The 60,948-nt window shown below is 35.6% G+C and overlaps 1 long non-coding RNA gene across 1 annotated transcript; it reads right to left on the bottom strand.

Moving 5' to 3' along the window:
* Positions 1–4,377: 4,377 nt before the first annotated feature.
* On the bottom strand, positions 4,378–24,166 carry LOC122149020. The gene is made up of 3 exons (XR_006162796.1): positions 24,111–24,166; positions 7,936–8,136; positions 4,378–4,942 (listed from the first exon to the last, which is right to left on the bottom strand). It is a non-coding gene; the product is annotated as an uncharacterized LOC122149020 (long non-coding RNA).
* Positions 24,167–60,948: the final 36,782 nt, after the last annotated feature.

Raw genomic sequence — 60,948 nt, 5'->3', positions numbered from 1 at the left:
CATGAAGATAAAACTAAAAAGAAAAAGTTGTATTTGTTAACATTAATTAACGCATTGTGAACTAATATGAACAATCATTGAAGAATTGTATTTTTATTAATTAACATTAACAAAGATTAATAAATACTGTAAAACACATATTGCTCAATGTTAGTTAATGTTTAACTAATGTTAACAAATGAGACCTTATTGTAAAGTGTTACCAAATATTATAACACAATTTTATTCGATTTTTTTTTTTACAGTGTATTAAAATAAAATAGAAATCAAAGGCAGTACAACAGTTAATACCGTAATGCAAAAATACTTGCTTTTCATGAAAAAGTAACACTTCAAAAAACCATAATGGTCCTAAAAACAAGCTTTATTTTCTTTGAGCAAAATTCATTCAAGACAAACAATTAGTTGTAACCTCAAACTCTGCTGTGCAAAAATACCACTACAAGAAAGCTGGTATCTTAAAATTTTATTGTGAGTGGCTAAACAAATATTTTAATTGCTCTTCTGAAAGCTTATAAAAAACACCAAAAGAGGAACACATACTTGAACTGGGGGTTTGAATTGGCAAAGAACAGTTTCAAATGTTTAGCAATTTCTTGCTTTTGGCCTTGTTGCATGTATGTGTAAACAACCTTTCCTACAAACCCGAGGTCTGTCTTTAACCCCGACATCTCCCATGGCCTTTTCTGCATTGGGGATTTATTTTTCTTCCCACAGAGGAGCAGCCACAGGAAGTTGAACTACTTGTGCAGAAGAGTGCACTTGGGACAATGTACATTAAACGTGCTGGACTGCACACACACACACACGCTCCACTCCTGCGTCAGACACATCATTACCTTCCCAGAGTTGTACGCACTTGACTAGAACAGCCACACTCAGCCCACGGCCTTCACACGCTGGTGCCACACACGTCAGTGCTCCCTCGCCACAGCAAATAGGCACACTCTGCTATGTTTGGTGTGTATATGTGTGTGACACCATACATTAGACATTTAGTATGTACACAGCTCCCCGCCACTGACCCGAGATCATAAACAGTGAAAGAAAGAGAGAGTGGGGGAGGAATAAACTCATTAAACTCTGAGATTTGACATGCTAGAAAAACTCACATGGCATGCTACTATAACTGAGCAAAATTTAATTAGTGTTTGCTAGTAAAATTGCCTAAATAATGTTGAGTGGCTGAGTGGCTTTCTTTGTTCAGTGAAATCAAGTTAACAATCAAAGATAGATAGATGGATGCATGGATTAATGAATGGATGGATGGAACAATAGAACAATAGAGATAATAGTAGAACAACTGAATGAACAATGGATAGATAGATGGAAGAACAGAACAATAGAATGATAGAGAAAATGATGGATGGATGGACAAATAGAAAGTATGATAGAACAATAGAATGAATGGATGGAACCATAGATGGAAGGACGGACAGAAAGAATAAACAAACAAACGAGATGGAACCAAGAAATGTTGTATGATTTAATTTTCAATCATATGATCAAATGTTGCTTGTCCCTACAAAAGTTGTCACTGGGGTGGTAACTTTTCAAAAGGCACACCTCTGTACCTTTTGAAAAGTTACCGCCCAGTGTCAGCTTTTGTACCTTTTTTTCTGAGCGTGCAGAATTGTATTGATTTAATAAAAGGTGAACACAACTTGGTGACTGTCTGCTCTGCATTCCTTACAGGAACCAAACGGAAGAGCTTACACTACTGTTATGTGTTAAGCTAAAATTCCATGACAAAATAGCCCCAATCCCATTCATATTTCACATTATGAATACACTTGAATAAAATAAACAGAACCTTTGCTCGAGAATTACTCATTTTAATCCCTGCTGGCCACATGTAAATAACAATGGAAAGCCAGAACAATGCTAGAAATGAGATAGTAGGGTGAGAACGAGTTCTCCTCACTGATAAAATCTAAATTCAATTATTGTTCAATTTGTTTATAGCACAATAATATGACATCTTTAGTGTGCCAATATTACCACCAAGAACCTTGAGTTGTTTATTTTGTCATTTATTCCATCAGTAATTGGCAAAATTCGGCCCATTAAGAGCTAATGTAATTATGACGTTAAGAGCTTTGTGTTGTTCCCCAGCGTGTCAGATCACGGCCGGACCCCACCAGTGACACACTGTTTTCACAACTCACAGAAAACAACACACCCCTGTTTGCCAAAAGTCATTTCAGTGGATCGGCACAAACTGAAATTGTTCTTTCAGGGTACTTTCTCTCAGTGTGGCACTAAATCTTTTAGAGGGTTCTAAAGCCCTCAAAGCAAACCTCATAGGGACCATTTTTTTTGCCGCAAACAGATCATGTCGCTAAACTATTCTTTGTGTCATGAGTCAAAATTAAGATAAAAGACAAACTTCTCTTTCTTTAAATTATTAACACATCCATGACAACGATGATGTGTGGGAGCATACATCAGGGTACGGTTCAGTCAGCATCCTATAAACAAAGTAAAACAAGCAAATTTAAACCAGACAAACAAATGGAAAATAAAATTATCGCTCTGTCTCGTCTCCTCTCTGGACATTATTGTGTAAATGTGTGTGTGTCTGCATTTTTATGCAACCCAGAAGTGCATTAAAATCACACACAACCCTAAGTGGTGTGATGTTTGTTTTGACTGGTTTTATACATACAAACAAAGTATGTCAAGCGTTATCAAATGTATTGATTTACAGCATAGGGTTATACCACAGTTATTTAACACAAATGAAAATTTTATGAAGGTTTTATACGCAGAGGGAAATAAAAACATTGTAAGCCTACGTTTTAGGCCCATTAATTGTAATGATTTAATGTAGTATCATACTCGAGAAAACAAGAACACACGAGGCTTTTTGAAAGAGGTAAGTCTCAAAAGACTTGTCGATGCGCTCAACGGGATCGCGTATCGGTCTTTTCAGATATTTGTTTGCATGAACAGGGGAAGCAAGGCAAGACTCTACTCATACCCCCCGGAACAACCCTAAGGGTAAGAAACTAACTATAGAATAGGGAGCTCGCGTCGCGTCAGGGCGTCAACAAGCTCTTCAAACTTGCGGTAATGAATTCTGTATGATATTTTCACAGCAATATTTCTCATGCGCTTCTTTTGCGTACTATTAACGGAAGACCTATTTCTCAAGAGTAAAAAAAAAAAGCCCGAATGGTGAGAGAAGTGGGATCACTAAATGATGTGAGATTCATCACTGCAATGACGGACATTAGAATTCACGGTAATTTTAACTAACGGGCTTGTCTCAATCGATTATATTTAGCTGTTTTTGGACTTATGTAAGAAGGAACTTTTACTGCATGTCTTAGTACGAGAATTAAAGATGACTGAATGCGCTCCTGTGCTTTCTCAGCAATTTTCCATCCGCGCCAGAGAATAAAGTTGTAATTGAGAAGGCGGGGCTTTTGTTCAAATGCTTCTTTGGCTGTCAGTGCCAGAGATTTTAAATGTTATTTCTGAAACTTTTCGACGATACCATAAAAAGCTTAATACCAACGGCTGAATAACTATTTGAGACACAGAAAAAAATGACAGTGATACATCAGGTTTCCATTAACCTTTATAAAATGCCTTCCTGGGGTATGCTACCATTTAAAATGACAGTTTATTTTCTATTGATATATTAAAAGGTGCGCAATTTATTTGGTTCTCATAATGACCTTAAAGAATATAACTAACAAGATATTTTTTCATAACAATGTTATGCCTATTTCTCAAGAGTAAAAAAGAAAAATGTTGTAATAAAAAATAATAATTTTCTTAATATAGCGTAATTATAAAATACCAAAATTATATAAGAGAAATAAAGTTGTCAATCACATTTTTTTTTTAAGTTTTGAAAGTTTATATAGTCTGGATATTTGTGAAGTCACACACAATTTTAAAAGTCTCAATCCTGATATAATAAGGTAAAGCTAGCAAATCTAAATCAGAACATAGTCACAGTCAGATACCTTGTTTTTGTGGCACCAGAAACCCTCTTATAGTTACATCATGATGTGAAATTTTTGAATCACTGAAAATTTTTTTTTCAGGATTCCTTAAGTTTAAAAGGTCAGAAATGAGAAACAGGTTCATGACTTATGTCATTATTAATGTCTTAATAATAATAATAATCACACTTTAAGTGTAGTTTATGAGTCACTATTGATGAGAAAATAGGATATGAATATGTCATTATAATGTCAGAAATAATACACTTTATGATTTATGAGGTTGAAAAGTGCAACAGGCTGCAGATTTTCTCTGGTGTGCTGTTTGTCTCTGAGGGTTTGGCTCTGCCTTCAAACCAAAAAATGTCTCTCTTTTTTTTTTTTTTTTTTTTTTTTTTTTTTTTTTTTAAATCCCATGGGTTCTGTTCAGAGGAACAGCATTTATCTCACATCTGCAATAGACTCCTCTCCCTGTCTATTTTCAGGATTTATACTGGTTTACCATAATTTTATCTTATAATATGGCCAACTGTGCAACTATGTCTTAGTATCCATGCTCTGAATTGACTGGGCTAGCATCTTTATTCCTAGTTCAATACACTTTTGAAAATGAAGGTTTTTTTATTTATGGTTATGGCATTTATGGTTCCACGAAGAAACTTTAACATCCATGGAAACTTTCCATTAAATAAAAGGTTCTTTATAGTGGAAAAAATGGTTCTAAAGTGTTCTTAACACTAAGAAGAACTGGTTCTTTTAAGATCTACTCACTGAAAGGTTCTTTGGGGAAAACAGAATGGCTCTTCTACAACATGACTGTAAAACCTCCCTTCGGGAACCTTTATTTTTAAGTGTACAGAAGGAAATGTTTGGAAAAACTCACAGTAAACTCATCAACCCCGCTGATTTCTGCTTCATAGTTGCTGAAGCTCTGGGTTCGCTGCTCCAGTTTTTGTTTTGGGTATACTGGGCCAATTCTCTTCCTGCCAACCACACCCAGATTAGCATTGTAATGATACTGATGATAGCCAGACACAAACAAGAGCTTAGACAAAGGTGAATATCCCAGCATTCCCATCACCCTTTGGCGCCGAAGCATCACTTTTCATTCTGTTGTTATGTTAGTGTTCCTTTCAATTATGAAAGGATAACTAGGGCTAATTAATATACAAAAATAAATAAAGGTTAAGGAAATTTTTAATAAACAAAGCTCACTTTCCATGACCCCATCCAGTTTCTTCGGCTGCTATTTTCTAATTAAAAGGGTTTTGTTGAAGCGACATTAAGTACTGTTCCAGCTGTCTTTCCCTAAATGTTTGGCAAGGTCAGTCGCCCACAACTGTTTGTGTTTGTTTTGTCTTTTGGTTTTATGACTTGTGCTTGAATAAGGAATGGTCTGAGGATTGCCAGCCATCTTTCGGTCTACAGCAATGTGCATATGGGCTAAAGGTCATAGAGCTGTATAAAAAAATAAAATAAAATTACATTCGCTAACTGAAATTTGCTACAAAATTTTACAAAAGCTTTCATGATAAAACATATGCACATATAGTAAACATTTTGGATAATTGTTCTTAAATTGTTGTAGGGGAATCAAAAAGAAAAAAAATAGTCACCGATTTAATTTTCACATTCTACATAACAGATTTCTAAAACATATTTTAAATAAAATGAATATATATATATATATATATAATATATATATATATATATAATATATATATATATATATATATATATATATATATATATATATATATATATATATATATTAGTGCTGTCAAACGATTAATAGCGATTAATCGCATCCAAAATAAAAGTTTTTGTTTACATAATATATGTGTGTGTACTGTGTATATTTATTATGTATATATAAATACACACACATGCATGTATATATTTAAGAAAAATATGTAATGTTTATGTATTAAATATATTTATATATGATATAATCTATATGAATAGAAATATATACATGTAAATACATGTAAATATTTTCAAAATATATGCTGTATGTATATGTCTTTACATACTAAATATACACAATAAACATATTATGTAAACAAAAACTTTTATTTTGGATGCGATTAATCGCAATTAATTGTTTGACAGCACTAATATATATATGAGATGAGTTCGTTAAAACAAGCCTTTAATTAAATTTAAGCCTTTATTAATTTAATAAACTGATAGATATAAATCACAGATGTATTATACATAAAATTACAGATGTATTCTCTGAAAAAAAAAAGCCTTTAATGTAATTTAAGCCTTAAAATTCATCTTGTTTTATAGATGTTTAGATATTTGGACAAATTCTCCAATTAAGGAAAATCTTTTTTAGCAATCAAATGGTTTTTATTAATTTAATAAACTGACTAAATGATTATAAAATGATTAAATGGGTCCAAAAACAGCCATTAACATATCCTGTACTAAAATACTGAGAAATGTGCGCTGTCAGCTGTTCTCAGAAGTTGATGTTTCATCAATTTCTTTCATAATGAACTTCTTAAAGTTGTTTACTGTAACATGTGACCTCTGACCACAATCCCTGTATCTGCAGAAGTACAGCATGGAGCTTTGGTATCAGGCACTTGTTACTGGGGAGGACTGTTTTGATTCATTTGAGCTTCTCTCCGCCCTGCTTTCAGAACTGTAAACGTGGACACGGGTCACATCCTGTTGTAATTGCTTTCCCTACATGCAACAGACACTCCTAATTATAAATAGCTTTGACGAATGAAAGGCATCATTTCCCTTGGAATAAAAATGGAGGAACAGTACTCGTAAATAGATGTCTTCTAACAATGCTCAGTACTGAGAAAGCTAGGAAACCCAGAGGGATTTCTCAGTGTCACACGAAAGGACACTGCATTTGTGTCCAATGAAACGCACAAATATATATTCTAATATGCAGATTTTTTATTATTGTCAGCGTTGAAAATAGCTATGCTGCTTAAAAAAGAACCTTCAAAAGAATGTTTATTTGAAATATAAATATCTGTAAAATTATAAATAAATACCATAATTTTTGACTAATTTAATGCATCAAAGCTGAATAAAAGTTTTTTTTTTTTAAATAAATAAATGTAAAAAAGTTACTGACCCCAAAACAAATTTATATATATATATATATATATATATATATATATATATACACATATATATATATATATATATACACATATATATATATACACATATATATATATATACATATACATATATATATATATATATATATTATATACACATATATATAGACATACACCATATATATATATACACATATATATATATTTTTAATATACATATATATATATATATATATATATATACATATATATATATATATATATATATATATATATATATATATATATACATATATATATATATATACTATATATATATATATATATATTATATATATATATATATACTATATATATATATATATATATATATATATATATATATATAATATCTATATATATATATATATATATATATGTATATACAGCTAGGTACATTTTTCATATAATAGATATTCCACCATGCATGTGCAAGGAATTACACAACATCATCTGACCTATGCCAAGTTTGCTGTACAGCTTTGGTACGTTTGTGCAATGTCTGACTGCCCCTGAAAAGCATAGAAATAACATTCTAGCACCCTAATGTAGCTTAAATAATAATTGGCTGGTTCAGTCACATCTTCCACATCAGTGAAGACGTGCATTGGTTTATTCTAACAGTCTGGGTTGTTGAGTTTAACACCTAACAACAACATAGCAGTGACAAAGTCAGTGCACTTTTAACGTCAGAGAATCATTATCTCAGAAATAGAACTTGAAACCTACATTCATAAATCTTGACAGTACAACATTAAAGAATCATGCTTTTCCTTTGTCTTCGCTTGCCAATCATGTCATCGTCTAGTGAAGGTAATGCAGTGTGTCAGCTGCTTGACCTTTTTTGTCATTATCCTGATGGACATCCTGGGAACAGACAATAGCCGAGAACAAAGCAAAGCAGCGGTTCCCAAGCTTTCTGTGCCATTGTTCCTCTCACAATAGTACCATACAGCCCACAGGGCCACGACACCTGCAGTTCACTGTAAATCCCTTCCAAAAAAAAGCTGTGCCCATTCTGAAGGCCACTGCAGTCAACCCTGGCACAAAGAAAAGAGCATAAGATGATCTCAGATGTTAGGTACAAATGAATATCAAAACAGCTACTCCATAAAGCATATAGACATAATGTTTCATATTAAACAAACACTACCTAGTTAAAGAAATAAATAAATTTTTATTTTAATGCATTAAAATGATCAAAAGTGACAATTTCTATTGATCTTCAAAAAATGTATCACAGTTTCCACGGAAATGTTATACAGCACAATTGTTTTCAACATTGATAATAAGAAGAAATATTTCTTGAGCTGCAAATCAGCATATTAGAATGATTTCTGAAGGATCATGTGACACTGAAGACTGGAGTAATGATGCTGAAAATTCTGCTTTGCATCACAGGAATAAATAAATATTCTAATATTATGTACAATATTAATGTTTAACTGTATTTTTTTTATTTAATAAATGCATCCTTGGTGGTCATAAGATATTTATTTCAAAAATCTCACTAACCTAAACAATATAATAAATGTGTTGTGTTGCTATTATGTTGATTTATTAACAACTTAATAAATCAACACAACAGTTAAACCTTATTTATGTCCGTCTCATTTAGATCTTCCATGTTCTTTTAGCCTGATCTGACAGAAAAAAATTTCAATCTGTTTATAATAAAATGCTACAAACCGCTCATAAATGTGTCCAGAGCCAAGACTATTTGTCAGCACGTTTATGAGTACACAATCAAGACAGCTCTGGAGGAAGCTAAACATAAGCAGGCCCAACCGCACCCGTGCTCCCCTGAGCTCCGGTCCGGACGTCACTGCCACATTTGCAACGAGTCCCTGCAAAAAATTACTTTCGTAAACATAGCATGAGCATTACACCTCTTGATCTTTAACCTTTGATCTTCAAGTATATCAATTTAGCTATCCTTGAAACACGAAACAAATCACCCGCAATGCGACTAGGGCTATTATTGCTGATGCCAAGGTACTTAGGAACACAAATTTATGCTTTCCATGTTCCCACCTAAGCAATTGACCATGTGGAAATAGTGAATCAGACTCTAGTGGCTGTCGAAACATCCTCAATGGCTTCCTATGAGCCGCCGGCCCTTCTGCAAATTCCAGTAAACGAGAATTGTATCTGTTGCCCTCAATGTTAAGAATCGTATTCAGTCAAATCAGTCTGGCATGTATATGAAACAGTCACCAGGAAGGATGCAAAAGTAAATTTTCTTCCTCTGTTATTTGCCCTCGTCTTTAGTACTGTGAAAAAGGGACAACCTCATTGGACTTCCCATTATTGTTTTGCTTGCCAAGTTACACTGTTTTTTCCAGGTACCTCCCTTTGTCTCCCATGCAGGGCCCCAGGTATAAACCTTGGGAGGCAGAGTTTCATTGTGAGAACAAAAGGTTGAAGAGTTGAGTTCCCATAAAAGAGTAATCACTGCTCTTCTTGACTCAGCTGTGTGCTACTGTGTTTATTCTCAATTCCTGAGCAGTAGCTGAATGAGCAGGAGACTTTTAATCTTCCAGCTCCGGAGGGGCACACAATACTGGGAATCACCAATCCATATTAATTCCCAGGACGGACAGAGTGTGAACTCCAAACTAGTGCCCCCACCTTCATTTTCACCCTCCTACGCCCGTCCCAGATTATTCTCTTTGACATTTTCTCTTGTTCAGTGAAAACTGGCTAGGTGCTCATGGGCACCATTGGCCCTGTGGATTTTCAGAAAACTTTTTACACTTTCTCATTTGTTTATTTAATTTGCATGCCAATAAACCATCACAAGAAAATTCTGTCATTTTTACAATTTTTCTGAACTAACAAATACCATTCCACTATATTTGATGTAATTATTTACTATATTTGATATGGTGGAAAGTAAATTTTAAACATTTTCATAATAAAATGGTAGACTCCACAGGTCTCATTTCATGGTTAACATAAGGGTTATTATAATTAACTAAAATTCATCTTGAGAAATAATTTTTCACGTTTTAATAATATTTTCACACTTTTTCATAATTTGATAAAATGACAATTATTTGAAATAATGCACAACAAAATATTCTGTTCATAAGTCATATTTACGTTAATTTTTATATTTTCTTCATACAAGATGTCTCATATTTCAGCATGCTGACACTGGAGAAAAAAACTAATAAAACAAATAATAAATATCACAATAAATAATTTCACATAATAAATATTCAAATGGTTTATGATTAATTTAACCCTTGCTTAGATTATCATAGTACAAAAATGTAAATAATTCACATTTTATAGAAATATAAAAAGTTGATGGATTTTCATATTTGAAGACAGAAAGCCTGAATTTGTGACGAGAATAAAATATTCTAAAAAATAAAAAGTTCAATGCATTAAGAACAGCAATAACAAGAAAGAAAGAAAGAAAGAAAGAAAAAGAAAGAAAGAAAGTAGTCAAAGAAACAGAGAACAATAGGAGGTACAACCGTCAAATGAAATGCTGCATTGCATTATTAAATTTCACTATGATGCTGAGTCCTTCACCACGGGGGGGGGGGGGGGGCAGTATCTTGTGGTAAAAGCGTGAATTTGTTTGCAGCACCATTGTTAGAGCTAGGTGTGCTTTGGGATTCAGAGTCTCTATGGCCCTCTCTGCTGGGTGAGCACATCACCTGTCCAAAAGCTACTGACCCATTACATTGGCCAACTCCTCTTGGTTTCTACGGCAACACCTCTGGAATGCCATTGCATTTTTCCTCTAATCCTCTCTCCTAAGCAGAGCTTCAGCTCTGTGATTCCTACAAATCCATGCTATGAAAACAATGTACTCAGCATTCAAGGATGTTAAAGCAAGCATTAAAGACAATGGTTTTGTTTTGATTTGAGAAACATTATAGATGATTATTGTAGTTACAATGTATGTAAATTGCTGTACTTTCTCATTTGCTAAACAAGGGAAAACGAGTGCAAAAGATTATCATGTTCCATTTTCAGAAAATATAAATCATCCATGGACAATATATCCACAAATACATTCCTTCAGAAGTCTCAGGGCCATTTTTCCACTTTTTAAATAAAGCTCACTCACCTAACAAAGATTTGCAATGGCTAAGTAAACATTTTCATGGGAAGTGGAATGAACTGGCGTATGTACAAATCACTCACTTAGATGATTGGAGAAAGCACGAAGAGATCCGAGATTAGATAAAACTGCAATGCATTTCAACAGAGGTTTAAGAAAAGCAGCTACCACACAAAAAGCAGCATTTTTGTTTCGGCACCAGTGACCACTCTGTAATTTAGCAAGACTCGCCTAAAATAAAATATGAAACTTGTATTTCATTTGGACAAATTGCTATTGAGGAAAGTTTGTGTGCTGGACCACTAAGTACAAAATACAGCACCGTGTTGGCCATAAACACAAGACTGTTTTACTGTGGGAGTCTGTCTGAATGTCAAGTAGCTGTATTTGACATTTATTACTAGAAATCCTTTTGTTCTTTAAGTTTACGACAATGCTATGCACTCATCTCACCTCTTATGTTAAGCTGACAATTCAGTTTTATTATTTTTTTACATGACAAACCCTCCCACATCCTGTTGACAAATCAGCAGATGATGAAAGCCAAACCATGTTAGACAAAATAAAAAATAATTAGAATCTAGGAACTTAATCAAGGAACCAAAATACAGTAATTATGTTACAATTTGCAGTTTAAGAGTTCATGTTGACTTTTGTTGTTAGATAACAAAGGCGTAGCTTTTTATCACTGGTGGAGACCACCCTTCAATTGTTTGGCGAATATTTGGCCAACAACTTCATGAAACTTTGCTTTATAATGTCTATAACTAAGGCATCATTAAAGGTGAACTGTGTCATATCTTTAGTACTAACACAACATAGCACATACATATCAGATTGTCCAAACAATGGTCTTTATTTGAACTTCCTGTTCATCAAAAAAAAAAAAAAAAAAATCCTGAAAAAATGTGTCAGGTTTTTAACACTAATTAGTCAGCATATCCGAATGATTTCTGAAGGATCATGCGACACTGAAGACTAAAGTAATGAAAGTTATTATAAAGTGTTACCATATACCATATATGGAAATAAATTCAGCCTTGGTGAACATAAAAGACTAAAAAAAATTTTTAAAATCTTTCCACATGAATAAAGCACAAATACATTATTTTGCAACAAGAAAATACAATTTAGTGTGGAAAAAACACTTTAGTGGAAACCAGAAAATGAAAAAGCTTGTGTCTGGCCAAATATAAACATCAACAGTTCATAATACACTGATTTATAAAGTCCATATCTGTGACAGTGGGTGTGTAAATTAATGAAATATTAAATATAGCTGTAGTTAGCTAGCTAACAACAGAATTGTAAATAATATAACTAGGAGCTGCTGTTATATATGTGAACATTGTGGCAGCTTTAGCTTTACTGTCACACTGGTGTTAATTATGATTAAATTGTTAACTTGAATGTTACAAATACACTCTGAAGTATACAGTGGACAATGATATGTTTAAAAAAAAATAAATAAAAAAAAGGTATCCCCTAACATAAATTTCTAAACATTACACTAATAAGATGAAGAACTAGCTTGAATCTCAAAGAAAGGTCATCAACTCAAGTTCATATCAGTCTCAAGAATTCTAGTATCTGCAAAGTCATCAAAATACCAAATGACTAACATCAATCATCTCTGTTGTATATTGTTCTGTGAGTATGGAGTTAGTGAAGACCACATGACTGATCTGAACATTCTATCGTCAAATCCCTTGTGCTCCAGTGGGATTCAGTCTAATAGCAAAACTCTTACAAATAAATGTGTCTCCTTTGTCTACTGTTATTTCTCTGTAGAGCCATGATAACATGGTAATGCTGGTAAATCTTAACATCACAAAATATTTGGATTATACTTTCCTTCAACAGATAAACCTACTTTCAACAAAGGCATAATTTTGGGTAATAACCCCTTGATCTAAATTTGATCTTTAAACATTTTACTGTAAATCCAGCCTCTGAAAAAAAGCACAGAGGAGTCAGGTAAGCCAGATGTGTTAAATAACTAGAAAATCCCTCTGCCGTGAAGCTCAATTACCCTGGTTCAGCAAACATGAATAGAAGTACTTATGCACTGAACGTCAATTCAAATTATGTGACTTTTTTTAGTAATAGTAATAAGAATACATAAATTGCAATTTGATATACATTATTTGTTGAAATGTTGAAAGCAATGACAAGACATTAAGATCTTGCATGCAGTATATTAAAATAATCTGTTTATAATAATAATTAATAATAATAATAATAATAATAATTTAGCAGAATTTTCATGCTCATTTTTACAATGTAATGAAAATGAACAAAACAGTCATATGATAGTTTTGTGTGTAAAACACACTGAAATTAAAGCCTATATGAATTGTAAATCAATTCATAGCAGCCTGTGGCGGGGTGTGTGTGTGTGTGGTGGGGGGGGGGGGGTGTAGGACTACTCCTTTAATTAATGGTTCTGTAAGTCATATTGTCAGGTCATGTTAGGATGATTATGTCACAGTCAAAGGCTTTTGGAAAGTTTTACCCATGCCATGAATGAAGCTATGAATAATAATACAATAATACTATTCAGTGTCTCTAAAATGAAACCGTAAAGTTATAGTTCACATTTACTGTCATCAAGTTGTTCCAAACCTATATGAATTTATGTCTTTTTCTGAACACAAAATAAGATATTTTGAAGAATTTGGGTAACCAAACAGTTGCATAGTATTATTATTATTTATTATTTTTGACCACGCTGTAGAAGTCAGTGGGGACTTTAAAATATCTTTGTTAAAAAAAATAAAAATAAAAAGTCATACAAAAAGTCAACAAGATATTGCTTCATAGTGTACATTCCCTGCACCTTTCTGACTCAACCAGCCATGTTTTTACTTTCAAAGCTGGAATCTGCTGATGGGCCCTGGTGCAGAAATAACATGTGCATTCTTCCCATCTAGTGAGTAAGAGGGAATGCAATTAGCACGTATTAGAGAGAGTGGAGTAGGGCTGTCAGGTTGCTGGAGAGAGCCCAGGGGCCAACCCTAGTGAAGCCCTTCCTAAAGCATCGCCTATCTTACTTTAGGAGGCTTTAATGATCTAGAGCTGGAGAAATGTGAGACAATATACTGGCCTTGGGCATGCAAGGCCTTATTTACAGTCACATGACATCCATGTACAAATTGTGGGTCAATATAGGCTTTAGCTCAGTCAAAGGCTTTAACTTTAAAATCCTGGCACCATAAGACAGAGGGGAACACCTGCACATTTTAAATAACTGTTGACTGACTGGAAATGACCATGATTATACCCTAATTAAATGCGAAACCCACACAATACACTTAATTAAGCCCTTTTCCTATGTAGAGCTGAATAATGAATTTGATTTTCCATAGTAATTTCATTTATCTAATTAAAAATCTGATTAATTAATAAAATTTAAGTATCACTGTATCAAGGTGAAGGCTCCAAAATCTGAACCTAGTAAGGAAGGATAGAGAGATTGGTAGAGAGATAAAATAACAGATATATTTATTTGATCAAAAATACAGAAAAAAAAACAGTAATATTGTGAAATATTATCACAATTTAAAATAATGGCTTTCTATTTTAATATACTTTAAAATATAGTTTATTTCTGTGAGGCATCAGCTATTACTTCATCAGTCTTCAGTGTCACATGATACTTCAGAAATCATTCTTATATGATGATTTATTTATTAGTGTTGGAAACATCTGTGCTATTTATTTTTTATTTTTTATTTATTTATTTATTGGAACCTGTGGTACTTTTTTCGGGATTCTTTGATGAATAAAAAGTTAAAAAGGACAGCATTTATTCAAAATATATATGTATGTTTGTATACGCTGCTGTTCATCATACATTTATAATAGTACTTTTTACCATGTTTTTGACTCTATTTCTAGGTCACTGAAATACATATAACACATATAAATGTAGATTTTTAAGTATTAAATTAGAACACAAACATGTTCACTCAGTCTTTTGAGTCCCACTATAACTGATATGTGCTTGACATTCACATTGCAACTTTCTTTTATACTAACCTACTAAAGACAGATTTGCCTGCCACGTGGCAGCTGCTGAGAAGTCAGTGTAGAAACTTTGGGAAAGTGGCAGGCATGTTATCACACTGAGCTGACCTCCGTTTGTTCAGGGTGAAATACTGGACTGAGCTCGGTAGGTTAGGTCTTTATCCTGCTTTTACAGGTTTACAAAATGAAAACAGTGCCTGATATTTTAGGCTTTCTGTTTCATTTTTGAGGAGTTTTTAAATACCGAGGTCTTGGCCAAACACCTGTGAGCTGGCTCTGTGTTAACACCTTACACTATCCATAAAGACATCTGCAAAGCTCAAGTGAGATCTCACATGTATCTACTTTATGATTGCCAGTATTAAGAGCTAAAACAGAGCTAAAATGTTGCAAAGAAGATTTTCTCAGTTTAAAGGGATAGTTCACCCAAAATTAAAAAAAAAAAAAAAAAACATAATTTACTCGCCCTCATGTTGTTCCAATCCTGTAAGTGCTTCTTTATGAACACAATGAGACCATTTGAAGACATGTTCTCCTCTCTGCAACACACACACAGACACACACACACACACACACGTTAAACTGATTTAAGTACAAACCCGATTCCAAAAAAGTTGGGACACTGTACAAATTGTGAATAAAAACAGAATGCAATGATGTGGAAGTTTCAAATTTAAATATTTTATTCAGAATACAACATAGATGACATATCAAATGTTTAGACTGAGAAAATATTGCTCAAGTTTAGGAATAGGAATGTTGTCCCATTCTTGTCTAATACAGGCTTCTAGTTGCTCAACTGTCTTAGGTCTTCTTTGTCGCATCTTCCTCTTTATGATGCGCCAAATGTTTTCTATGGGTGAAAGATTTGGTCTGCAGGCTGGCCATTTCAGTACCCAGATCCTTCTTCTACGCAGCCATGATGTTGTAATTGATGCAGTATGTGGTCTGGCATTGTAATGTTGGAAAATGCAAGGTCTTCCCTGAAAGAGACGACGTCTGGATGGGAGCATATGTTGTTCTAGAACTTGGATATACCTTTCAGCATTGATGGTGCCTTTCCAGATGTGTAAGCTGCCCATGCCACACGCACTCATGCAACCCCATACCATCAGAGATGCAGGCTTCTGAACTGAGCGCTGATAACAACTTGGTTTGTCCTTGTCTTCTATAGTCCAGATGACATGGCATCCCAGTTTTCCAAAAAGAACTTCAAATTTTGATTCGTCTGACCACAGAACAGTTTTCCACTTTGCCACAGTCCATTTTAAATGAGCCTTGGCCCAGAGAAAACGCCTGCGCTTCTGGATCATGTTTAGATATTGCTTCTTTTTTGACCTATAGCGTTTTAGGCGGCAACGGCGAATGGTACGGTGGATTGTGTTTACCGACAATGTTTTCTGGAAGTATTCCTGAGCCCATGTTGTGATTTCCATTACTGTAGCATTCCTGTATGTGATGCAGTGCTGTCTAAGGGCCCGAAGATCATGGGCATCCAGTATGGTTTTCCGGCTCTGACCCTTACGCACAGAGATTGTTCCAGATTCTCTGAATCTTTGGATGATATTATGCACTGTAGATGATGATAACTTCAAACTCTTTGCAATTTTTCTCTGAGAAACTCCTTTCTGATATTGCTCCACTATTTTTCGCCGCAGCATTGGGGGAATTGGTGATCCTCTGCCCAACTTGACTTCTGAGAGACACTGCCACTCTGAGAGGCTCTTTTTATACCCAATCATCTTGCCAATTGACCTAATAAGTTGCAAATTGGTCCTCCAGCTGTTCCTTATATGTACATTTAACTTTTCCGGCCTCTTATTGCTTCCTGTCCCAACTTTTTTGGAATGTGTAGCTCTCATGAAATCCAAATTGAGCCAATATTTGGCATGAAATTTCATTCTATTGTGAATAAAATATAAGTTTATGAGATTTGTAAATTATTCCATTCCCTTTTTACTCACAATTTGTACAGTGTCCCAACTTTTTTGGAATCGGGTTTGTAAACTGTTTGAAAACATTCAAAAGAATGATTCATTCATGAATCAGATATCTCTACATCTCAAATGAACTTTTATGATTTTAGTGAATAGTAACCTAAATTTACTATATTTATCAAACTGAGTTAAAAACTATTTAAAATAACTATAATATAATATTTATAATATTTTATTATTATATATACTATAATGCTATACTATTAAAACTATAATATTGATATTTAATGCTATATAGGGGAAGTCGTGGCCTAATGGTTGTGGGTTTGAGTCTCAGGCCAGCAATACCATGACTGAGGTGCCCTTGAGTGTATATATATATATTTCATTACATTGAAGGAGTAGAAGCAGCAGAGTAGTAAAAATGACATAATTCTCACCAATACCTTTAAGTCTTCCTTTATAATTCCTGCATCTCTAGGCCAGCATGGTGGTAATATGGGCGTTTGTTTTATAGAATGAATAAGAGAAGTGTGTTTGCTTTGGGTGCAAGATATGTTAGTGCTTAGCATATTAAATCAATGTTCTTGTTTGCATTTGAAGCAGCTGTATTAAAACAAATGGTTGAATATTGCCGGAGGATAAACATGAATAATTACGAAACATCGCCATGCTGTAGATACTCTGAAGAGAATTCATCTTCGGTTATGAGGCACATGAAGTGAAGTGTTTGCTTTGATTTCTAAACACAGCTGTTAATCACTGCAAGACCTTCAGTCTGCCTTCCAAAGCTGAACAGTCAGTGTTTTCAAATCTTACATTAGGCTCTTTAAATGTACTTACAAAGTGCTTTGAGATGTACAACTCTGATGAAATATGCTCATCACTCTTTCTGTGCTCGTAAACGAGATGAGTCTAAGAACGGACAATATTATTAAAGGGATAGTCCACCCAAAAATCATTTACTCACTAAGAATGTTGGTAACCAAATGGTTTCATTCCCATTGACTTCCATGGGCAAAAATATATAAATAAATAAATTGAATTCAATTCTTCAAAATATCTTCTTTCATGTTTCACAGAAGAAATGAAGTCATACAGTTTTGGAACAACATGAGAGTGAGTAAATAATGACTTTAAACTAGGAATAAAAGTGCGCTCAGTCATTTTTTGTGCAAAAGATTGACACATAAAGAAACGTACCTTAAAGTGATGTACACTCACATGAGATGAAGAGCCAAGTCATTTTAGTCTTCTAGAAAAGCTGTTTTATTCTTTATAAAACAGGTCTGCGGCTCATGCCCACCGCCGTATTGAGATCACATGACTAGTTTGTTGTAACAACAACATGTTTGCTTAATACATATCGCTTTCAGAGCTCAAGGCGCTTTAGAAAGCATAAACATCTAAGTACATCTAAACAGAACAAGCAAATGAAACAATATAACAACATATACAATATACAAATCACAGACACAACATAACAATGGAGCCTGAGTCAACAGCGGAGTCTGAAGTGATGGATTGGCATGTACGCGACCAGACAGTCCAGTGGAAAAATAAAATGTCCAAACAAACAGTTTTCCCACTGGAACGCTGGAAAAAATTGCGACGCAGCTCTCATGCCACAATCCAAGTATAAAGGGTGGGATGTCAAACGCGGAGCACAAACGCACAACGGTCACAGCAGAAGTTAGTAAACAACTTCATGCTTCCACACCAGTAGGTGTCAGTATGAGGTCTAAATCAACTGGGACTGAGTGCAACTTTAAATAAATATCATGCTTTTTTGCTGAAACTCATTGTTTATGACTCATCATAAGGCCTTCAGGGAGTTTTGTCGCGTGAAGGATTTGTTACTCCCTCTGCTCTCTGAACAGGGCCGAGCTCCAAGCATAATGTTTCTTGACAGAATCAGCCAGGGCAATGCTGCAGATTCAAGATCCTCACGATTGCCCGCTCTGACCCTCTTCCCAGAAATAAACAAACACACGTGCTCATTGTAAACCGGCCAAAGACACACACAGTCAGCCACAAAATATTTAGTATCACTGAGATTTAAACATAATTTGTCAGAATTCGAATTTGCTAAACATTCCTTAATGTCTGCTCACGTCACGGAGAGAATTACTCTTCGGAGGGCTGCTAAAGCCCCTCAAATCCTGCCTGAATCTGATTACGACAAAATCACTTTCCTGTAATCCTTCTCCTGGAAATGCACAAATGCAGTGGTAAAGATGTTTCTTGCAATGATCTGATTCATGGCAATTTGAAATGTTCTGTGTTTCCACATCAAAAACAAGCGATGGGCCCCTTAAGCTCACTGTCTGGTACAGCAAGCTTTGATTGATTCAGAGTTGCCTAGTGACTGACTGGTTTGAATTTGTTGTAAAATCCTTCATCCCAAAACGGAGTTTCCAGATTTGAAAATAAAAAGTTTTGTGTGCAGAATTCCAGAAAATTTTTTTTATTTATACACACCAAAAAGTCCAAAACTTTTCTTGAGCAATGAATCATCATATTAGAATGATTTCTGAATGTGTCACTGAAGACTGGAGTAATGGTTGATGAAAATACAGCTTTGCATCTCAGAAATAAATTGCATTTTAAAATATAATAAAACAGAAAACAGTTATTTTATATTGTAAAAATATTTCACAATATTACTTTTTACAGTAATAAAAAAATCAGCATTGATGAATCTAAGAATCTTCTTTCAAACACAAACTTTTAATAAATAAAAATAAAAATAAAATTAATTGCATGATACGGAATGATAATTTCTTAATTTAACCGCATATTATTTTTTCAATAATAAACCACACTAAATTAAAACATTGAACTGAGAAAAATCATGACAAGAATAATGCTCTCTCACATTATGCAATTGGTGAGATCTAATTGCTTTGTTTCTCATGACAGTGCGACTGGAACCGTTATTAGATGTCATGTACTTCATAAAAACCCTCACCGTTAATCTCATGGCCTTTGTTTCACCCTCACCATTGATTCAAAGCAGCTTTAAAAAAAAACAAGATGCACAGTTTAGACTGTTTGTAAGGCATGTAAACCACAGGTGTAGTTCAGGACAGCCTCCAAACCAGCACAAGACTGATACTACCTGAAAAAAAAGAGAGAGAGAGAAGAAAACTAGTTAGGGAACAGACACGTGCTACTGTTTAAAACTAAGAAGAGGAGGCGGGTGGGACAGAAAGAGTCTGGGGAGGATTCCCTTCACCACCCATTGAGTCTGTTATTGCATTTCTCACAAATTAACTAATTTCTCAGAACTCACAAATGAGAACTTCACCTCCAACACAACAGACCTGTAATGAGTAGCATGTGCTTATTGTTTCTTTTCCTCACTCATTAAATGCATTTGACAGCATCGTGCAAGCAGAAGGGCGGCTTTTTGCTAATTAGTGGTGCTTGTTAAAACAAGAATCACTATTACTATTTTGCACACTTAGAGATTTAAACAAACCCCAGAACACCCTAAAACCACCTAGATTAAAATAGGAACTACTTAGTTACACACTAACAACTACTCACAGCAGCCATAGTAGAAACCTTATTTGTTTTTTTCTATAAAGAGAACATTTTTTTTTTTATTTTGCACTGAAACTCATTTTCTTTAGAATATGTAAAAATCTAGCTGGCTACTTTTTGCATTGACACCTAGTGAATTTTTTTCTGCTTCATTCCCATGACAAGAGATTGGGTCTGATCACAGGTGTGTTTCACAGCTGAATTGTGTTGCTCATCAAAAAGCACAAAATATTTTGACATGCTTTTAAATTATAAAAAGTTCACCTCCAAATATAGAAATGAGTTGATTAAATAATGATGTAGTCCTCTTGTTGTTACCTTCCCTTTTAAGACAAACCAGAGCTGCAGGCTCACTTCAAAGAGAGAATATGAGATATTATCACATCCATGAAACTGATGACGTATGTATTTGACGTATGTCAGCCTTTTTAAAGAACACGTGTTTGGTCACTGCTAAAAACTTCAATATCTCTGGGATAAATCTATACTTTGTGCCATCTTTATCAAAGACGTTTGATGTTCTCTGCCTTGAAACTACATCAAGAGCTTATTACTTCTCTAGTCCTACAATGCACAGGGCCTTTTATAGCAAAAAGCTGTGACTTCATTACACAAGTCAAGTCAAGTCAATTTATTTATAGAGCACAACATTAACACAACCATTGTTGATCTAAGGTGCTTTACAATAAAATGTTACCTAAAAAGCAACAAAGATCAAAAATTAAAGGGGAAATAGATAAAATATAAATATGTACATAAAAACACATCAAAAGTTCCGTACATAGCATCACTCAAAAGCAAGGGTGTAAAAATGAGTCTTTAAGTTTGATTTAAAAACACAAAGTGATGGAGAGGCCCTGATAGTAAAGGGTAAACTGTTCCAGAGTTTAGGGGCAGCAACAGCGAAAGCTCTGTCACCATTGGATTTACAACGAGAACGAGGGACAGATAAAAGAAGCTGGTTACAAGATCTTAATGACCTAGAGGTTGTATATGGCTGGATAAGGTCACAGATGTAATCCGGGGCTGACTTATGCAGTGCCTTATATACAAAAAGAAGGACCTTAAAATCAACTCTGAATTTGATGGGGAGCCAGTGCAATGAAGCAAGAATAGGAGTAATATGCTCCCTCTTTTTTTTTCCTGTCAATAATCCGGCTGCTGCATTTTGAACCATCTGAAGCCGAGATTGAGTGCTTTGAGGAAGAGAGTTACAATAGTCCAGCCTTGAAAGAGATTAGTGAGTGGATGACAATTTCAAGATCTTTTTGAGATAGAAAATGTTTTACTTTCGCAACAGATCTGAGGTGGAAGAAGTAATGGATCGAAATGGACCCCTAGATTTTTTACATGGGGTTGTAAGTTATCACTAAGGGAGCCTAACCTACTTGTAAGAGTAGTATTAAGTGCAGCGGGGCCTAGCAGAAGCACCTCAGTTTTGTCAGTGTTTAGTTGCAAGAAATTGTTAGCCATCCAAGTTCTCACTTCGTCAAAACATGAGAAAAGAGGTTGTAAAGAGTCATTTTCGAGTTTGATAGGAAGGTAAAGTTGCAGGTAATCGGCATAGCAATGATAGTTAATATTATATTTCTGGAGAATGGAGCCTAGGGGAAGCATGTAGAGCGAGAACAATAAAGGGCCAAGAATAGAACCCTGAGGAACACCATAAGGGACGGGTGCAGAAGGTACACAAAAAAGAAGCAGTATAGCAGCAACATAGACACTGCTGGCCCATCCAACAGGCAGGTTGTCGCCTAGGGCCCCGCGGCCGTGAGGTCAAAGCCACTGGAAGGCAAGCCTGCAACCTTTAGCCAAAAAGGCATAACGGTGCTGTGATTGGTCTGCTAGAAACAAACAAAGGCTCTTCTTCTTATTATCAATGTTGAAAACAGCTGTGCTGCTTAATATTTTTGTGGAAACCATGAAACATTTTTTTCATAATTTTTTTACTCATTTGACTCATTTGAAATGTACATTGTTACACAAATCTTTTGATTAATTTAATGCATCCTTTTTGAATAAAAAACTTGAGTTAAAAAAAGTTTTGAGTAAAAATCTTATAATGTAATAATAATATAACATAACATAATAATATGGTTTAATATTTTGTAATGAAATAACACCCTTTTCAAGCCAATGTAAACAGCTGTTAACAGGTCTCTTCCACTGGTCTCTGTGAATCATCAGATCTTAATTTAGACATAGAAGCAAATCATGAAGTGACGGAGTTGTGCTGTCATTCGCCTGCAGATTCCTGTAATTATCACAGCATTATAATCCACATCCTAAACATATCCACAGCTTATTTTGTGCTCAACACATGGGAATGGGACAGCGGCCAATGTGTTTTCAGTTCTTGGATCTGTAAATGGAGGTTTTATTTGACATGGAGCTCTGTTCACATATCAAAGGGCCTTAATATGTCCCTTCCCTGTTGTATATTTGTTTCGGGTGTTGTTTACGATGAGTCATGAACTGGTCGTGTATATTACAATGCTTCCCAGCAGTGGTACAAGTCAGACATTATATTCTAACTATAGCTGCTATGTAATATGTGGTCAGACAGTGCTGAATTCAGTGGTCTGTGTTAATAGCATGAGTAAATGTTTACAGAGCTGGCAGCCGTTGGATGGGTGGGCTATCAAACACAGGCCTGGATGTAGAGCGGAATGTCTCATCACGTGCCATGATTCAGACTTTGCAGTGATGAAACCACATTTTCTGTATGTTTGAATAGTGTTCATACAGAAAGAAAATGTCTAGGTTGTTAATATGGTCATATGGGGGGAAAAAAAGTTTAGTTTATTTAGAGTTATATTCATTCACAGAATAATTTAACCTAAAATGAAAATGTACATATACACATTGCTATTGAAAAGTTTGGGATCAATAAGATTTTTTAAAGAAGTTTCTTATGCTCATCAAGGCTGCATAGATTTGATCAAAATACAAAAAAACAGTAATATTTCGAAATATTACTGCAATATAAAATAAAAGCTTTCTATTTTAATATAATATATAGTGAAGCTGAATTTTCAGCATACTTACTCCAGTCTTAAGTGTCACGTGATCCTTCAGAAATCATTCTAATATGCTGATTTATTATCAATGTTGGAAAAAGTTGTGCTGCTTAATATTTAACTGGAACCTTTGATACGTTTTTTTCTGGATTCTTTGATTAATAAAAAAAAAAGCATTTATTTAAAATAGAAATCTTTTGTATCTATATCTATTTTTTTGGAATGAAATTAATATACAGCAAGGATGTGTTAAATTGATAAAAAAGTGATCGTAAAGACTTTAGCTGGTTGAAGTTAAATATTCATTTATAATATGATTTAAGTAACAAATTAAAGGCAGAACAAAATGAAACATTAGAAAGAGGACTAAAGAGTTAAAATATACTTTTGCTTACTCATGGATAAACTCTTGTGAAGTGCATTTCCCACAGATGTATCACGGGACTTTCCTGAAAAACATAAATTAATTCAATATGAATATATGTGCACTCTGGACAATAATATTTTAATAATATCTCCCATTGCCCCAGATTCTCAGTTCTCTAAGCACATGTTTTTTGTCATGCAGTGACACTGGACGTAAGAACAAACGCTTTGGGTGAAAAGAGGTGAGGAAAGGTGACACAGAGTAAGGAACATAAATCTTTTTAATATTCTCAACTAATGGTAAACTTTAAAAACAGAGAGAGGCAGAAATGTTCACACCACTTTTACTATAATAACAGGGAAATTATTAAACTGCCATTTTATTTTACTTTGTTTATTTGAAGAGTTTCATTTTCCTTTAGTTGATTCTAGAGACATTTACTGGTTGATTTGCTGCAATATATTTTAAGAATCTGGAACAATCCACTCAGTGCTGATGATTTAAAAACATTACCACAGTCATGTTTATATTCAAACAGCTAAAGTACACTTGCAAGTCAGAGAGAACAGCCAGGAGTATGATAGTATTAAACTTATTTTCCTTTTCAGAGCAGAGTCTGCTTAATAGCTGAGCTAAATCAGCTGATAATATGCATAGCTTGAATGAAATGTAAGACAATTTGGATACAATTCATGACAAATGCAAAAATGTAAATGAGTCCACATATTTTGGAAATTGCAGCCGGTCATCCAGGTGTTGCATGTATACAATTCACATAGCATGCAAAGTATGCATACTACATATTCCAAATGTAAACTTGCATAAGGACAAATGCATTATACCAGCTGCAGTTATCTCAAAGCGTACTGCCTCTGTCTTGAATTAAAATGACAAGGATAAACTAATGTGATTTTTGAAGGAGAAAATGTTTTAAAGATATAGTTTGTTCTCCCACTGTGCCTAGAAATTTCCCTGACACTAAGGAGGATCAGGTCGTTGCTAAGACCTTGCTAACTTCGGCTAGCAAAGTAATCTTTTTCAGATGGGAGATAAATGCTATTTACCAGCTTATATCCTGCAGATATGGGTAATTCTTCAGTTAGAGGCACTTTGTTTACTTCTAATCTGAAGAATTCATTTAAAATAGAAGCTTTTTTTTTTTTTTTTTTTTTTTTGCTTGTCTTGTTTCAAAACAGCTCTTTACATTAGGAAAAGAAAGTTACCCAGTTGAAGAAACAGCCAAATATGTGTTTACGTTTAAGCCACTCAACATGTTTCATGAAGGAGTTGGTTGCAGATGCAAAATTGATGCTAGGATGATAATCAGTGCTAAGATCACAAAGAAACTGTTCTAATTTAAAAACACTTCATCACCAAGTATCTGCTATACATCTGTTCTCCCTTTCTTTCTTTGTTTTACAGCACAAATGTTTGGCTTTTTATGTGATTTTATTTATTTATTTATTTATTATAGTCTTGATCACAAATACATCTGGCAGTTACTTCATACATACTTTAAACAGGGCCATGGAATTTACAAAGCAGACTCAAGACATGCACGGTAGTCCATAAAATTAAGATACTACAACATTCCCAAATCTCATTAATTACTGTACTCTTGATATTTCGGGGTGACATTTTTGCATTTATCATTCTGTGGGGTCAATCCTGTTGCTGGAGCTGATTATGTAATACTTTACTTTTGTCATACTTTCTCATATGGGATACTTTCTGTAGACTCACAGAAACAATTTAAGATGCTGGCCTTGTTTCACGTCAGTGCAGTCACCCAAAACTCCACAAGAGGCTCCACATTGTGGTTTCAAAATAACATAAGAAACAAATGCCCATGATTCATAGCCACACACTTTCTATATATCAGTTAAAGTAGCTCTCTACTGTAGCATGCCATGGTTGTGATTTTTTTAATGCAAGTTCCCACACAGCCAGAAAGACAAATAATTATATAGAACACAGAGAAATAGACAGACAAAGAGACAGACTGAATGTCAGATAGAGAGATACACATACAAACAAACAAACAGAACAACAGATATATGGATCGATAGATAGACAGATAGTCAGTCAGATAAACAGATAAATGGAATGATAGAATGACAGAACAACAGAATGATAGATAGAATGATAGATAGAATGAGAGAATGATTGACAAAATCATAGATAGAATGATAGATAGAGCGATAGAACGATAGATAGACAGACACACAGACAGACAGACAGACAGACAGACAGACACAGACAGACAGACAGACAGACAGACAGACAGACAGACAGACAGATAGATAGATAGATAGATAGATAGATAGATAGATAGATAGATAGATAGATAGATAGATAGATAGATAGATAGATAGATAGATAGATAGATGGTACATTCAAGTCAAAAAGGTTAAGGCTGATATAGACAGATACTTGTATTGCAAGTACTTTTCATCTGTTCTCCATCTGTTAGTAATAATATAGAAGCTTTCATGCAGTCATGAAGGAGCCCTTTTCAACAGTGACAATCCAAGAGATGACCGATATTACACATTGTTATGGCTTTTGCCCACAGCTTTTCCACTGACATCACCAGTACTGTATGTTGTTTGCCGGCTCGATAGCTCATAATTGTTTGTTGGTTGGAAATTTAAATAATGGCCTGACCAGGAATATGATCAAATAAAAATGCTAGACTGCTGAATTCTTCAAGCATTTGATCCAAACCTAAGAGACAATTGCTTTAGTGAACATTTATATAATTTGGTTTATCTTGTGCTTTGCCATTTGCTTGAAAGGTCAACTGTGGTCAAACCTCATGCCGCAATAATTAAGAAATCATAAAGATCATCATGTACTGAAAATCTTTGTAAATAAGTTGTAAAGTAGAGGAAGATGCAACTTAGAGGGAAGTAAATATTTTGGTAAACTGGTCCTGCAAGCTTCCGGAGAGGAGGCCTTTGTCTAATTGAGACAGTTCTGCTTGCAGGGTTGCCCTGGCGGTTTTCCCGGGATAGAGGAAGAGCTCTCCTCTGAGTCCCAGTTACAGGTCATTAGTCTGGATCGGCACCCAGCTCCATAGCATGAGAGACTGACAGCTTAATCCTGCCCAAGCCTTTTGTTTTGTGCACCATGTTACTCTTTCATAGATGACTGAGTCACCCCTGCCTGGAGATTAAGAAATTTCTTTAACAACTTTAGCAAGTGTCAGATTTACTACTGTCCTCAGCTTAGACGCCACCGGCAGATCATGAGAGGCCTGAAGACTCTACTGTTTTAAGTTGACCTGTGAGGTGACCTAATGATCACCTCAGTGTAAACGAGTTCCAGTAAGAGATAAATTGTCATTTGAGTTAACCTATAATCTTTTTTGACAAACAATAATTTACAAGAAATGAGAACAGCAGGACAGTGACGCAGAAGAGAGATCATGCATTAGTAGTCATGTAAAAAAGTTGATTTTTTTTCTTCATCTGTACTGTTGGCAGCAAAAGCCATTTCTAAGCACAAAATGCACATTGCTAAATTATAGATGAGTAAATTAATTAATTTGAGGTGGAGATTAAATGGCTTGCAACTGGTTTTTGTTAAACATTTTTGTTAAAATCATGCAGAAATAAAAAAAGCGATAGATCTGTTCTGTATCGTGATGTACATCAGAGTGAAATTAATTTAAAAAAAAATGTAGGATGGAACTTGGGTCTATCTATTGGTTTTTGATTGGATAGCAGATCTGAATGAGAGTTTGCAGACGATTGTAAGAAAGGGGAGGGGTTTATGCAGAGGAAATGATTGGAGAAGTCTGGCATACATCACCAGAGAAAAGTCTGTCATTTCATCATGAAGATTTCGTTATGAGATTCTGATTAAAACTTAGAAGGTAATTTTGTTTTTGTTTTTTTAAGGGAAAAAAAATATGATCATGAGAAAAATATAATGCATTATCTTTTAGGGCTTCCATACAGCTATTTGTTACCAGGTGATTTTTTTTTTTTTTTTTTTGATCAGCTGCTTCCTATACATTCCTTACATATGCATATGACAGTTTTTCATAAGCTGACTTCTTGCAAAAAATAATTATCTGCATTAAGTCATACACATATGAAGCTCCATACAGTGTATGAGTACAGAGGTGTCCAGTAAACAGTCTAACCCTGGAATTTCACCATCAAATTATTCATAATCTGATTTCTGGATTGATACATTCAGCATTAGCCTAACAAGCAAGAGATTCAAAAGCACAGACAGACAATTTTTTGTTGTTTTTGTTGTAGCTGTATGCACTTGACAACGGATTACAAACAAACATACTATTCAGGTGAGATAAGACACACTGGCATCAAAATAAACTTGGACAAACTGGTTTGCATGCCTCTGTTGGACTTTTCACTGATGAAAACAACTAACTAGTTTGTTGGAAGAGTTAATGACCTATAACATGGTCATGAAAGAAGCACTGTTTGATCGAGCCATTTCCAAGTGATTTGGCTATGTTTCAGTTGCTTCAAATAATCTGGATCATTATGGTCAACCAAGTCTTTTCTGTCATCAGTGATGAACACTGTATCCAGAGAGAAGTTTGCTCATCCTAGCCGGGTTGCGCAAAGGAATCGGAACAAAAGTAGCACAGGATTTTTCGCCTGGGAAAATGTGAAGAGCTCACTGAGCACTGGGGCTTCTATACGGACTCTTTTGGGGGCCTCTACTGCTGGATGTGCTGCCAAAAAACTGGAATAAAAAGCTCATTCTGCCTCTCACAAACAACCTCTGAGGGCCTCCTCTTTGCTCAGAGCCACTTTGAAGCCTAGCAAATCAAAGTATTTTGGTTTATGAAAAGGCATCAGACTCCAAAGCATGTTTGGCTCCGGGGACAATGGTTAAAGTTATTAACCAGGTAATGTGCTGGTAAGTAAATTCCCTTCAAGAAGCGCTTGGGCGTGAAAAAAAATGTGAGTAATTTAGCATGTTTTTATTGTTGAAATACAGTAACACCTAGCCATATTGCATCTGACACCTTGCCATATCTCAGAAATGACAAAAGCAAATCAATCTAAAACATAACATCTGTGATCTAATACAAAGCTACAGTCTCATCCATATTAAAATAAATAAACAGGCTTTGACAATATTGTTCAGAAAGAACTGAATGACATTAGAAAAACTATACTTCGTGAAGTTGTAAAAGCTTTGAGAATCATAACAACTAATTCCAGAGTAAATCATGGCTGTTAAAGTGGCATTTATATTCATGCTAAAATTTTATATAAATTATCACAGCTGGGCATTGACCTTGTCTGGCTGTTTTCAATTTAGTTTATTTGCTCATTGTTCAGTGGAATCCAAACTATAGAATAAATAATCTAGGTTTTAAAGGGGCATAATAAAGTGGTCTAATTGGTAATGAACTGTATGACCTGCCTTATTTGTTCCTGGAATTCACCTCTGCTGGAGCGAGACATCTGGCTTCATAGAAGAGCTACAAAAGACTAAACAGATATTAGACTAACAGTGACCTGTCAGTTACCTCAAGCACACTCTGAACTTCTCTGAAATAGCCTGTTTCTTTCTGCATACTGAGAAGGTTCCACATCTGGCTTTTATGTTTCCCAAATACATAAAATTGTATGATTGTGTAATTTTTTTTATGATATGTTCAAGACACATTTATAATATAAAAAAATGTAATATACATTTAAACCATTTTATGTTAATAATAATATATATGTATATACACACACTCACTCACTCACTCACTCTCTCTCTCTCTCTCTCTCTCTCTCTGTCTCTCTCTCTGCAGAAGTAAACAGTGAGTAGGGACCCTTGCAAATCAGTGCAGAGCTATGGTCTCTTTTTCAGAACAGGTTGCAGAGGTGCTGATAAAGGCCAGCACGCACAACTCCCATAGGCCCCTGTGTTTAGCCGCTTGTAAAGCCTGGTCAGCCGGACATGCCATTCAGACTGGCATGCTAATTGAAAACAGCACCATTCTCCGGTTCCTAGATTTTAGCTCCCTCCAGAAGTCCCACAGCACATGCTGTTATTCACTAACAGCCTAAGAATAGCATTGTAAGGTACTGTATGCAGTAAACTTGTACTTTATACCCAATTAAGCATTTTAATATATAGAACCTTGGTGAATTCCCCAACCTCACAGTATTCCATTAAAGTCTATTGTATGTGACAGGTAGAGGGAATGAATGCAGAATGTATTTGCCAGTATCCCATTTCTTTTAACAGTCTGATTATTTGGTGCTCTTGCTTAAATGCCACTGAGGTCTGCCAGCACATTGCACCTTTTTAAAAAAATGAAAAGTGGAGACTTTCCAAACTGGAAAGTGACACTAGAATTCCATTTCCGAAAATAACCATTACTCTTCATTCCAGCAATGCAGCACGTATTACAAATGCAATTATGACAACCTCCCTGGTGCCTGTGAAATAATGATGCCATATAAAATAATCTTTGTAATTGCCTTATGGGGCCATTTTTATAAACTTTTTTTGTGAATCGTATTGTCATGCATACATGGCGTCCACCCATTTCTGCAAATTCTCCCTTTTTCATTTCACTTTTATGGCCTGTTTTGTAATCACTTTGAGATACGAAAGAGGCATACATGTCTAAACTACACGTAAGTCATTATTTATATACATTTGTGAGCAGATTAATGAAACAAAGGGGTTTTTCTTACAGGCATAGTTCAATTAAAAATTATTTACTCACCATCATGGTGTACCAAACCTGTACGATGTTCTGTTTTCTGTTCTTTTTTCTGTTCGATGTTCTAATTTATTATTTATAAATAAATAATAAATTATTTTTAATAATTACTCTGTTTTGTTGCCCACGCAATGAAAGACAGCGGAGTCCAATGTTGTTGTTTTTCAAAATATATTATTTTGTGTATTTATAATTTTGATATTAGTTTGTGCATCTAATGATTAAAGCCCAACATAGTTCTTATGCCAGACGTATTGTGTTGGTGCTTGCATTATCTGAATATCTGCATCTCACATGGTACAAAAGGTTTGAGAACTACTGATCTAAACAACTCGGAGATTATCTGAAAGCATAAACAGGTAAACACTGAGCAATACTGTATGTCATTATTCAAATGTTCCGTTGTGCTGCTCTAAGTCTAGTTTGGTTTGTTTGCCTCTTTCAACGAACAAGCTAATCCAATTTTCACTGGTTTATACAGGTAGCATTTTCAGATTTACAATAAACATTATTTTTTTCTTTCATCTGGGGACTGCAGTTTAAATTTCATCTCATCACACACAAACACATGTTGTCGCTCAGCTTGTTCAGTGTTTAAAACCATTGCAATTCCACAAACATCCCTCAGTGCATCCACACTGATGGTGCTGGGGAGTTGTAATGCTTTTCTTTACCCATTATTTCTATCATGTGACACACGGGAACAGGTTTATAGCTGTGGAATAAATGTATTTCCTGTTAAAGGTTGTTGAGTTTGAAAATGTTAAAATCAGCACTCTTAGCTCAGGTGGAGAAAATTCTGTTGGAACTGGTTTTCTCAAAGTGTTGGTGACACAGTCATCCAAAAATGGGCTGTTGTTATTACAATTATGTCAGCCCTGTTGGATCTACACAAAAGATCCATATAGGGTTCAGAAACGTAACCTTTATATGGACATTTTCAGAACTAAATGAGCCATATACAAGCAAACAATGCATTATTTTGCCTGATTAGACTGTCTGGTAAATATAAGGACATTTTAGTACACTTTTTAAAATGATTTGACTTCAAATGTATTGAGCTATTTAAACCGTGTTGCACAGTATGATTATTTATTGAGTACCAAATCAGCATATTTGAATAATTTCTAAAGGATCATGTGACACTAATGGCTTTTGAAAATTCAGATTTGGCCTTACAGGAATAAATTACATTTTAAAATATATTCAACTAAAATAAAAAATGATATATAATATAAATATGTATATTAGGTTACAAAAAATTATGTGATTTGAAATGATTATTTTTCAAGCACTGGTTTTTGCATATGCATTGAACATTAACACAAAATATATTATTTGTTTGTTTGTTTCAAACTGACTGAATTGAGAGATCTTCTTGGCCAACATAAAAGAACTAAAGAGCTGACATTCAACATTTCAATGCAAACTGCAACCCTGCATTTAATGAAGGGTATCATTTTAGGTCAGGGTTTCCAACAAGTCTGGTTAAAAGACATGCTTGTATCCCAGATGATGCCGATTTATTCCGTGATTTGTGGTTGTTTGTGATTTGTGAATCAATGTCGTGGTTAGCGCAGCGCTACAGGAAATGCTAGAAGCTCAAAACCTCCACCGGCTCATTTCTCAGGGGAAGTTTGAGCCCTCAGCCTTTTATTAAGGCATAAGCAATGCCATCAAACCACAATAAGCGTCTACTGAAGACCACATAATGTCAAATACTTTCATTTAATATTCCATCCTTCAGCAAAAACCTACATGACTTCCTGAGTTTAATCAACTTTTGATAGAGATTTCTTAGAGCACTCATTTGTTCTGTTGTGTTACTGTACAACCTCTTCAGGTTGAGGACATGTTAGGATTTTATGTTTAAAGAACGTTCAAGAGTTATTCGCTCTCTGGCCCAAGTCAGACTTCCATTGTCACAGTGGTTTGCTGACAAAGCACTTGTCGAAGAAAAAAGCCCTCAGTCAAGCAGCTGCAGCCCCACACAGCTGAAGCACTCGGCCCAGTTTGCCTTTCATTCCCCTCCTGGGAGAACGTTCTGCAGGAGGCAAGAGCATGGCAGGAAATCCGTGCACACTGCCACTCTCTCCCACGCTAGCCATTTCCAGCCGTCTGGGCCTGGAAGTTGCCGAGCTGAAGTAAAATTAATCTGTCATCAGTTCCCCGAGCTGCGAGGCAGCAGCTACAATACAATCTCTAAAGAACATCTCATAATTGCCTGCAGATGCCAGCAGGACTTACGTACCAAGGCATCCCCGGGTGGTTAACATTTAGCATACGTCTCAGTAATTTTCAGAAAGTTCACAATTGCCTAATGCCCACTGAAAATTCTGGTCAACAAGAGTGGGAAGTGATTCATTCTGTTATGGTGATCTTGGTATTCAATCACCACGTAGATTTCGTTTTTTAAAAGGCAACTGGAAAGGAATTTGTTCTTCCAACTAGTGAATCATAAACCTATTAAAACAAGCGTGGCCTGTTTCTCCATGATGAACAGGATGAGGCAGAATAAGTGGATGTCTGAACAGGATAGGCCTCCACAAACAATCATCTGGAGTGGTCACCCATTTAAAGCCTTTCTTCTGCTCAATACAAATGCTTCCAGAGACAATAGTTTTATTCGGACAGCTTTCTGCTTGGGTTGCATATTTGCAGATAATTATGGGTATCCTGTTAGCATGTTTTCCTGTTAGCCTAAAAATACATGGTAAGCAATTTTAAGAAAAGGACTTTCAAGCTGTTCACTTACTCCTTGCTTGGTGTCATGTGACATCTGGAAGACATGGGGTCCCTTCACATTAACCTCAGTCAGAACTGGACCCATCTTGGTTATCACACCTTTTATTTGGGCCGAAGGAAGAAGAAAAGCGATAGAAGAAAGCATCAGTTTAGTCTCACACTCTTTCTATGCAAGCTTTAATCCCTGTTTCCTTCTTCCTCCCTTTCCTTAGACAGGAAGAGGAGCGAGTGACTGAAGTCGGGAGGGGGTGTCTTGCTTTTCGTAAAGACATGCGGCTGTCCCTCCCTTTCCACCACTCTAGGTACAAGTCACCAAAGAGTTGACCACATTATTTTTCAGGTTATGCACATTCACTCCGTCATCTAAATGTGGTCACTGAATTAGTGGAAGTGATTCATTTCCCATGTTTAAAAGCTTGAATCACATTAGCCGTTACTGGGGGAACCAAATTTCTGCCGTTCCCAAAGTGCCTCCTGCTGGCAGAGAATGAATTTGCATTTTCAATCAGCCCGTCTGCAGTTTTCGTTCAGACCCATGCAAAAAAACACACAGAGCACAGTTGTAAATGTGAACATGTATATATATTTCCCCGGGGAAGTGCCGCCACACATAGAGTGTAAGTCCGTGGGAAACACTTAAGACACAGATATTGTTTATTTGTGTGAGAAACACTTAAATACAATAATAGAAGTCCATAAATATTTATTAAAATAATTAATAAAATATAAAATGAAATAAAATTATGTTGTTCTATAATATAATACATATCATAAAATATGATCAAATATAAAATGAAATTCCATAATTCAAAATGGAATAATAAAATAATTAAATATATAATTCTACAACAAACAACAAGATCTTAAAATTCTACAATGAAATATAAAATGTTAAAACATAAAATGAAATAAAACAAAATTCTGTAATTTCATAATAAAATATAAAATACAACAATAAACTATGAAATCTATAATTCTGTATTGAAACAATGAGATCTCATAATTCTAAAATAAAATAAATATAAACACGATAATATAAAATAACATTCTGTAATTCCATATTAAAATATAAAATACAACAATAAACTAAGGGAATCTATAATTCATTATAGATCTCATAATTCTAAATTAAAATAAATTCAATTAAATATAAAATATAATAATATAAAATTAAATACAATTCTATAATAAAGAAAAATATAAAATGCAACAATTAACAATAAAAATAGCAATCTATAATTCTAAAATAAAAATAAAATAAAATAAAATATAATGACCATGATGAAAATATAATGGCCAGCTTTACTTATCGATTTTGAATCATCATATTCCAAAACACAAGATGCATATACTTTCTGACTCTGGGTGTAATACTCAGCTGTCTGGAATGCAAAATCCCTTTAAATACACTCCAGGAAATAACTAAATTACTTGTGTACATAACTGGTTGATTACAGTGAAGTCAGTGCAGTGTTTATTTTCTGATTCTGGTAAGTAAACACAGAATGGGCAAATGTGTAGAGGGCTAGTTGCAATGGTCTACATGGGTAGACAGTGATCAAAAGGGCAAGAAAAAAAATGAATGAATGTATGAACATTCTTCAAGAGTCGGTTGCATAAGAGTGTCCCCTAAAAATGGTTGTAAATAGACTCTTAAGCTTCTTACAAAATAATGTTGAAATAACCTATGAAAGTTATGTTTTTCTACTCATAGGATGAACTGTTCAGACGCTTCAATACTTTCAGGGACTCAAACAAGTTAAATCTGAAGGTCTCGCATCACACTGCCCTCTACTGGCCCTCACAGGAATTGTAAGATGCAATAATGGGGCAAAAAGCAATCACCAGGGTACATTGTGTATACTGTATGTGCTCTTACACTGAAAGAGGCTGTCCGTGACCACAATTAGGGTAATGGGACTAAAAGGAATTGTATGTTGAGCATCTCACTAATGTCAACACAGTTATACAAAAACAAACATCAGATAATCCTCAAGATGTCTAGCCTGCACTTTCTTGCAGCATCTCATTCTTATTACAGTGATCATGTGGTGTCTGAAATTAAATCTTTGCCAGTGATGTAAATTTTGTACAGTGCACATTAGTGAGATAACAAAATTGGGATGACTACAATGTTTAGATGCACGCAGGCCCAATAACACCCTTAATTCCTTCCATTCTGTTCTGAATCACACATTTCAGATGAGGGTGACCATGAGGACAAGACAAACCCATAGTAACCTATAAATCTTGCACAGTTAGCACCAATGTGTTGTAAACAGATATATATATATATATATATATATATATATATATATATATATATATTCTGAGGCAATCATCAGGGAACATTGCATACTATATTGCATATATATATGTGTGTGTGTGTGTGTGTGTGTGTGTATGTGTGCGTGTGTGTGTGTGTGTGTGTGTGTGTGTGTGTGTGTGAGAGAGAGAGAGAGAGAAACAGCTGTTATGTAATATTTACTGTTCACAGCAAACATCGGGGATTAAAACACATTAAATGCTTGCCACTGACAATATCATCATGATAATGACATCTAATCAGTGTCATGCTTTTGTTATTTGCTTAAAAAGGTCAGACAAAAAACTGGCCCACCCTTGCAATGCTAATCATCAAACTGGCAAGGATTTCCAGGAATTGAGCCGAGTACTTTTTTTGCAAGGCTACATCTTAGGCTAAATCTAACGTCTGTTGGCAGTTACTCCGATTGTGTACCATGATAACAACTTTTTTCGGTGAGTTGCTAAACATTTCAAACATATACAATTACATCACACACAAAAACAATAAAAAAGAAGAAAAAAAATATAAAAAATAAATAAAAAGCTTAAACAACCTTGAAGTTTCTAAAAAACATTGCATAAAATATATTTTTTATTAATAGAAACCCATATTTTGGTTTCAACATGAAATATGTAAAAACAGCAAAGAAAACAGCAGCCTTTAAGTGAGCAGGCCACTTTAAAGCACCCAAATCAAATACAAATGACACCAAAAGGATTTATGTTAGGGAATGTAGGGATATAAAAATCCTCAACATTTCTCTTAAAGAAACACTGTGGTTGACCACATTAAATTGAATTATTATTGGGACATTTAAATTCTTGTAATGGAATCTTTTCCCATTTGTTTAATAATGTCAAATACTTTCACTAAACCAATGCTGGACTTGACAAATAGCAATTCCAGATTTGCTCCAGTCATGAGGTACTTTTATAAAACAACACTGAATATTGAGCCTATATTGAGGTCAACTGCAGCATATCAGATGTCAAATCAGATGTTTAGTGGTTCCAAAAACTACTTGGCTACTAAAGTCACACAAAAAAAAAAAAAAAAAAAAAAAAAAAAATTGTCACTGCATTGGATTTAAAATAAAGGGCAAACATGAGCACAATTTAAACAAAGAAAATAAGTAAAAAAAAAAAAGAAAAAAACTGCAAGCTAATGCAAATATCTAATCAGTCAATCACATGACAGCAACTCAGTTAATTTAGCCGTGTAGACATGGTCAAGAATATTCAAGGATCTGCTGAAGTTCAAACCAAATGGTGATGATTGTTGGTGCCAGACAGACTGGTTTGAATATTTCAGAAATTGCTGATACATTAATTTTTATGCACAACCTGGTCTGCTTAATCTTGATTTCAGCATTTAGATGGTAGGGTATAAATTCTGGTGGTCGTTATGATGGTTGTGTAATGGTGTGGGAGATATTTCTTGCCATGCTTGGGGCCAAAAGAGAAAAAATTCTGAGAAATTGCCTGGCATCATTTGTTTGCAGTTGCCACTTGATCGGATATTTTATGCAATGACATTCTTAAACTTTCAAGTCATACTTAAATACCCGTCCTTTGGATGAGACATTAAACTGATGTTCTGGCTCTCTGTGGTCATTAAAAACCCATGGCACTTCTCATAAAGAGTATATGGGTATATCTCTGGTGTCCTGGCAAAATTCCATCCACTGGTGTGTGGTGAGCGCACTGGCGCAGTTGTACTGTGTCTGCCGTCGCATTATCCAGGTGGATGCTGCTCACTGGTGGTGGTTGAAGTGAGACCCCCTCACTATCGTAAAGCACTTTGGGTGTACAGCAATACACAATAAACGCTATATAAATGCTTGTCCAAAAAAAAATACTCTTTTTTGGGACCACCAAACACATTCTGATAATTACTGAATCAAGCATATTAATAAAAACAAATGTATTTTAGACAACAAAGTGACATAGAAGTACATTTATTCTATAAGTTATACAAATCAGTCATATTATTCCAACAGTCATGGTTGATTTAGCCCATACAAATCTGTTAATCATCATCATGATAATAAACACAATCTTTTTATGAGAATAGATATGGACCATGTCTAGCTCTGCCTAGATGAATTTCCAGTCAAGTTGAATTGCATGACAGTTCTCCGCCACATTAGTCTCCTAATGAGTTCCGTTTCACGTTGGAGAACACAACATGATGCAAATCAAACAAACACGGTGCATTTTTGACCACCAATAACCAGACTGGGACATCAGAGAGGAAAGTGTGTTGTAGGTCGCTCACCAAGCAGCCAGACAAACCTCCTTGGCCTCGATACAGCAGGCAAAAACATGAAAGTTGTGTTTGTTTTCACTCAACATGAGAGGAAGAGAGAGAGTTCAGAGCTGCAGTTCACTGCCACGCCATACGCCAGCTTCCCAGATGTTAACACTTCCTGTTCCACACTCTATGACTTTGTAGGGACCCACCACTAATAGACCTCTATTAGCCAAATTGTTTGGGGGGAACTTGCTGCCCATATAACTAGTTGCCTTTGCATGTGATATCAATGCAGGATGTTTGAACCTGACAACACTGAGGGGACACTACGCAACAGAATACAATTATAAAATTGAACCTGACAACACTGAGGGGACACTACGCAACAGAATACAATTATAAAAACTGTTCCCACTAAAAGTGCTGTTTTTTGCATGCATCACCCATTTTCCTCATTTCTCATTTAATGTACTATTAAATGATATTTTCTAACAGAAAATAGTATTGAACCATGTTAAACATGAACATCTCTATTAATAGAAATTCTATTTTTCACCCACTTTGCGCAGACAGTATGAGAATGATGTTCACTGTAGCAGCCAATTAGCACTTTTGCTAATTCTAATTTACATAGAAAATTAGCCTGATTTACATATTCTAGAATGGAAGTCTGTTTGTACTCTTTTCACCAAAAACAGAGCATATGTAATGCAGCCAAACAGTAATGTTGTGAACAAAGCCAAATCTCAATGACATATTGTCCTACAGAAGCGTGTTTGCACATTCACCAAATTTAAATTATTATCTGTAGCATATCAGATGAATAGGAATCATATTTCTCTCTCCATCTCTGTTTGGATGTAACCGATTTCACTCACACATGATCTGAATTGTGCTGCCGTGCGAGGCGAACCCTGAGCACCCCAAAAGCGGTTAGTCATCTGGAGAATGCAGATATTAAAAAACATGTTGTGAACAAGACAGCGCAGCGGTCCAACAATCTGTCATTCCCACTCCAACTCACGTCACGCAGTTCCAACCTGTGCTCTTAAAAAACAACACATCACTCGATCAGTCTATCACTGGAATAATTATCGCCTGAGAAAGACGGCCGGGCATTTGAGTGTTTACATCCAGCTGCGCTAGATTCCGTTCCCCTCCTTCCTCGACCTCCAGTATCGAATAATTCGTCTCGCAGACTTGCGTTTCAAAGGGACAGATGTTTAATCATACACACTAGTATGGGGCCAGAAGCAGAGTTTTCATTGAAAAGTCTGTAGCCGAGAGGAAAACACCAGCGAACAATCCGTAAACATTAACGCTGGGAGCACAGAGTTGTTTAAAAAAGACTGATGCACGACATCGCTATTCAAAACTCATTATTTGCCCCATCGGTAATCCTGTGAGCATTCGGGCATGCGGAATATGCAACACCTCTAGTTTGAAGCTCCACAAAGAGGCCGTCACCAGATTTGAGATTGGGCCGCAGCCTCTGTTTGTGTGTGTTCCATGGTGATACTTCCTCAGGGATGAAATCTAGGGGCGTAACATAATGATTACGAAAATGACAAATGGACCTGATCTACTGCTCTCAGGCGATGTCTCAGGAACATCTGTGCTTGAAACTAGGCAGAAAGGGCCCAGAGTTCGTACAGTACCATCCAAATGGGAGGTGACCCATTTGGGGTCAAAGTAGAGGGGTTCGGCTCACTCGTTTCCCCCACCCCTACAGTCTTCTACACGTGTAAACATTTACATATTTGTCTGTGCAAAACACGGGCTTGGAAATAAACAGGACAATTGGCCTTTTCAGAACATTGCACCTCGGCTCTGGTGTCGATTTGTTCCTGTTGGATTCGTGGTGAACTGTATCTTGTACTGGCTGTGCCCAGTCGACCATAGCGAAGCAGTCTATTTTCAGTGCTCTCTGCGCAAGTCCATGTCAGTGGTATGTCCCCCTAGAAAGCATCCTATCCTCTTTGTTTTGAATTATTTCAAGTTTTATGGCGCGGAACCTATGCACATCATTGAAAACACACAGAAAGGAAATGGAACAAAGCAAAGGTGCGTGTGAGAAATTGTAAACGGTGCAAACACAAACTAATTCAGCCAACATCATCAAAAGCAAATAATATGCTGTCGAAAGTGATTACAGATGGACATCAACTCAGACTAAAAACTCTTGGGTTATTATTTGAACGCTAGTCTCAGTGGGAAAAAAGGTAGATGGGATAAATACATGTCAGATTCAATTCCTCTGCTAGGCTCCGAGTTCTGTTTGCTTCACCCAACATCTGTACAGCACATGATAATGCGAGGTATTTCAACACCTCCAAGACTGCTTCTTTTAAAAGGCGAGAGAAAACACACTCCGAAAATTTGTTTGGAGAGAAAAAACATCTGAGAGCACACATCCCAGAATATTTCGCAGTCTAGAGGGGTTGCAAAGTGCATTCCCTCCCCTTTTCTTTAACTTTTACCATGACTCTTCTCTCACTAAGGGCCAAATTTCTGGTGAAACCACAAAAAAGGTGGATTTTCAATCAGGCTTGATTTACGTAGACTGGATCTAAACTTAGCCCAGCTATGCTTAGCACGAAGGTGAGAGATGCATGGCCCTTGGTGTTATGTGTAGTTATGTGCCATGGAGAAGTGAACACTGGAGGAATGCACTCCACACTCTATTGCATTCGTGCACTGGGGGCTGAAGTGTCCTGAAACTAACAGAATAAAAAATGAGGCATTATTTGCTCACCGTAATGTCATTCCAACTTGTATGACTTTCATTCTTTTGTGGTACCCAAAAGGAGAACTTTTGAAGAATGTTTGTAGCTTATATCCATGCAGTTATCAAGAATGAGGCTTTTAAGCATCAAAAAGGATATTAAAAGTATGATCAAAATGCTGAATTCTATGTCTTTTAAAGTTATATCAAAGCTTTGAGAGAGGAACAAACCAAACTGTAAGTCGCAGTTCACGATTAATTTTCCCCTCAAGAGAGCTGACTCAATGATTCCAACTCAAAAACCAGATCACTTGCAAATGAATCATTCTTTTGTGAACTGAATCAAGTGTTTCGCTGAAAAGTTCTGACTCAAAAGAATAGTTTGTTCACATATCAGACACAGACTTCAAATGCTTGTGAACTCTCTCATTAAACAGATCTGACTCGATTGATTCGTTAACATCCCTAAGTTTTTCATGTTTCTCACACAAATATATGGTTTGTCTTTAAAAGATTTTGAATATAGCGCACAAGTCATGTCGAATATTTTTTATTGAATTTTTATGATACTTGTGCATCCTTTGTGAAGCTTGAAAGCCTCCGTAGCAACCATTCCTCAGAATTTCTCTGGATATGTTTCATGGAAAAATGAAAGTAACGAAACAAAACAAAATGTAAGCTTGTTTTACTCAATTTATTTCAAGTTTGGAATTTGATCAGCCAATGCGTTTGAATTTGTTTGAATTTGCACCACTGGGAATATATACAATTAGAACGCTGGTGCATAACACAATTTTAAAGTTGATCTGTAGATTTTAGTTTACTCATGCCTAAATTTAAAAAAAAAAAAAAAAAAAGAAAAAAGAAAAAAGAAAAAAAAGAGCACTGCTCAAATCATTAGTGAAGATCTCAGTGGGATTTGACAAAGCATGTCGAAAGTATCCCAATTATAGTCCATATAATGAAAAGCAGGCCCAAAAATCCCAAACTATGTTTTCAAAAAATGCCAAAAGCTTGGCAAGTCCACATCTGCAGAAGGCAGAGAGGTCTAGAAAAAGACAAGGCATTAAAGACTAGTTCATTATCTACTTATCCACTTACTAAACCCCATGTAATGGGCAAAGACATGTGCTCTAAAATTAATGAGTGGCGTCTTGGGTTGCATCCCTCCACTAAGAATAAACCATCATGCAAGGCGGCATGGTGAGCAAAATCGGGATGCAGGACACAGCGAGGCCTGTGTTTGTGCACACAGGCTGCATATTAAAAAGGAAGGACACGCCACACAGGCCAAATTATCTGATTAAAGGAGAGGTGGAACAAGTACAGATGGTCCACAGGCTCAGCTGTCTGGGAGGAATTAGCATCAGAGTCCAGAACCACAGAGGAACTTGAAAAACATGACTGTCCTCAGATACTTGCGTGGGGGACAGATATTAGCCTTGATGTTAGAACTTTGGAGAATTCACAAACTGTCCCTGAACTCATCCGAAAAGAAGTGTAATGGTCATTTGTATGCGCAGAGCCTACGTCTGCAGCCAGCTCTCCTGCTGTTGCTAAGGATCTTTTGCCTGGATGGGATAGGGACATTTATTGAAATGGAAGTGAGAAGGAAACAAAACATGCCTAGACTGACAATAATGACTTTCTTCTCCCTCTCTATGGTGCTGCTGAGGTCCATTTGAAAAATAGTGGCAGAAATGCAGTCAAACTCCCAGTAAACAAATTCTCTCCTTCCCTCTTGCTCTGCTGTGTTAGTGTCAAAGTTAAACCAACTCTGCCTGCCTGAAACTTTGTCTATGAACTGCCACATTGGATCTATTCGGAATCTTATAATAGCTTATACAACATATAAAACCTGCAGCTGTAATGGTTAGGACCAGGTGCGCGACTTCTGAAAGCCTGTCAGAGTGCATGCATTACTTAATGATGAAGTGTGTATTTTTGCAGCGTTAAAATAATTCTCCAATCGCAATATTTCTGAGAGTGTATGGAGAGACAACTACGAGTGCCTGTCAGTGTGCATGCAATATATATGATGGTTGGTCACAGAGTGTAAACACTTTCAACATTACTCTATTTGCATTGGAGTAATGAAACAAAGTAATAATACTTTGTTATTGTACTTGAGTAAAAAAAAGCTGTCACTGGGACAGTAACATCTCAGTTAGTACCTTATTTAACCATAAACGGTGCATATTAATACCTTAAAAGGAGCATATTAGTACCTAAATTGTACATGTTAGTAGCTTTTGAAAGGGTACTGCCTCAGTGACAGCTTTTTTTCTGAGCGTGTAGGCCAAACATGTAATCCTGCCCCAAACTCACGTTATTGGTTGGATTGTAGGACTGCTGGATTTTGACTTGGGGCAGTAAGCAACAGCCTAATAATGGCCTCGCAACCACTTTGAACAACTTAACTGGCTAGCCATAACCTGGCAATCACTTAAAATCTTTGCAAATACTGGGAAATTTGTCAGACTAACTACAAACTCACGTCAGAGGTTGACAATGTTGCTTTGTCAGGCTGGTTGGGATTCTTAAACAAGCAGAGCAGGGGTTTGAACGGTAGTGTGTTAACACTGAAAAAATTACACATGCTTTAAGCCCCAAAAGGTCTAGACGAAAAGCAATTGAGCGAAAGTGCTGCCATGCCACCTAACTGGCAGTTAAGACCCAAAACTAATTTATCCCAGTTCACACTTTCCAGAGACCTTTATGTCCTCATTTTCTTCTGAACCATGTGATACTGCTTAACATTTTTCAACCCGCAGACACATACCTCTGGAAATCCACCATGTGATTAGTCACAAGAGGTAATGTGTGTTTTATTTAACACTATGATGATTTGCTTTTTTGTGTGTTTTTGGGCCATTAAATATAACCTTTTTCTAAAAACAGCAGTCTTGTTCCAAGTGATCCCAGGTATTGCTCCCAAAACAGATTTATTGAAATCTTGTAACAGTACATGGGTGTAAGAGAAATCTAACCTGAATCATTCAGTCCTATTACAGTCCAAAGGACTGTCAATTGAGGCATATCATGGTCTGCAACAAAAACTAAAAAAAAAAAAAAAAATACAAAATTAGCATAACTATGTGTGGCAGAAAATGTTTTATCCTTTGTCACGGAAAAACATTGAGGCTTTGTTCCTCTGTGTGTATCAGGTTTTTGTTGTTATTTGAATGAATTTCATATGGCTGAAATGGAGCATTTTTTATTGCGTCTCTCATAGATATTTCTGGTACGGGGTCAGGTTCACAAGTAGCACACATGCAACCCCACAGAGTCCTTATAAAATGACTAAGTGTCACCATCACAGCTTTTAGAGTTCCCTTTAGGCCTTTTCTGGATGATCAACAACACATAAACACACTGCTAAGGCTTGTAAACCATGGCCCTTGTTCTCAAGGGATGGCAAGAACTGAACTCTATCTTTACAAAAAAAGATTATATATATATATATATATATATATATATATATATATATATATATATATATATATATATATATATATATATATATATATAAAAAATAAAAAGTGGGTATAGAAAAGATTCACCACCACCCCCCCCCGACCCCCCTTTAAAATAATTACATTTTGATCACCCCTTTGTGTAAGTATTTTGTTGCAAAACCTCCTTTTGCTTTAATTACAGCCTTTAGTCTGTTGGGATTTGTCTCTACTAAATTTTCACATCTAGGCTTTGCAATATTTGCCCACTCTTCTTTGCAGAACTGGTCAGGTTCAGTAAAAATTGATGGTGACTGTTTGTGGACTGCAGTCTTTGAGTCATTCCACAGATTTTCAGTGGGGTTTACAGTAAGTCTAGGCTCTTTCCTCCTGGCTCTTTCATCCAGTTTGGATCACCGTCCTGATCCAGGTATTGTCTGTGCTGTACCAAATACCTTCCACTTCTTAATAATAGACTTCATTGTGCTTCTAGGCATTGATAAAGTCTTTGAAATGTTTTTGTATCCATCTTCTGACTTGTGCCTGTCCACAACTTTATCCCGGAGATGTTTTGATGCCTTGCCACCCATAGTTAATCGTTTGCTTCAGTTGCACTACCAAGGACTGAAATGCTCCAGGAAATCTCTTTTAATGCTGAGCTATTCAAATGACCACATCTGATCACAGTTGAAAGTCAAATGGCTTTTTTGGTATTATATTGTCTAGGTATTTGTGTTTTATTGATGATTTATCAATTCATTTTTAGGAGGGGGTGATCCTTTTTCCATCTCAGTGATTTTTGTCTTCTTTTTTTCTGACATGTTGGTGTTATATCTTTCACTTGGATGTTATAAGTTGCACTGAGTAAATACAGCTGGATAAAACAAAAACTGTGTCCGTCTTCATTTCAAGCAGCAAACCAACACAATGAGATTATTTTAAAGAGGTGAATCTTTTCTATACCCACTGTATTATAAAATAAAATATTTAGATATTTTCTACTGGAAACAAGATTAAAACAAGACATGTTGTTCTAACTGATACATGAGCTTTGCTCAACTATGAATGGTCCGAGAGTGTGAGACCACCCACTAAATAGCCCCCAGCTGCAGCATTTCTATTACTGTGTTGAGGTCGGATGTGAGTGGCACACGGAGTAGAGTTTTAAAGAGGTCACCAGGTTGACACACAGCTTTTACTCGGTGAACTACATTGAATCACTCAGTACTTTTTTATGCCTGCCTTTTTGCAAAGAGCTAAACCCTCAGTTTTCTGCCGCACAGCTTCACCGGTGACCACATCAATTTTATAGTATTTCTTGGCTCACTCCAGAACACCAGTCATTTGGTGATGCAGTGCATTAAAGCTTCTCTCATGCTTTATCATCGTAAAGCATCTCCACTACTCTGAACAAACAGCAGCAGGCGGCCAAACCACAGAGGGCCTCTCAAATTAAACGCTTATTTAAATCAAAGTGAAAAGTGAGTACCAAGCTTTGTTGTTCTGAAAATAAAAGAAGAGAACTTCAGAAATATGTGATGCTGCAGAAAAGGGCGGCTTTCAACAGAAACTGTCAAGAGAACACCAGGTTCTTTTCCTGAGCCCTTGCTTATTTCATGTAAGGCCAATAATACCACTTTTGCACTCTGAACAATAAATACATAAGAATTTTGTGCACATGATGGGAGCTAGTAAAACTGTGCTATTCTTAGAGTTCCATGTCAATTCGTTTTGACAACTACTAACAACAACATTACCAGAAGAAAAAAAAAAGGAAACTTGATGAGTACAATGTACCCTTAAATGTTTCTCAAGGTTTAAAAGAAGCAATATTGCCATGAATAGACAGAGAAGCAGTAATATGTAAAAATGCTAATGAGTCATTTAAATTACCTCACAATGTTTCAAAACCAATCAGATTGTAAATTCAAATGGTCAAAATTTCACTGGTGCCAGGGATTAAATCTGGTCTAATAAAAGAAACACAATCATTGGCAGTTCATTTGTCAATCCATTCCATTCCCTTTCCTCTATGCAGTTTTTGTTAATTTTACATTTAGCTTTTGCTTTAATAAGTATAATACTTACCTCTACCCTGGTGGACTAACAATAGACCAAAACATTTTATCTCAAGGACATCAGAATCACCACCATGTTCCTTGACTTTCAAAATGCCGATTTAACCCCTTGATGTGAAAAAGAGGAAATGATAAAATAGAAAAAAACAATGCAACACTTTCATTATATTTAAGCACTGTCTTAAACAGGGAGCAAATTCAATATCAGCTATAAAGCAGTGTTTGGATTTATTACCCAAGAGCCCTTTCATTCCAGCTCTCACCTGACGTACATGGTGTCATGAGGTTCGTTCAAGGATGGAATCATGTTGGAAACTTTGCTTTGTGTTCCCAGGATGAATTTTCCATTTCATACTGAATTTGTGTTGTTATTATTATTATTCAATTATATGCTGTGTAAAATGTGAACCACCTGCCGCAGAGCCTTTGGGGGAGAAGGGAAAAGTCTGTTCTCAAGAAACGGATTGATGCCTGTTCCCTCCTCCAGCTCCCAACTAAACCCAGACCTTCATCTTCAGTACTGCCCTGTTAATCATTTGGAATCCATACTAATAAATGCCTTATGTTAGCTAGATCCTGTCCAAAGGCATGAAGGGCTCTGTTTGTATGGCCTGATACAATTCCAATGATACCCTCAATAAAAAGAGATAAACCTACTCTTCCCAATGATCGAAGGCATCACTCTGCAGGAGGCACTTTGCTGCAGTTTCTTGCTGCATAAGGGAAATTTCCTGATCAGAAACTCCCATTAGTGAATAACACAAGACCACTAAAATTTGATGGACCACCTGAGCATTCAGACAACTCTACCAACTCTTAACCAGATCCATTGTTTTCTGTTCCAGTTTTACTAGGATAAATGTGGGTCTGAGCTTAAAATTGCTCTGGAAACAATTTGTTGAACTCACACATGACTAATGCTATTACACATCATCATTGTCCATCATCTCAGTAGGCTACAAAAACAATTTCAAAAGCAGATGAAAGAATCGGTTATACGCATTTACATGTTACGTTTGCAGATTATGAATCAAAGCTGCAATATCTGATCACTGAGATTAAGCTCATTGAGTGAAACGAAAGCGGAAAATTTTGGATGCGTAACAATTATGAAGCCAGCTGTCCAAAAAACACCTGGTCTATGGCATTATATACAAACTTTTACAATCTATTCTGGACTGGGAATTGTAATGTTACAGTATATCTCAAGTCTGATTTCTAAAGCCCTTCACAGAGAACTCACACAAATACTGGAACGTTAAAGGTGAAAGCAGCTGCCTAGCACCCGGGTACCAGATTGACCTGGTAATCGATACTACTAGTACTGCAGGAAGGCTGGTATTATTACATTTTAAAACTTCACTACTGACTTGGTAGCAAAGTACTGGTACTTCTGGCAACACTACTAAAAACAAAGCCTGGATAACAGAAGTTAACTTTGAATGTTTGGTTTAATAACTTACAAGACTCAATTTAATGTCTTAGAAAACAAAATAGGGGCACAAACTTTTTTCCACACTTCTCCAGACATGGAAATTATTAAAATAAAATTCCATACTTTTTCATACTGCATAGGAAACCTAAAATTATTTTGGAAGGATCATGTGACACAGAAGACTGGAATAATGGCTGCTGAAAATTCAGCTTTGCCATCACAGGATTAAATACAATTTTAAAATATAATCAAAGATTATTTAAGTTATTTTAATATTACTTTAATATTACTTAATATTTCACAATATTACTGTATTTTGTATCAAATAAATGAAGCCTTGGTGAGCATAAGAGACTTATTTTTAAAAAAAATTACATAATTCTTACCGACCGCAAACTTTTGAACGGTAGTGTAGATATACCTATTCATATCAGGTAATCATCTTTATCCCTATGGCAATACATTCCACCAGCCACTGCCAAAGTAAGCTAAGGTGTTACTGCCAACTATTGGGAAATTCTGAGACCCCTGGTCTGACTTCACAGGGATTGTTGTTGTCAGATTTTCACCAAAGTAACTGGATATCTTGCTTCACAAATCCACAAGACAAGAACAAATAACTTCAAAAAGCTCCTTAAAGACCCCTTCTGTTGTCAGACCAAGGGTGTGAAGCTGTTCCTGTACCCTTTACTCCTGTAAGTTCACTACGTTCTGTTGTTATAGATCTTTTTACACACACACACACACACACAAAAAAAAAAAAAAAAAACACAATGTAGCCCAGGTGTCTGATCTTATCAGATCTGTACAAAGCAAAACCATATCACCAAAGAAGTCTCTGTCTTTAAACTGATGTGGAACAGCCCAACAATGATTTAATGTCTACATGATTTAGTACGGTTACTGATTAATAGAAAAGCAGTAATCATTTTAGCATCGTTTACTTTAAATTAAAGTTTGATATTCTGTTGGTTTAGACTCATGTTTATCATGTTCCTTCTATCATAATCAAGATTATTTTATGAAGTAACAACTGTCACCTCCAAGTAACATCATTGCTTGATTTGAGTCCTGTGTGCAGCAAAGGTTTACACTTGATTACAGAATAAATACACCCGTGTCTGACATCATCATTATTAAGTTCATTTAGACATTTGTATATGCTTCAAAGCACAATGAAGTCCTTCATTAGACATACATCACCCACATTACTTTAACTAATGGTTGGATTTAATGCCCTGGGAGATGTTTAACACTAATCCTGTGGTTTTGCCCCAGTTCTCAGTCATTTCAATTCATCAGGTAAGCAATTTCCACATGACTCATGATCCACATGAGGTACAGCAGATGTAGATGAGGTGATGATTATTTGGGGGGGTTGTCTGAGAAATAGCCAGTTGGGTCTGGCTCTATTTATACCTATTAGGTATGCCTATTCTATTTTAACATCCATCTCAAGTGATACAATCAAAAATGCTCAGGCAAGATGGTCCAGTTAGCGCTTGCTAAGATCAGCCTTTATTTGAAATAGAAATCTTTCGTAATCATGTACTGTACAAGCCTTTACTGTCATTTCTTACTGAAATTTCTTACAATCTTACTGACCCCAAATTTCTAAACAGTATAATGTATTTCACTGCATTGTCATTTGGATTGGTTCACATGAGACAAATATTAATACTGGTGGTAAAACAGTGTGAAATGATTTTCTGATTTATGACTATAAAGTTATCAGAAATGATGGAGGAAAGAAATTGAGTACAATTTTTAAATAAAGTAGCAAGTATTGCTGCATTCAAGTCCTCCTGGGACTGCTTACAAATTGAAAAGTCACATATAATGTGATTTTGGTAAGAATAAACAGATGAAGAAAACTTTTAGTGCTACTGCAACAAGATGAACAACAAAAGATGGACAGCGGGTGTATATTTGATTGCTAGCCTGTGCACTTTATCATTTACATGCCACCACAGAGAATTATGGGAAGTGTAGTTGTGCCATGCAAGCCTCTCAGCTCATAAGTTGGATAAAAGGGTAATATTTCTTATTTTTATTAGAATTTACCAATACAACTTAATGTGATCAATCTCAAATTAACACATCCCCAAATCAGAAAGTTGTGGCGTGGTGTAAGCTGGCAACTATGCTAGCATCATATGCTCACTACTTGGGCATGCTTTAAACGCCAACATTAAACACCATATGGCACTGTGCAAAACGTGTGCTTGCCTGAGATTGAAGAATGTTCCTGTGAATGCTGCTTTTGTCTCAGTGACACTTTGATCCATCTTTGCCAACTCAGACCACCTTGATTAAAGAGAAGGGTCAAAACATGTTCACATGCCCGTTCCTCACAGAGTTTGGATCCAGCTCCCCTTTTCTGCTTCTTTATGGATGGTCCACAGAGGCTTTAGTCCTCACAACACACAATGATGGTTTTCTAGCAACAGGCCAAAACAGTGTTATAAAGCTGGGCAGACCAGAGGTATGCTCTTGCATGTTGAGAGAGTCTCCAGTGGAGGGCCGGAGAACAGTTAGCACATTTCTGTGTGGCTGAAGGCCTGAGCTTAGCAACAGCTTTGTCCTCTGCAAAAAAATCTACCAGTAAGAAACTTTTTCATGAATTAAACATGTGGAACACAAGGTGCTAGAAATATACAAACATTATTTACTCATGCTGTGTTAGATAACCTTAGACAAAGGCACTCTAATGAAGCTGAAATTCTGCCTGGGGCTCTGGAAAAATAATAACAGAAAGTAAAGACCCTGAAAAATCTGTTTACCTTTGTAATATTACAGCACACCTAGACATTAAAAATATACATCGTCTGCAACACTTATTTCACTCAGTACAGAAGCACAGTTGTGTGTGTGATATTGTTTTTATACAATAGATCTAAAAAAATCATTTATTATATAATATTTATATAATATATATTTAAGAGAAAAACATCACTTACGGGCCATCTGTGCAATGTCTGTATTGGAAGTCAATACTTCATATAATCACCAAATAAATGCTCTTTTTGTTGTTGAGGCATGCAAACCTACCCTCTGGTTTGATCGTCCAGTCCTGCCTTTCTGAATGTGGCAGCTTTGATGTTTGTCACGCAGGGTTATTTTGCTGTTATTAAATTTGTGAGGAATCCCTGCATGGTCCTCGACAGGAAATTAAAAAACAGGTACCCACAGGAATGGGCTCAAAGAATTTAGTAGAACATGACAACTTCATGGAAGAACATCAGAATGGATCATCCATTGATGAGTTTTCCTGTCACGGTTAAAGACAATAATACTGTTGTCCTGTCATGTAACATGATTGACTTGAGTAGCCAGGAAATCATTTTTGAATTCAGTGGCCCCCTTAACGAAAATGCCTTTTTTATTACAAATATAATAAAACAGACTGGCCATATTGTGGCTAAATGTAAGTTACTTAATATAATGTCTTGTTTGTAAATCTGTTGTATACAAGAAATATCATAATCATGTCTTTGCATTGAATAAAATATCTATTCCAGACAAAGTAGAACCTGGAATTCATTCACCTTCTAGTTGAAAATAACCACCGGTCTTCAGTGAGAGCATTATCTGATGTCATTTCCAGAATGGAGGCAACTAGACTGACCAGCGTAAACACAATAAAATACAATTTGAAATTTGAATTATGAAGTTAAGAATGGTTACAGTCAAAGAAAAATATGACATCAGAAAATGCTGACAGCATCACAGTGAAATCAGAATTTGAAAAACCTATTTATAAGAAGAGTTTATAATAATTAAAATGATAAATCATTAAATATTCCCTATTTTTATTACTGTTTTTAAAGCAAATGCACTCACTTTATGTTTATAATGTTTAAATCATTAAAATTTCTGCTGTAATTGGTCTTGTTTTGTTGTATTTTCCTGAAATGTTACATAAAATACAGTATTAAATGGAGATTGCATTGCTACTTTTGGCCATTGCATTATTTTTGCTTGCATTTTAAGTTGTAACATACTCTTCACTACACTGACTACTTAGTTTGCATTGTGATTGTCAAAATATTAGGACAGGATTAAGGATTTGTTAGATATTTGGTGGATGCTGCTGAAACATTCTTTACATCCATTATAAGTATCCATAAAGTCTCCGAACCTTACAATCCTCGTCTCATGCATGCACCACTGGTCCTTTTTGGCTAAAATTTGATAGTGTCTTCAATTAGTCTTGCCTCTCATCTCCTGTGAGAAATACGCACATTTATTTAACAAAGATCTTATGAAGGGCAGATGGGTAGAACATGTGTTTGTGCCTTCTTATGTGGTAAAAAGCGATGTGCCGAAGTCCACAATAAAGCACTGAAGCAGTTTGTCCCAACACATGGCAACCTGTCACAATAAAACTGATAAAAGAAGGACCTCTGCTGGAAGCTCCACATTTTTTGTCCTCATCTTGACAGACCTTTAAAACAAGGAAACAGGGAGTTGCTTCGGGACATTCTTGACTTGGACATCACAAATAACGTGGAGCAAATGGAAAACACGTGACAATGTCCATAGTGATGTTTGTGAGATCTCACATCATACTTTGTGCCAGTTCTAACTTAACTCATATGAGATCAAAAAGTCAGCCCTACACGACAAGTTTTGGAAATCAAACGACTTTCCAGTAACAGCTTATTTCAAATTGAGTGCATATGATATTTAGCATAGTGATGTTTAGCATATGAATATTGACACAACCTGTGTCTTCAACACTTGATGAGTCCTTAACTCTGTTTTAGGCTCTGTTTGTCCCTCTGGCTATCACTGGGTGATGTTTTACTACCACCAAATGCTATGGAGGAACCAGATGTCTGTCACTGAGTGACAATCTGCTAACAGTGCTGTTTTATTTTTCATTAATTTCTAATTTCTGCGCACAAGCTATTTCGCTTTTGTCAGCAGTTTGGTTAATACAAGCGATGTGCGAGAGTGGTAGAAATGTGGACCTTCAGAGACAAATATGGTCAAAGCTGCGACTGTATTCAAGCAAACCTTCCTTGATTATAATCTCAAGAGATCTAAATTGCATAAAAAGACAATTCACTCTCTGAAAGCAAACTAAAATTACACCTTTTTCAACAGGCACAACAGCGAGGAGGGCCAGAGTCTTATGCCATTGTGCAAAACATCACTTTACAGTTAAGACATGTCATTGGGATGCAATGAAAATGTGGAATTTGGTGTGGTCCCACACAACCATGTGTGGGGTTTCTCCGCCATTCGAAATTGCAAGTTAAATGTGTTTTGTCCTCTAAGGATGCAGCCAGTGCATAATTAACATTCCCTGGCTGTTTACAGTTGATTATTTAACTCAGTGGTTTTCCCTGGTGGGTGGTTGTTGTTTTTGTTGTTGATTGATTATTAATAAATAAATTTTTTTGTTATTGGATGATATTAAGGAGATTTGGCGAAGAGGAACCAGTTATTGAAGGAGATTTGGCGAAGAGGAACCAGTTATTAAGACGGAGACCAAAAAAAATCAGCACCATCCTCACATTCAGCTTACTGAAGTGAAACTAAACTGATAATTGGCACAGTAAGACAACATGAAAAGGAAACACTTTAGTATAGGGCAAAAGTCATAGTTAATAATGAGAACTGGACCTTAAAATAAAGTGTGACCCATAGATAGATAGACAGATAGATAGATAATGTGGTGACAGGAACACAACGGATGAACCATTAAAATTCCTCTGGGATCGTATGGTTGTTGTACACGAAAGCCATAAGGATCAGTGTCAGGTTTCTTTAAGAGATACAGTACATGTTGTGTGGATGTCTAAACCGTGAGTCTTGGACACTTTTGTCAGTTTATGTTACAGCAACTATTGTAACCAAAGCAATCCATAGCCACTTCAACACTTTCTATTCTATTCAAATCACTTTTGTTGTTTTTATTAATCACAATTCATATTATCATTGTATTTATTGGTCATACCAACACTATCCTTAAAAACTGAAAAAAATGTTTTTGAAAAAAAAAAGATTACTTTTGAAAAATGAATACTCATATTCAGCAACAATGCATTAAATTGATCAAAGGTGAGAGCAAAGACATTTGTTACAAAAGAATATTTCAAATAAATGTTGTTCTTTACAACTTTCTATTCATCATCCTGAAAAAAAGATGTATCACAGTTTCCACAAAAAAATACTAATCAACACAATAATTCAACATTAATAATAATAAGAAATTATTCAGAATGATTTCTGAATGATCATGCAACACTGAAGACTGGAGTAATGACTGCTTAAAACTGATCTTTGTCATGAATAAATTACATTTTTAAAAACATAGCAACCCCATAGTAACATGCTAAAATTTCTTAAAGCACCCTAGCGACTCCACCCAGAACACCCTAGCAACCCAAAAGTAAGCTTTTCTTGTGCAACCAACAAGCAAACAAGCAAAAAGCCAGCCTACAAGTTGATTCTAACCAACTGAAAATGTAAAAAAATTAGAAAGACTATATTTTGTTGAATGTGGTCTTATCATTACTCATCAAAAACCATAAACAAAAGGGGAAAAGGGAATAGGGAAATAAGAGTAGGTTTTATTCATAGTCAATGCAGTAACAGAAAAATGTGTCCCATTGTTGTGAAGCCACATAGCCACATTTTGATTAGCTTTGCACTTTTAATGATGTTTAAAGAAGGAATCACAATTATTGACGTGCATCAATGGCATTTCAAAGTGTCAACAAGTTAACAGAAGAATGTTGCTATTAACACAAGCTTGGGTTCAGATGCCACGAAATCAAAGCCATTTATGTGAAATCACACTTGGAGAACAGACACGCTTTATTTTTGCCATCTGGCAAACTCTACACTTTTGATACGACCAACAAAGTAAAAATGCAGCAGGACTGATGGAAGCCATTGCTCACATTGAGCTCATCATGAATTATATAATTTTCCCACTTATGGTAGATGAAAGTCTTGAGTGTGAATTAAAAAAAAAAAAATAAAAAAATATTGTGTATGTGGCAAATGCAGATTACTTCCTGTTTTTATGTGCGTTAATTTAATCCAGAAAATTTAATCTCATTCCATTTCATTTACAGCTGTTCTTTACTCTCACGAGCAGTCTCTTGACTGACTACTTAATGCATAAATTAATATTATCTTAAAGGAATAGTTTACCCCAAAATTTGAATTGGCTGAAAATGTACTCACACTCTGGCCATTTAAAATCTAGATTAGTTTATTTCTTCATCAAAAATTTTAGCATTACATAATTTGCTCACCAATGGATCCACTGCAGTGAATGGGTGCCATTAGAATGAGAGTCCATAATCCATAATAATGCTTTCTCCAGTGAAAAAGTCCATCCCCTATCGTCCTCTCACATCAAAAACTCCCATATATTTGTTAAGGACTGTTTCCAATGCTTGATCGGGGCATATTTGTCTCTTGATTCAGACTAAATGACTTTTTCACTGGAGAAAGCAATATTATGCATAGAGGATTCATATTTCTTGGCCAGAAGAAATGGTCTGAAGTTTGGAATAACTTAATGATGGATTTGTTTGGGACCAATTTTCTTTTCGTTTAAAAGAGCATTGTTTGACATCAGCAGGATCTTCTGACAAATACCAGATAATTGTCAAGCATTTTTTAAATTACTCCAAAAAACCAAGTCAGGGTGAATCATGGCTATTGACTCATAACCTCCACTTCAGCATGATGTGGGCTGGAGGTTAAGTGTGTCAAAAACTTAAGTGTCTTCTCAAGGGGGGAACATGGGAAAGAACGTTGCGAGATTAGAGCACAGAGCATGTTCACTTCAGCGCACCAGAGATCGAGGTCACACTCACCAGAGAAACACTCAGGATAAGCTGACAACACAGTGAGTAGTTTTGGATAAGACCACCTGTGAGTTTAAAGAAGATATCTGAAGGACATGCTGATGTGTCACTATAAACAGTATGAGCTTATTTGTATTGCCATTTGCTCCTTTGCAATGGGGAAGGCATGGCAATTATTGGCATTACTGAATTACTTTAATTACACAGCTCTCTGGAATACTTGATTCTGATTGTTCAACTGCATCATTCAGCAGTGAGATATTTTTGCATAATAATGATAAACAGTATACTGTTATAGTTTTCTACATAACTGTGCTGGTTTTATATCTTGTGTCACCTGCAGCCTCTTTCTACTTGGACAATAAAATGATTTCAGCTAAAATCAGTATTTCAAGCCCATTCATTTCTTTTTTTAAGAATTAATTTTTAATCAAAATATTATCAACTATAATAGCTCATCAATGATATACTAAAATAACACAGCACAGATGCATGTTTGATTTTAGAAGAGGAGGAAGTACTGAATTAAAAAGTTGTCTTTAGGCCTCTAAATTTTATAAGGCCTTGCTTTATTTCCACTATTTCAAACAAAGAAGGTAATTAAAGGGTCAACAGTACCAGTATAAAAAAGTTTCAACAGTGATTTATCGCAAAAGAGAAACTGATGAGCTCAAGGCTATGCTATGAAAAGGCTTCTGTCAGTCTATCTCTAATCCCACAAAGAGCAACTACAGAACAACTTCAGTATGTCATACTTTTTCAAAGATAAGAGCAAGCAGCTACAAAGCAGATAATGAAGGAAAGGACAAAGAACACTGTTATTGAAATATCCATATCTTTTTCTCACAGACTCACCTGCAAGGCTGCGACTGAACAAATTTGAGTATGAGAAATTAAAGATAAAATCATCATTCAAAGTATCATGACAATAATTCATTTCTTTTTGTCTTTCGTCTAATTTGTGTCTTTGTACAACAATGAAACTCTTCTGATGAGATTTATTAAACAATTAGATCTATTTTTCTTATTTATTGTAGAGGCAATTACCTGAACTAAAATGTGCGTGGAGAAGACCAGCTGAAAATGATTGTTGCAGAAATATGCATTTTACTGCCAAATAATACAGCATCTACCAGTATGGGCCATGCTAACTAGCCAAACCTTGACTTCACTTTTCACTGTATGATCCACACTACCATTCAAAATTCTGGAGTCAGTAATATTTTTTTATGCTTTAACTAATGCTTTTTTTCAGCAAGGACACATTTCATTGATCATAAGAGACATTAAGACATTATAGTGTAACAAAAATAGTTCTGTTTCATTTAAATGTTGTTCTATTGAACTTTCTATTCATCTAAGAATCCTGAAGAGGAAAAAACATAATTGCAGTTTCCACAAAGCTATTAAGCACCACAACGGTTTTTAACATTAATAATAATAAGAAATGTTTCTTGAGCACCAAAGCGGAATAATAGAATGATGATATTTTACAATAATAAAGATTTTAGTTTACTTTTTTTTTTTAATAGAATGATGATATTTTACAATAATACAGTTTTAAGTTTGCTTTTTTTTTTAGCTTTTTTGTTTTGGTGTTTGTCATCCTTATTAGCATTGGTCTAGTAGAACCAGAGGGGTCGCACATATATAACATTTATGTATTTATTTATTTGTTTTTTGTTTTTGTTTTTGTCAAAAAGCAATAGAACATTATATGGAGTCATGGATTCATCTATCATTGTAAAACTAATAATAACTATGTGTGGCCCCAAATGACAAAAACACACAACAAAAAACTAAAATGGTTCACTAGAGACTGGGTCTGAAGGGGTTAAAGGGGTCATGTGATGCGATTTCAAATTTTCCTTTCTCTTTGGAGTGTTACAAGCTCTTGGTGAATAAAGAAGATCTGTGAAGTTGCAAAGACTAAAGTCTCAAATCCAAAGAGATATTCTTTATAAAAAGTTGAGACTCGTCCATGAAACGGCTGTTCGTCTAACACGCCCCACAATCTCTACGTCTCGATTTGCATCTAACACACCTTTTTACATATTGTTGCCGCGCCGCTGCCAATCGTATCGTATGTGGAAGATTTGCATCAACACCACCCAGAATTTCACGCAAAAAAGAGGTGATACCTTTCATGCTCGTTGTAGTATGGTTGTTGCCGCCGCCATACTATGAGTGGCTGCAACTCATTCCTGAACGAAAAGCATAAAACCTTCAAAAGCTTGAAAAACGTGTGTAGTTCTTCATGCTGGATATGATAAGATAAACTCCAAAGGATGGTTAAGATGTTAGCTAGGTGACTGTTCACATTTGCACACTAACCAGCCCCTGTCAGCTGAAATTATATCTAGTGTCCAAAAATGCAATCTGAAGATCAAACAGGCAGCTATTTAGTTTATTTCCATTTTAGGCTGCAGATTGTTGACTTCCATTCTCAGTGGAACTGCTGTTAGTTCACTATATGTCATACGATGTAATTGTTAGGTTAACAACAGCAAAACAATTTGTTTTCAGTTTCCAAGGAAATTAAAACAAAGGCAACAAGGATGTGATTATTTGAGTTCTGCATTAACTTGCAAGAGCAATCCATAATTGTCTTCACAACTTTCTACATGTTGCCATCTCATCATTTTTTGCACTCCTTTCATACACTTGCAATATTGTCTGTTCTTAAATTGTATTTTTTTTGGGGGGGTATTTTTTTTGCAGTAGATGCAACCAAGCAGTCTAGGTTCAGTCCATTTTGCCCCTTGTGGTTCATGCTGTAATTACACACACTACCAAGAAAAATCAAACATCTTTTCTAATGATTCCTATTCAGAAATGTTATGTATTGTGACAAAATACAATTAAATGTCAAATTTCAAAATGTCAAAATAAATAAATCTCTTATTATATTATATTGCATTTTAAATGTTTACTACTATGATGATTTTCTTGCTCATTAATTTTTGTCTTGTTTTCCAGTACAAATATCTAAACATTCTTAACTCATACATTTACTTGGGAAGAAAATTTAAGGTGTCTTTAAGGTGTCTTGTTTTCTGAAAAAAAAAAAAAAAATGTATCAAAATCAAATAAGTTTTTTCTTGAAAAAAAAAATCTTGTTAATCTTGAAAGTGAAAGTGATGTGACATACAGCCAAGTATGGTGACCCGTATTCAGAATTCGTGCTATGCATTTAACCCATCCAAAGTGCACACACACAGCAGTGAACACACACACACACCGTGAACACTTGGGCCGGGCTGGTATTGCCGGCCCAAGACTCTAACCCACAACCTTAGGGTTAGGAGTCAAACTCTCTAACCACTAAGCCACAACTTCTCCTTGATCATGTACCCAGTAACAAAATTTAATATATTATTGCTTCTATTACTGCTTCTCAAGTATGTACTTGTTAAGACATGTACTGGAAAACAAGACAAAAATGCTAAGTAAGAAATTTTTACAGTCCAGGGGATAAATGAACTACTATCCTATCTTATTACATGCAGTTCGTATTATTAAATAGATTTTCTGAAAGACATGAGAAGTCTGAACCTTCAGAAATCTCACACCCTCAGGCAGATCATTTTAAATTACAATTCCCATGTAAAGTCATTCTCAGCACACAGCTTGTCGAACCTCCTGGTTTGTGGTCTGCCAAGGATATTTTAGTGGTTACAACTTGGTTGTTCCTCTGTATTTACAGCCTCTGTGTTTATGGGGAAGTGCTGAATATGCATATGAGACACAACGGGAGTCTTAAACCCCAGACCCAAAACGCAGCACAGTTAGTAGGATGTCAGCATGCACATTTCATGGAGCTGGATTAGGCCAAAGACTAACTCGCCATTCAGAGAGAAAAGCACATTTCCATATGGATTAGGCTACTATTCAGAGAGTAGCCTATCTTTCTTTTCGTTTTGAATATTTTTCGTTTTAAAAGTAGACATTTTTAAGCTTCTATAATAGAATATAGCCTATATTTCTCAAAACTGTCTGTGAGGCACAAGCTGAGCCCTCCAGTTCATGTGCAATACAAGTGATGTGCCGGCACCTTATTACTTTGTCTGCTAATATATTTGCTTGTTTATTAAAGCTACAGGCAATGGGTTGATAAAATATTGATCAAAATTAAGATACCATTTATACAAAACGAAAATCTTTTAAACAGAGTCCTTTCTACAAAACAAAACGCAATAAAGTGTTCAAAATCATGTCTTACCCACTCACATGTCTCATAGGCTATTGCACATGTGTCATATCTTCTCATGCTGCATGCTCACTTTCAAAATAAACATTGATTAAATAAAATAAAAAAAATTACATTAGCCCTATAATATTTAAACAAATATGAAACCAAATATGTTTTCTTTAATGGCTACAACACATAGCCTAAACAGTACAGAGATTTTTTTTTTTTATTATTCTTTTTTTATTTATTTATTTTTATTAAACATCAAAGTACAAGTACATCAAGTACAATTTCTCTTGTGTATAAAACAGTAACAATCACGCCAAGGGGAGAAGACTAGTAGAGAAATTTCATGTCGTCAGTCTCAACATAATGACGTCACATATTTTTCCAACCCAGCCCTCAGCCCCCCCCGCATGAAAACAGCTTCCAGCGCGCCTGCTCTTGAGGGTAGTTAGCACTACATCTGTCCAACATTTAGGCCTAGTGAGCTGACTCACTGCCTTCTAAGGCAGCATCCTACACACTGTGGAACATAGGTAGCTTGTTGCAACGCATTACGGGATTGCTTCTCTGCAAAGAACGCAGGCAATTCTGCTTTAGAATATGTCTGAAACAATGGCTGCATCCAAAAATCACACTTGCTCAATCGGTACAATAGGTAGTATAAGAGTAGCATGAAAGAAATCCGGATGTACTGTACATTTGTCATTTTGTCATTGTCATGTGACCTACCAGCGTCAGTTTTGTCACTTCACTGACATTCACAAATCCTCTCCTGTGCCCTAATGGGACAGTAAAGTGTCCATCAGATGCATACTTCAGAATCATGCCAGAAATAGTAGATTTTCCAGGGACCTAATGGATGAATGAATGAATACCATAAATTCAGACATACTACTCTGTTCACTGTTTTTCACCTACTATATAGTAGGGAAGTATGTGACTTCAGGTGAAGCCAAGGTATTTTAGAAGGCAACAAAATTAATATGTCTATATTTTGGAACGGCTTGCTTTCACATCAGGAGTGCATGCATTATGCTTTAAAATGCTTCTCCTGCATGCAGCTCACTAGGTTTCAGAACAAAGATTTTGTTTATCTGAACAGCTAACCCT

Source organism: Cyprinus carpio, chromosome A20 (genome assembly GCF_018340385.1).
Source record: "Cyprinus carpio isolate SPL01 chromosome A20, ASM1834038v1, whole genome shotgun sequence".
NCBI classification, from domain to species: Eukaryota; Metazoa; Chordata; class Actinopteri; order Cypriniformes; family Cyprinidae; genus Cyprinus; species Cyprinus carpio.
The sequence above is the reverse complement of the archived record's forward strand: the minus strand, read 5'-3'. Positions and strand labels throughout refer to the sequence as shown.